Raw genomic sequence first — 72,089 nt, 5'->3', positions numbered from 1 at the left:
CAGATATCATTTTAACATCCAGCGCCACATTGTTTAAATAGTGAATGCACTCGCGCCCATCTGTTCGCCCATGGCCGTGCTGGTCTGAAAACGAGGTGTTCAGGCTCATTGTTGGTGTGTTGCTATTTTGAGGAACAGAAAAAGACTCCATTGACGCCATTGACCAACACAAACCTGGTCTAAAGTCAATGGCTCAAAACTTATATGTGCCGGTCATATAATTAGAATATCATCAAAAAGTTTGTTTATTTCACTAATTCCATTAAAGGTGTCATGAACTGGCTTTTTAATTTTTTTATACTGTTGTCTGAGGTCAGCTAATGATGTTCGTGTGGTTTTTACATTCAAAAACATCATAAGTAATTTTCTACACTGGTTTTGAGGCTCTCTCCAAAACGCTGGGTTTTGATAGGCGTGACGCACTGGAGACTTGGAAGTAAACGCCCACGGTGGATAAGATTTGCATATTGCTCAAGCTCCCCTCAGTCCCTTGTCAGTTCAGTTCATGAGGGAGAGGAGAGGGAACAACCTGAATGATTCTCTCAACCACACAGGGCTCGTAAACGTCTTTATTAGGGCCGGGACTCGATTAAATATGATCTAATTAATTAGAGGCTTTGTAATTAATTAATCAAAATTAATCGCATTTTAAATTGCATATAAATATTTGACCTGAGAACAGTGTGAAGTAATTTTTCACATGGATTTTTAGTATACCATTGAATAATGACTGAATACATAAGCTTAATCAACAAAATATTGTTTATTTATTTCAGTCCAGCAGACCAGCGCAATGTTTGCCATTAAGTGTAGCAAAAGCATATTTGTGATATTTGAGGCTTGATGTGCTGCGGTGATACGCAAATTCCTTGTCGTATAGCTTGCACACAACCATGCTCTTGTCGACGCATCCATCCTTTCGTTTAAAAAAAAACAAAATTTCCCATCCACGGGGCCAAGCAAAGCGGTCTCATCAGCTTCTTCGTAAATGTTCACTATGGTTGGTTGTTGTTGTCGTGACCATAGGTCGTGACCGTCGTGACTCCTATGCGTGACTTGTGAACGCTAGTTGGTGTTCCAGTATAATCGGTCCGTCGAAACTCATTCATTGAAAAACGTTCCGCGATGCAAAAAATAAGTGTGGTTAAAATTATGTTATTTATTTTTTGCGTAATTAATCTTAATTAACGCTTTAAAGTCCCGGTCCTAGTCTTTATCAAACAAACACAATTTATTTCTCATCGACCCGCGATTGATTGGACTATTATTTTTATATAACACATAGCCCGCAAGATCAGGCGATACAAGCGCAAACCGTGTGCGCGCACACACACATGTTCAGCATGCGCTGCCCTTCAGATGTCAACTAGAGAGAGAATAGCACACATCAAGAACGGAATATTAAGAGATTGATCAGCCTGCCGGGCTCTGCGAGCGATGGCTCATACGTGTCTGAGTCAAGCTTGTGAAAGGTATGTTTCTGTTAGACACGTAAACATAAGGAAAACGATCTATAACAATGCAATACTATTACATAAAAAAACACGTTTTACTCACATAAGTGTGGTGCACCATTCCTGTCGGATCCAAATCCAGCATCGACCGGAGATTTGTTTTTAAACAATTCTGCTGTGAAATGAAGTGAATATGTCTGTGAGCTGGAACTTCATTAAAAATAAAGTTTAACCACTCATTCCTAATATTAGGATCTGAGGGAATCGTATGGAGTGACTGTGTTCTTCCACAACCAGGAATAGTGCAGTATCTTGCTATCTTCTTCAGCTTGTTTATTGCTGCTGCTTGCGTAATCCCATGAGTCGGTGGGCGGGGCTACTGAACTACATATGCTCATTATTCAGTATAGGCGGTGTTTCTTCGAGCAATGACGTCAGTAGAAGCACAAGACCATTTGTTGAGCCTGGTGTCTATAAAAGCTTTTATTTGACTTACAAGGACGTTTTCAGCTCTGAAACGTCCAGGATAATCTTATATTACCATGACCTTTTATATATCAAAAGCTCAAGGGAAAGTTGATTTCTCAATTCATCACCCCTTTTTTTTAAAAAAGTATTATTTTATTAATATATTTTATTCAGTCATTGTATTCAATATTATAATATTCAGTCAACAACTAAGGAACATCCCAAATTCAGTATCTCAGAAAATTTGAATATTAATTAAGACCAATACAAAGAAAGGATTTTTAGAAATCTTGGTCAAATGAAAAGTATGTACATGGAAAGTATGAGCATGCACAGGACTCAATACTTAGTTGCGGCTCCTTTTGCCTGAATTACTGCAGCAATATGGCGTGGCATGGAGTCGGTCAGTCTGTGGCAATGCTCAGGTGTTATGAGAGCTCAGGTTGTTCTGATAGTGGCCTTCAGCTCTTCTGCATTGTTAGGTCTGACATATCGCATCTTTCTCTTCACAATACCCCATAGATTTTCTATGGGGTTAAGGTCAGGCGAGTTTGCGGGCCAATTAAGAACAGGGATACCATGGTCCTTAAAGGGCTCATATAATGGTACATGCTCTTTTACAAGCTGATTGTATGGAAATGTGGGGTTGCAGTGCCTGTACACAACCATCCTATAATGATAAAAATCCATTCAGTGTTTTTTTTTTTTTAAATCTCCTATGTTTTCCCCTGTCTCAAATCGATCGTGTGACGTCACACGGTCGGACACCCCTCCCACGATTGTTGATTGACAAGAGTGTTTCACCTCAGACCTGCCCGGACCGAGCTTGTCCGCCATTGTATAAGTAGAGATGCTGGAGCAAAATGGTGTCTAAGCAATTTTGTTCTGTTCTTGGGTGTAATAATGAACACAGCAGTCCTTCTGATGTTCCTAAATCTGAACCGCTGAAGACGCAGTGGCTGAGGTGAGTGTAAATGTTAGTTTAAAACGCATGCACCCTTCTCAATGAATGCAACTAAAGTTTACAGGGTAAGTTAAATTAAGGCAATTGCTTTTTATGACGTTCTCAATATATTTCGTAATCCCACATTTATAATGAACAACGTGTTATGGTTATTGTGTTATTACAAACTGTGTACACTGGTTTTAAAGTTAACGTGGGTGTTGTAAGTTAACACTAAGCTTAATTATGTAGATGGTTTATAACGGTGTCTGTTACTGTCTAAAAATAAATTGTGTTGTAACAGTTATTACAATGCATAGATAACGTTACGCATCACTGACAAACCGACATTAACAGACAAAACATTTTTTTTTATTGGCATTAGGTGTAACATCAATCTGTCAAAGAACTAACTTATAAATCAGTAAACACAAAGCATTCGCGCTAACATTACCCTGCCAGTACAAAGACAGATTAAAGTTAACCAACCATTCAGCAACGTCCTGTTTAGCCTTAAATGTTGAATTTCGTTGGAGCTGTTGTCTTGTCCCAGTCCCGTATATGACTTTGGTTTAGATTGACACAGTTGCACAGATCTCCTAAGAGACTCACGTCTTTCGCCTCTACTGTTGTCATGGGCAACGACTCCGTGCCACCCATAGACCGTAAAAAAATATGGACGTCTCAACATCATCCGTTTCCGCTTGCCATATTTGAAGCTTTCAGGCGGCCTTGCACAGCGCGGACATCTTGGGACCGAGTCTGCGCAGTAGCGATTTCGGGACCGAAGTTGCGCAGTAGAGCGCAGGAAGTAGAGCAGGAAGTACAGTCGAGATATCAAAAGCCCGCCCACACTCTCGCAGATGCAGAACAATTAATTATGTTGGTGTGAAATAAACAGTTATGGAAATGTAGAAATTAAAGCTAAAGCTCTAATTTGCTCCCAAAAATTTCGAAAAAAGTCCGTTAGTGCCTCAGTGACAACTTCACTCAGAGGAGCCGTCAGTCTCAGCTGTCAATCATGACGTCACACCCCCCGTTTTTATAGCATCAAATAACTAACTCAAACTAAACTTATTTTTAAAACGAACACCTGAAATGAAATCATCGTGATGATAACTGCCTTCAGTGACATAAACTAACTTTGGGGGAAAATTTTTGAAGTGTAATTTTATTATTTAGTTTGCCTCGCGTCCATTAGAAATCACAGAGGGGCGGCTATACTGGGACCGGTCACTGGGGGGCGATCGAGGCGCGAAAGCTTCAGTAAATGAGAGGGAGACTGCAGGCTTGGTGCCACTCCTCAGAACAGAGGGGCGGGTTCATTTGTCATTTAACACCGTATGCACCAAAATGGCTTGGTGAAAACAGAACTGTTTTTGACCAGGTAAAATGAGTGTTTTCTTACAATACTAATGAGAATTTTTAATTAAAGCTACACTGTGTGATGTTTTCCCCCCATCTAGCAGTGTAAAGGTATATGACCATCCAGTGAATAATAGTTTCTGTTCCTCGCAATACCGATTTCGTTTAAACTCCTACGGTGGTCGATTTAGTCCAAGATTAACATGGATTCCAGTTCGACCTCATCCATGAGTGCCATCGAGTGTTAAAACGTGAAAGGCGAAGCTTGAATTTACAGGTATGTCTCTCTTTGGCTAATGTACTTTCAAGATGGAGGGGCAACATGGCGACCAGCATTCGAACCCCTCACCCGTATGTATCTTCAATGGCATATTATAAACGTAAGAGAATACTTTAGTACTTGAAAGAAGTAAATATACATTAATGAGCACATATATTTTTTGAAAGAACTAAGTGTTTTTAGCTAAAAATAAACTAAAAAAGTTACACAGTGTAGCTTTAAAGTATATTACAAAGTTTTCATTTAGACACTAACGAATCATAATAACTTGTATAAAAATGGCATTATATGACCCCTTTAAAGCAGGTACTGGTTGATTTGGCACTGTGTGCAGGTGCCAAGTCGTTTTGGAAAATGAAATCTGCATCTCCATAAAGTTGGTCAGCAGCAGGACACATGAAGTGCTCTAAAACTTCCTGGTAAATGGTTGTGTTGACCTTGGACCTCAGAAAACACAGTGGACCAACTCCAGCAGATGACATGGCACCCCAAACCATAACTGATTGTGGAAACTTTACACTGGACCTCAAGCAACGTGGATTGTGTGTCTCTCTTCTCTTCCTCCAGACTCTAGGACCCTGATTTCCAAAGGAAATGCAAAATTTACTTTCAACAGAGAACACAACTTTGGACCACTCAGCAGTCCTTTTTGTCTTTAGCCCAGATGAGACACTTCCGACGCTGGTTGTTGTTCAAGAGTGGCCTGACACAAGGAATGCAACAGCTAAAACTCATGTCTTGCATACGTCGCTGTGTAGTGATTCTTGAAGCACTGACTCCAGCTGCAGGCCACTCTTTGTGAATCTCCCCCACATTTTGGAATGGGTTTTGTTTCACAATCCTCTCCAGGGTGCGGTTATCCCTATTGCTTGTACACTTTTTTCTACCACATCTTTTCCTTCCTTCCTTTCCTTTCCTTCCATCTTTCATTTGCTGAAACAGGACACAATATGGACCCATGTGGGTCATGTGACCCATTTTTTTGCACTTTCATTGATTAGCATTTGAGTTCTACTTCCCTGAGATAGGTTTGAACAATACATTGGTGTTTCAATTGCTTAAAAATAATCTAAAATAGACTATGTTTGCCTGGAGGCAACACCATACCATAGAGGGCTAGAATCTAAAGCGTCACACCCCTACATTAGAAATAGATGCTGAAGCTGCAGCTAAAATCGTTCACTTGTTCACGCATTTACTATTTTCTACATGCAAACTATTTAAGGGGTGGAGCCAGATTCAGACAGTGTAAATATGCTTTCCATTGGGGTGAATAAAGTCTGGTTTTGCATTAGTGTGTCACACAAGCTGTAACAATGTACACACAGTCTCCTTTGGTCCAGAGACATGATAGCACAGAGCGGATCAAATGAGCGAGTCATTGCAGACCAGACCCATTTGAATTCTGCACAGAACTATATATTTTAAAGACGTAATGGAGGATATTAGAGGAAGAGACTTATTAGGGGCCAGATTTACTAAACAGGGCAAATTAGTGTGAAAGGGAATTCCATAAAAGCGTTGATGGGAGGGGACAGTTCTGTGTGTGGTTTACTGACGACATGGAAATGAAAGAACACAGATGCAGCCGGAACTTCTCCATAGTGACCAGCATAATCTATTAGATAGCATCTGGTTTAAGATGTGCTTTTTTGGGTGGTAAATAATGGTGCAAACACCAGTAAATTGACAAGGGCAAACCTTTTTAAATCACATTACATGATTAATTTAGATACTCTCCCATACATTTTGTCCCTGAAAGGGAAACTCCTACAAATACATACACCTTGTCAATGCTAATTTATCACTGCACGTCTTTAGTAAATCCTGAGAGTAGTTTTTAAAGGCAATAGAGGGTTTGTGCTGGCGCAAGCTGTGAGTAAATCTGCCCTAGGATGAAACTGTGGCTTTACTGAGCTCTACGGCTCTGGCTGAACTGTGATATAAACTAAACGTTATTGGTTATTTAAAAAAGGGGTTAGCTTTTCAATATGTCCTGCTCTGTCTTGTTTTGTTTTATATATATAGGACATTTAAAAACAGCAAACATGGCTGACCAGTGCTGAACAAAACAAGAGACAACATTTATGACATAAACTCACAATGAATTAAAAGCTAAGGGGGAAAAAGGAGGTTTTAAAAGAAGTTCCACCGTGTTGCCAGACTCGCGGTGCCAGAATATTTAATGATTTAAAAACAAAAAGTAGAATTTTTAAATTAAATTCTTAAATGCACAGGTAGCAAATGCAGTGATTTCAAAATATTTTCGAGGAAATTAGCAGAGGTATTTTGTGCTAATTGAAGTTGAGTCTTTGGACATGCCATAGTAAAGAGAGTTGCAACAATCCAAACGAGATGTAATGAACGCATGGGTCGCAATATCTAAGGTTTTCTCAGAAAGAGAAGCTCTAATCTTAGAGAGAAGATGGTGCTGGAAAAAACAAGAGCTAATCACTGCATTTATTTGTTTTTTTTAAATTTGAGGTTCTGATCTCCCCCCAAAAAAACTAAGTTCTTAATGCAGGATGAAGTAAATGGAGCAAAGTAGTCCAGGTCAATGCTTCTATTCCAAGAGTTTCCATAGCCCCTTTCACACTGCGATTCCGGCAAATACACAAATAATGCGACCCGGCATTTGTTCCCGGGCCGCTAGATTTGGTCCATTCACACTGCCAGCGAAATACCGTAATATGTGCGCTTTCACACACAACGCTTAACGGTCCCGGGTCGAGATGACACGTGATATCCTGATGTGACGTATAATGGCGAGCGATCTCAGCTTCAGCGCGGATAGTAAGGAGCCCCGTGGTCTCGACTTGTGTCCAGTTTGCACACATTTCTGCTTGTTTAATTTTAGTTTCTTTTGTATACGAACACTCTCTGCGTTTAAAACACCGACTAGCTGTTCTGGCACTGCAGGGTTGTATTATTGAAAAAACAAGCTCTAGGAGTCGCACGATAACTACGTACACTCTTGCAGGCATTAGTTTTGGCTTTTGTTCACACAGCGCTCGTCCCGGGTCTAATACCGCAATATTACTAGGTCCCCGACCCGGGTCGAATTCGGTAATCAATCCCGGGACGTGGTTGCTTTCACACAGAAGGCGACCCGGCAATGTTCCGGGAATATTGCGGGTCCGACGTGCAGTGTGAAAGGGGCTCATGAGGACCAAAGACTATAACCTTGGTTTTTGATTCATTCAGAAATAAGACATTTTTGGGGAAAAAACAAAAAAACAACACATTTTCACTTCATTGGGGCATGTCACTTTAGAATTCAGAGCAGCCTTTTTGTTGCATTTCAGAGGTAAATAAATTTGGTTATCATCTGCATAGCAGTGAAATGATACACCATGCTTTCTGAAGATGGAGCCCAGAGGAAGTAAATACAGGGATAAAAAAAAAGAATGGGTGAGAGAATTGAAACCTGCAGCACTCCACAGTAGAGTTTAACAGGCAAGGAAGAAAAAATACCCAGTCTAACAGAGAAACTTCTATTCGTTAAAAATGATTTAAACCAACTGAGGACAGTTCCCTGAATGCCCACAGCACATTCAAGTCGGGATAGGAGAATTTTATGGTCAACTGTATCAAAAGCAAGGTTAGGTCTAACAGTATTAGGGTCACTGAGTCATGAGAGGCCGTCGCTGATATCGTTAGAAACCCGTAATAGAGCCAACTCAGGGCTGTGTAGAGTCTTAAAGCCAGACAGGAAAGTTAAAAAAGTATATATTAGACCTAAGGAAAGACTGAATGAGAACAGATTTCTCCAGTGCTTTGGTAATAAAAGGAAGTGTCGAGATGTGTCGAGATGGGTCAAAAATTATTACATTTAAGGAGTGGTTTCTTGAGGAGTGGTGTAACTGTAGCTTGTTTGAGGCTTAAAGTGACAGTCCCTGAGCACACGCATTTATTCATAAAAGACACCAAACAGGTCTCTTGAAAGAGTCAAAAACTTGTTTCAGAACATAGGGCGGAAGAACATCATGAGAGCAGAAGGAAGGTTTCAAATGTTTAATAAGTTCTCTGAGAGACAGAAGAGAAACTGGGTCAAAACACTCCATATGGCTGAAGAGCAACAAAGTTCAGGTGGAACAGTAGCAGATGGTTGTAACTGAGATCTTCTAGAGGTGATCTTATCACAGAAAAACCTTGAGAAACCTTCACATAATGACATTGAGGGATTTGAAAAAAACATTTACAGAAGGATTTAGAACATAATTTAACAGAGAATAAGGCTTTAGAGCTATGATGATTGTTTACAAATACATTTTTTACAAGTTTTTGAGCATTTCATAGGAAATTTGTAATTTATCCTTTTTTTCCATTTTCGTTCAGCTTTTCGACAGGCTTGTCTCAAAGAGTGGATATTATCATTAAGCCATGGTTCAGTTTTAAGTTTTTAACTTCTTAAGTTTTAGAGGAGCAGTGGTATTTAAAACCTCAGAGCAGGCAGAATTAAGCAGACCAAGAGAAAGGTGTTAAAGGTGCCAGTGAAGTCATCACAAAAACAGGGAGGAAAGGAACGAGTCCATTGTACAATTACAGAGTAACATTTTGTCTTGATAGAGGAAAAGGTATAGAAAACAATGCAGGGATATGAACTTAGATCAGAGTATCAAAGACCTGAGCATCAGTAATGGAAAAACCATATGAAAGAACCAGGTCCAAAGTATGACCGCGAGTATGTGTAGGATCTTTCACCCACTGAACCATGTTAAATTAATCAATAAGATTTAAAAGCTCCATTGTTAGAGGTTTTATATTCCTGTTTTAGTGGACATTATGTCAACACATTGAAAATGCTATGCATTTCAAGGCACTTCACTGGGCCTTTAGAGGACAACTCCAGTGAAAACTGAACCTAAGGGCAATTAACACATGGTTACCGAGTAGATTGTTCTCTGGGATGCGTTTTCATGAAAATCGAATGTAAAGAGTTGTATCTCTAAAAACAGATTAGCTCATAACGCTTGCCTGTGGGGCACAGAGTAGTGAAATTAAATCACTAGTTAATACCACTAACAAGGCTCAAAATAGCCTCACACTAAAACAGTTGCATAATGAGGGTCCCTACATGCAAACCGACGCATTGAGAACTTTGTAAGTTAACAAACAGTAAAATAAGAAGATACTTTATAAAGACAGGCCATCATGCATATACAGACAGCAGCCATCTTAGAAAACGATGAGTCCGATGAATCGAGCCACGAATGTTGTGCTACGTGAGCTGGTCGATAGGAATTAAGTTTGTGAAATCCTGTTACATGGATTTAAAAAAGATATATATTTATTTTCTCAGTTGCGTTCAGTGCTTTATTCTGGAAACAACGGACCATATGAGATTCCAAGTTACAGTTCATCACTTAGCACAACGTTCGTGGCTTGATTTGTCGAGACTTTTTTCCAAGACGGAACGCGTATGTGCGTAATGTACTGTCTTTATAAAGTACCTTCTTATTAAACTGTTTGTACACTTACAAAGTTCTGAGTGCTTCAATTTGCATGTAGGGAATGTTTCGGAAAGACTCGATACAGCCTATCTTTCTTTTATAAATATAATAAAACTAAAGACTTTTCGGAGATATGAAGGATGCAATACTACTCTAGGTACTCAAGATTGACATCAGATTGACTGAACCCCCCCAATTACCCCTAGGTTCATTTTTCACCGGACTTGTCCTTTAAGCATTACAAAAGAAGCTGAGAATCAAGCTTTCCATGCCACCAAGAAATGCACAGACAGAAAGCTGGTCTGGATCAACATATCTGAGTGGACTTAGGCCCTGTCCACACGAAGCCAGCGCTTTCCCAATCCGATCTTTTTTTTTCCTCGTTTCAAGAAATATCTGCGTCCACACGAGATTACAAAAACGGACTAAAAACGATGTAGTTTGCATGCCAGGCCAGTGTGTGGCGCGATAATTCTGCCACAGAAATACACTAAAAATGGAGAAAAAGAGTTGTGGCTAGCAGGGGTATAGCAGTGGTCGGAGGTGAGGCAAAATCTTACAATAAAATAACAATAAATACATTTGCTACTTAACAGATGTGTTTTATTAATGCCTACACCTACCCCAACCCAAAACATACCCTTACAATAATGCAGATACGTTAATTAAATGACGCGATATTGATGTGCGCATGCCCAGTGCCCGTAGTTGTATCCCTTACCTCTCTCATCGTGCTGGACGTCGTGTGATGACATCACCGTTTCAGAAAATATACGCTGTACGAAATCGAAAGATGATTGTTTTCAGATTTATCCGCTTTGGGACCCGGTTTCGAAAAATATCGGATGCATGCTTCTAAAACGCCGGATCTGTGTGGACGAAACGCTGATACAGTACAAAATTTATACGTATACAGCTAAACGCGTCTCCGTGTGGACGGGGCCTTAAGTTAAAGAGATTTTTTGTTCAAATCACTCAGCTCCAGTTCCTGGTTCTCTGGGCTCAATTTTCTGAGAAACCTGTTCAGAGAGAACGTGAAGTTAGAGAAAACACACTCACTCCTTGCTACGTGAATTATCAGGGTTTTTTCCCTTCTCTACCAAGCCCAAACAGAGCACTTGGAAAATGATTAGCGAGCCGCATTGAACTTTTTTGCTGACACTCATGGGTGCTTTATTATTCATAGAAGTACAGTCACAGCGTAATGCCTTTGTATTGAATTCACCCAAAAGGAAATTAATTAAACTATCTTCTTTTGTGGTACGCAGAAGAAAAGAAAGTAATACAGGTTTGGAATGACACGGGTGTGAGTAAATGATCACATAATTGTAATTTTTGTTGAGAAATATACCTCTTGAAACTACAATCTTAAGTTGTACAGCAGCACCTTAAACCAGCTTTTTTGAAATCAACACATGCTTTTGGATCCACACATGCTCAGTGACATATTACTTATTTAATGTGATATGGGGATGTGTTGGAAAAGAAATATCTGGATTGATGTACAGCTGGCACTGTGGTGTTCATCTAGACGTGTTCCCATAAATCCTGCTCCATCCAGAGCACACAGAAGAACAGCAGCACATCACTAGCTGGGTTGGTGTGTGTGTGAGCATACATGTCTTTGTGCCTGAGCATACACAAATATAAGCATTCAGCAGACAGAACAGAAGGAGGCTGGGTTACTCTCGATAATCACCAGGCTTCGATTTGCATTTCAAATGGAGTTTGCTGTGCAGGAGAAGGAAGAGGAATGCAGGCAAGTCTCAGTAAAAAAAAAAAACACACGGATAAGAGACAGTGCAGAAAAACGTGTGGCTTTGTTGTGGCTGCAAATTATCTAAAGGTTGAACATATCTTTGGGGGCGGTAAGGCTGAAAATAAACAGCTAAGATGATTAGGATAAGCATTATCATCTTAACCAAACAAGACACAACCTTAAAATGTGCATTACACAAATTCTCATTCTGATGTGCCACAGATTTCACAGATATCACCTTCTCAGAATCTTCCCTGAACTGTTATTTGCACAAATAAAGCAACATGCCAATGAAATACAATTTTATCTCACATATATCATTCCCATTTATATTGATCTGACTTTCAGTACATTCAATTCTGCTAGTTTTCATCTTCAGAAATGATGACACTGCAGTTGTTGGATGTATCCCTGATAATAATGAGGATGAATATAGAAAGCTGATTAAGACATTTTGTAGATTGATTCAAGTTGAATGTCTTTGAGCTTAATGCAAGTAAAACATCATAAAGAAATCATAATAGATTTAGGGAAAAAAAAAACATCTAATTGTCCCTGTAATTATTCAAGGGATGGACATTGAAATTGTGATATCTTATAAATACATTCGAGTCTCAGATTGAGTGTGCAATGTATACGCCAAAATGAGTTTTTCGCATGCATATGATACGCGCTTTATGGTGTGTTATACGCACAAACCACCCCCATCCTATCCAAGAGCATGTCATATACATGCCATAAAGTGCGTCTAATATGCACACATTCCACACTATTGATGCGCATTCACATGTTGTCATGGTCGAGAACCCACAAAGGAAATGATTGAAATGAAAATAAATGGACCCAACGATCCCATAGACTTCAACGGCGAGAACTGAAGTCAATTAGAACAAAGCACTCGCTTCCTGATGGCTGAGCGAACTGCGCAGGCTCAGACTGAGCTTGATGACATAGATGTGACGTAAGCAACCTGTCTGACAGCTGTAAGTCTTCTAGTAGTTGTGGAAAGTGAAATCTGAATCACGTTGTTTAAATGTTTTGTCCAGTTTCTTTTGGCTCACTGTCGGCTTCTCCCCATTCTTCACTCTTGACTTTATCAGACTTTATGTCTCCACGCCCCCCGACTGCCTCATAGAGAGTAAAAGATTGCCTTCAAGCGTCTCCTCCTGTCTATACTGTAATTTCTCTACTGTGCGACAGAGTCGCGTTGGTTATGATACAATCGTTAGCCTATTTTTACAAAAAGAGCTTCTACGGGATGATAGTGTAAGATACAAGGTAATGGAGCCTTTTATGCATTGTCGTGTTTCTTTATAAATAAACAATGGACAAATGGAGTCTTTAAACGCCTCAGATGTAAAGTTATTCACTGTCAAAGTGACGCAAAAATGAATGGGAGTCAATGGGATGCTAACAGCAGGTGATGCAGCTGCTTGGTTAGCAATGGCCGCCCTATTGGTGGAACGCTTTCCGAGTGCTAGATTACCCCCTTGGATTTGCCAGTCTTACAAAGATATAAAAACTACGATCAGTTTTAAGTGTGTAACCATTGTATATCTACATGAAATATCAATTCAAAATCACCTACAGGCATTATAGCTGCATATTATACTCGTGAACGCTTTTACTAGCTATCACGGCGCTTGACGCTTAAGAGAACGTCTGATCTTTAACTGAATTCCACCATGTAGTTGAAACATGTAATTTGTATGAATGAAAATTACTTTTAACATTTCAAAACAGACATGTTAAAATTCAACAGCGTTGTATTGGTAAAACTTACTAAGTAATGCACAACATTGGAATTTAAAAATGTAAACAAAAAAAAAAGTCATTTTAATTCATACAAATTGTATACATTTCAACCACTTAGTGGAATTGGCAGACGTTCCCTTAGGCATAGTGCCGTGATAGCGTTCGAGTATAAATATGCAGTTATATTGTAGGTGATTTTGAATTGATATTTCATATAGATATACATTGGATATAAATATACAAGGACATAAAAAGTACAAATATTTCAAGTGGTTTGAGGCATTTGTGTGAAAGATATTCCCAAACGAAATATTCACAATTTCAAAAAATAGTTGTTTATATTTGCTCCAAAATATAAAAGTAGCCTATAAATATTCATAAAATCATGTCTGGTTTTACAAATGCTAAGAATTAAATGTGTCTTGATCTGACGGCGCAGTGGGCAAATAACTGAAATAAATGGAGTACCCTGCGAATCGATATAGTGACGCCGTGGTACCTTTAGCGTCTTTATTGTGTAATCAGATTTTAACTTCTTGTGAGAGAGAATGTGTTGCAATACCAATGTGCCTATATATATATATATATATATATAGAGAGAGAGAGAGAGAGAGAGAGAGAGAGAGAGAGAGAGAGAGAGAGAGAGAGAGAGAGAGAGAGAGAGAGAGAGAGATAGAGAGAGAGAGAGAGAGAGAGAGAGAGAGAGAGAGAGAGAGAGAGCACTGTGCAGTCTTGGGCACATTATTATCTTGCTTACGAAGGCTGCATTTATTTAATCAAAAATGTTATGTAAAATATTATAACCATTTAAAACAAATAAAAAATGTTGTATTTTGATTTAGAAACAACATTTATTCCTGTGATGTTTAAGCTGAATTTCCAGCATCATCGTCTTCAGTGACGCATGATCCTTCAGAAATCATTCCAAAATGATTTGCTGCTCAAAAATATATTTTTGCTGCTGAAAATTGTGAAAGGCCCTGTTTTATAATTCAAAATTCGTCTTGAGCCCATTTTATTATGGTGAATATATTATTGGAAAATTTGTCAAAATACTCATATGTAGCCTACAGACTGAAAATCAATAAAGAATCATAAAAGATTGTCTAAGGATGAACAATTAATCGAAAAAAAGATATTATGAGATTACTATTATGGTTCCTGCGATTAACTAATTGTGAAACACAAAGATTACAGCATTCTGGCATTTTCCCCCCCAGCTAAGCAGTGTAACCAATCACTGATCTGTCCTTAGTTCGCATGAAAGAGCACAGTGAATAGAGGTCCTCCTATGTATCAGTATCTATCAAATTCCCCTCTCCATATTCCAAACTTTGATTTAGGTGGGCGCATTGGCCCGTGCGATATTTCCTGTCTGTGGATATTCAGGGGTAATATGTCCCATCTGTTCTCCCTCCCACCCTGAAAGCCACTACCTGTAATGACGGAGCTCTCAAGGTCAACAGCACAGTACAGCAGCTATTAATCACAGGACATAGAGGAGGTACCCACCGCTACACACAAACACACACACATACATAAACACAAGTGAGTCCCACTGTAATCAGAAACACTGCTCTCTGACCTCTGAATCTCCCACTTCACGCTAACAATTAAAAAATAATGTGTTTCGCTCAGTGTAATTACAGAGTGAGTAGACAGGGAGCACTAAGAGGGGGAGGGGGGTATGTGCTCAGAGGTTGTCAAAAGCTAAAGACTTTGTATATTAAGACATGTAATATAAACAATCATATTTATTACACGCCCCTCTGGAATACTTTATTTTGACTGGTTAAAAACGACAGCTGAAAAAAATTGTAAAATAAATGCTGAACTGTAGGCTATTCCACCACTGTCAATCACATTATGCCATGATATTTTGATATTTCTCTATTTCACGCCAAAGTTAGAATATCTCATGGATGCCATATTATAAATCATAGCGGTTACTTACTGACTGTAGTGAAAAGGGGACTTCAGTATTCATTTAAAAGATAGCACAAACATTTGCTAGATATCGGTGCTTCAGAAATCATTCCAATATGCTGATTTGGTGCTCAATATTTCTTTTGAAAACAGGTGTGCTGCTAAATGTTTTTTGTGGAAACCATAATATTTTTTTAGGACTGTTTGATAAATGTTGAACAGCATTTATATTTTAAACATGGTAGAAGTCTTTACTGTCAGTTTTGATCAATTAATTATATATATATATATGTATATATATATATATATATATATATATATATATATATATATATATATTGATATATATATATATATATATATATATATATATATATATATATATTGATATATATATATATATATATATATATATATATATATATATATATATATATATTGTTGTTTTCTGTCAAAACTGACTGTTTTTCTTGGCAGAACAATCAAGTAATAAGCTGATTCATAAGCTGATTCATGACCATTTGAATCTTTATTTGAGGTTTGAAAACAAATGCGGAAGAGAAGACAATGCTGAATAAAGTCATAGTTTTTGTTATTGTTGGACCAAAATGTATTTTTGATGCTTCAAGAGATTCTAATGAACTAACTGATGTCACATATGGACTACTTTCATGATGCTTTTAATCCCTTTCTGAACGTGGACAGTAAAGTGTGCCTACACTTAGATACGCTGTCGAACTAAATATAAAATATCTTAAACTGTGTTCTGAAGATGAACAGAGGTCTTACAGGTGTGGAACGACATTAGGGTGAGTCATTAATCACATCAATTTCATTTTTGGGTGAACTAACCCTTTAAATACCAATTCAAGAACTAGCAAGGTATTGCAGAAAGCCAGGTTAACATATACCTTGACCTCTCGGTTGATTAACCCAAACCTTGCTAACTCCAGGTATGCTCGTTCCATGTAGTAATTTTATATCTTTATTTATTGATTTTAAAGCTTATTTGTATTACTTTTTTATAGGCTTTTTAAATGTCTATTAATAATTAACTATGATGCATGTGTAATCGATTAAGTGTATAATAATTACATACATAATTTTTATATTTAATAATAATTTAAAATAATAATTATTATAAATAAACATTGTTAAAAGCCAGAAACTTTAATCTGTAAAAAACATTTATAACGGCTTTGGTGCAATTATGTTTGAACATTTTTATTTTTGAGTGAACTTTTCCTTTACCCAGCAAATGTATTATTTTAAAGCAAAAATGATATTGTCCATGTGCTCTGCCACAACCTGCATCCTTGATTAGACTTACTTTCACAAGTAAAAGGGATTTGCATTGATTATAAAATCATAATGACTGTGCCTCTTTCCATGTGACTGCTGATATGTTTCCTTTTGAGGATTTAAAGGAAAAGTGTTTGCTAAAGGCATCAATAACCAATCTGAAGTTGCTGAAATTAGCAGTTGATAGAAATTGCCTTACATTTTCTGCTTTTATAAGGTCAACCCAAGAAAAAAGCAATAACATTTGAACAAAATAATCAGTGCTCAAGCTATTATTCGTTTCTCCAATAACCGAATCCACAGTGGGAGACAGCAGAGAAAATGAAAGAGGCGATCAGCATCTGCGTTATTTCAGTAGAATGGAGAAAAAGATCACTATTACCTTCCCGAAATGAGAATCGCACAGATAGTACCACTGCAAACTCGGGTGGATTGAGGGGCAGCTGAGCAAGTGTTGAAAATGCTGTGGTCACATTCTTTGACCTTGTCTTAAAAGACACACATAATCACAAACATTGTGACAGAAGTGGAAATAGACTGAGTTCTTTGGTTGCTGCATGATTGCTTTGTAGTGAAGCAAATTTCCAATCTGTTTGCGTTGACTGCTGTACACCAAGTCATTCACTAATTCATATTCATGCAACGGTTTGTTACAGTCCTTGAATTTGATTGGTTGAGCAGCATTATTGCTGAGATGGGGTGAATTACAAAAGGAATTGAACATCCCCATGCATTGCTACTCACTCCAAAGGAAAAAGGAGTCTTTGAAGTGGGAACTTTGGAAGAAGCAGGTATATATATATATATATATATATATATATATATATATATATATATATATATATATATATATATATATACACACACACACACACACACACACACACACACACACACACACACACACACACACACACACACACACACACACACACACACACACACACACACACACACACACACACACATATATATATATATTTAGAATATCACCAAAAAAATAGATTTTTTTCCCACTAATTCCATTCAAAAAGTGAAGGTTGTATATTATATTCATTCATTACACACAGACTGATATAGTTCAGATGTTTATTTCTTTTAATTTTGATGATTATAACTGACAACTAAGGCAAATCCCAAATTCAGTATCTCAGAAAATTTGAATATTATGAAAATGTTCAATATTCAATACACGTTTTTTTCAGGTTCGAAAAAGGTTCAGGTTTTATTTATTTTTTTATGTTTCTAGGCAACCCCCAAATCACCTGTACTGTCAGTCAAATCAACGTAACGGTCAACACAACGGAAGGCCCGCCTCTCCATTCATTCGATTGGACAACAGAAAATAAACATGATGACGTTGCACGCTTTTCCGCTCAGAGTTGACTTTTTTTCAACTTCATGCGCTCGGAGCGCTCCTTCAAAAACGCAGGGCGCAGCAAGCGGTTAAAACGCGAGGCGCCGGGGCACATAAGCAGCGCGTATAACGCTCTCTGCCAACCGAAATCCTTTCAAAAAAGGCGCCTCTTGCTGCAAAAACTCGTTCTGTGTGATCGGGGCCTTAGGCTACACAATCATGGGGAAGACTGCTGATTTGACAGTTGTCCAGAAGACGACCATTGACACCTTGCACAAGGAGGGCAATACACAAAAGGTCATTGCAAAAGACATTGGCTGTTCACAGAGCTCTGTGTCCAAGCACATTAATAGAGAGGCGAAGGGAAGGAAAACATGTGGTAGAAAAAAGTGTACAAGCTATAGGGATAACTGCACCCTGGAGAGGATTGTGAAACACAACCCATTCAAAAATGTGGGGGAGAGGCACAAAGAGTGGCCTGCAGCTGGAGTCAGTGCTTCAAGAATCACTACGCACAGAGGTATGCAAGACATGAGTTGTTGCATTCCTTGTGTCAAGTCAGTCTTGAACAACAGTGTCAGAAGCGTGTTGCCTGGGCTAAAGACAAAAAGGACTGGACTCCTGCTGAGTGGTCCAAAGTTGTGTTCTCTGATGAAAGTAAATTTTACATTTTGGCTTTGGAAATCAGGGTCCCAGAGTCTGGAGGAAGAGAGGAGAGGCACATAATCCACGTTGCTTGAGGTCCAGTGTAAAGTTTTCCACAGTCAGTGATGTTTGGGGTGCCCACTGTGTTTTCTGAGGTCTAAGGTCAATGCAGCCATATAGTTTTAGAGCACTTCATGCTTCCTGCTGCTAAACAACTTTATGCAGGATTTATTATTTTCCAACAGGAATTGACACCTGCACACAGTGCCAAAGCAACCAGTACCTGTTTTAAGGACCATAGAATCCCTGTTCTTAATTGGCCAGCAAACTCGCCTGACCTTAACCTCATATAAAATGTATGGGGTATTGTGAAGAGGAAGATGCAATATTTTAGACCCAACAATGCAGAAGAGCTGAAGGCCATTATCAGAGCAACCTGGGCTCTCATAACACCTGAGCATTGCCACAGACTGACCGACTCCATGCCACGCCATATTGCTGCAGTAATTCAGGCAAAAGGAGCCGCAACTAAGTATTGAGTGCTGTGCATGCTCATACTTTCCATGTACATACTTTTTTAGTAGAGATACTGAATTTGGGCTTTTCCTTAGTTGTCAATTATTATCATCAAAATAATAAACATCTGAACAATATCAGTCTGTGTGTAATGAATTAATATAATATACAAGTTTCACTTTTTGAATGGAATTAGTGGGAAAAAAATTCTACTTTTTGATAATATTCTAATTATATGACCAGCACCTATAAAACACATCACTTTCACTTTTTACCCAGCCATCCAATCACAGTAGAAGAAGAAGTTTTATTTATATAGCGCCTTTCCGTAGCTCAAGGTCGCTTTACATTTCACAAATACAGTACATTCAGACACTTACATATACATCTATACACATCACATAATACATATAATTGCATTATCCGAAATGCTTCTTAAAAAGATATGTTTTTAACTGGGACTTAAATGCACCCACAGATGAGATGTTTCGTAGAGGCAGCGAATTCCACAAGTAGAGATGGGGCGGGACACACAAAAAAAAACAACAACAGACAAACCACCACATTCGGCTTGTCAACTAGCCTGACAAGCCAGACCCACATCAAGATGTTGGGCAGGCATATGCATTTGGGCAAGGATATACAGGCATATACATGTTGGGCAGGCATATTCAACATCAAGATGTTTGGTCTGGGATCTCACCATTGACAGGGCTTAATCCGAGGGGCAGAAAAAATGGTTGTCTTTCAAATTCCCTCTGCATGCAATTGTATAGCGCTAAAACCAACCAGAGCAACGTGAAGCGGAGCTATAGTTAATAGAATAAACTATCGATGTATCCGGTTTGAAAAACTCTGAACACATCGTCCCTTCTTAAGAATGATTTCAATGCCGTTCTTTTCTCAAAGAAAAGCTCAACTCCAAGTTTTAAAGGCCGCTGTTCACCAGCTCTATACTGGTAGAGCTCTATACACGATGTGATTGGCCTAACCAGAGTTTGGTTTTTCCAGCTTGCAAATCTATGGAGAGTTGCTAGACGACACTGACTGCAAATTAGATTTGCTGCCGCTAGAGTGCGTCTACATTTCTAGGCTACTTGTCAACAGATGGACAAGCATAATAACAACAAATAATAACAACAAAATCATTTAAAACAAGACATCATTTTTTTTTTTAGAATCAACACAGAAAACTATCTGTGAAATTAGATACTTGTAACACTTCCAGGGATATCATCATAGCAAGCAAAGCATCTCAACTGAAAAGGAAAAAAACCTGCGCTGCCGAAGCACTCTCAGGCACTCACATCTAGGTGTTTTAAGCTGGCTAAAATGCTTTGGTGGCGGCCTAATAATGCAGGACACATATGGAAGTAAAACTGTGCCACTGGATTTTGAATTCTAATTTTTAGCACTGAATTTTTTTACATCGAATTTTTAACACTGAATTTTATTTTGCATCTAAATCAGACTTTGAATTTTAAAAGCCATCGAATTTCTAGCTCTGTTTTTTTTTGACTATGACATTTTTTCAATGTTTTAAAAAAATTCAGTGTAAAAAGAAATTCAACGTCTCAAAAGATTCAGTGTAAAATAATTCAACGTCTCAAAAAATTCAGTGTAAAATAATTCAACGTCTCAAAAAGTTCAGTGTAAAATAATTCAACGTCTCAAAAAATTCAGTGTAAAATAATTCAGAGTCAACATCCGGGTAACCAAGGAGAAGCAATCGATCCCTGTATCAAATCATCCAACATCCAGCCAATCATTTACGCTCCATTGGTCATGTGATGCTGAAACAGGAAGGCGGGGAACAGGGCCGTTTCTAGCCTTTCTGGCACCCTAGGCGAGATTCATATGTACAATAGCTTGAAAACCATGTCACTCGGCGCCGCTGCGGATTGAAGAACACAGTGACACAAAGACTAAAAGACGGGACGAAGCAGTAGCCGAAGCCTTGCGCCAGTTTCATGTTTTAATGGTTAATCACATATTTTTTTAGGGGGGGCTGAGGCATAAGTTCATAAAAAAGGGCCTAGTGACGCCCATGGTTATGACAGTATTAGCCTACTTGATCAATTTACACTAAACAGCTATCTCTGATGTAAAAAAAAAATTATTCAAATTAACTGCTATAATGTTCTGCACCTGAAATGAGCATGGCGTGTGGTCCGTCCAGTACTAATATTCAGTGTAATGTTTTGCTCAACATTATGATAGAGGGACCAGCTTAGTAGAGAACAAGTAACCAATAAGTAGGCTATACCTGTATATTTCGCTTTCTTGTTACGATACTGAGCCCCTGCTGGCTTTGACCTTTTCATGATGATGAAACTAAAGCACGCTGTAACGAGTAGAAATATAGTGTGGCCCCTTTAAGAGTTGCGAGCGCTCCCTGCAAACGAAGTCTGCATTTTGTGAATGTGCGCACTGAGTCTTGAGCTCCCATGTGTGGGGATTATTTTCTGTTTTCTGTTGCTAACAATTATTTTGTTTTATTAAGTAATGCTGTGGATGGAAAGGGAGTTTGTGATGAGAGTTCAGCGGGGAATAAAGTACGATCTGTTTGATGTTAATCGCCTCCGTGTTTGCATCCACTACAGTTACATTAAGTGAGCTATCCGCATTGTTCACTCGGACACAAGCGTTACAATGCCACGGATGACGACGTTCCCTGCCGCCCTCTACATGATCTCATTTCATTACAGCAGCGCCACTATCACCATGGCGACTTCACTCCAATAATCGCAACTAATCATAATGCCTTGAAATAGAAAAAGTACGAAATATTAATAATAAAATATATATGAAATAACTAAAAAATCTTGTTGGGGCGGGGGCTCATTGACGCCCCCCAGCTGTTGGCGCCCTAGGCGACCGCCTAGTTTGCCTATGACTAGAAACGGCACTGGCGGGGAAGTTCACTTTAGGTGAGCTCCAGAGCTCAGCAGCATGGCTCAGAACACACACGATGGCGCTTCAGTGAGTTTACTCATGACCAATGGAGCGTAAATGATTGGCTGGATGTTGGATGATTTGATACAGGGATCGATTGCTTCTCCTTGGTTACCCGGATGTTGACTCTGAATATTTTTACACTGAATTTTTTGAGACGTTGAATTATTTTACACTGAATTTTTTGAGACGTTGAATTATTTTACACTGAATCTTTTGAGACGTTGAATTTTTTTACACTGAATTTTTTGAGACGTTGAATTTCTTTTTACACTGAATTTTTTTAAAACATTGAAAAAATGTCATAGTCAAAAAAAAACAGAGCTAGAAATTCGATGGCTTTTAAAATTCAAAGTCTGATTTAGATGCAAAATAAAATTCAGTGTTAAAAATTCGATGTAAAAAAATTCAGTGCTAAAAATTTGAATTCAAAATCCAGTGGCACAGTTTTACTTCCATAGACACAGTGCTCACATAATGCGGAGGTTACTGGCAGTGTCACAGATATGTCAGGAGTTTCTCTCTCAAACCTTTCTTTCTCTGACTCATTCTTTTCTCATTCTTTGGCCCCCATCACAGACATGTGATGCACTCTGTCTTCATCAAAAAACCATCCATCTCATTCTCCGGCTAAACCGGAGATATTTTGACGGTGATATGGCCCCCCCTAGTCCCGGTGTAGCCCTGTCACTGGTCTCCGCATTATTACGGTGCTGTCACATTAGCAACATTTTGCGTTCAAACCAAGCATTTTTCTGTTGGTCAGCAAGGCAAAATTGCTTGAGCTGCTTGAACATGAGCCAAATCTGTGTGGGGAACTTTTTTGTTCCCACACAAAACTCCAAATTTCACAGATTCCTATAAGAATGATTTCTCTCTCTCTCTCTCTCTCTCTCTCTGAATGAGCTAAATGTGAATGCACCTTTTGTTAAAAAACACTGATTCATTCAGGAATGAAATATTGTTCCTGCATGTTGCTTTGTCTGAGGTTCTGCTTTGACTTAATTTGGAATTGATTCGGAGCAAAAATTCACAATGTAATTGGCAATATTATGTTTAAAATGTAAGTTACCAATATTTTTTGGTTACACTTTATTTTAAGGTGTCTATTACAGTGTAAATATACAAGTACTGAGTAATAATACCGAACAACTTGCTATAGGGTTTGATTTAGGGTTAGTTGTAATGCAATAATACATAATTTGTAGTTATTACTACACTGTAAAAAAATTCAATTAAATTTATAGTAAAAAAAAAAAACTGGCAGCTGTGGTTGCCAGAAATGTACCATACGGTAGCAATTAAGGTTTTACAGATTTAAGTTTAATTTACAGTACATTTTAAAATAAAAAGATATATAAATAATAAAAAAATGAATTACCTGAAATACTGTTAAATATGAAAATATTAAATATAAAAAAGGTCACGCAGGGAATTCTGAGATTCTGTCAATGTACCTTTTTTTTTTTTTTTTACTGCAAGTTACACAATGATTTTTTTTCTTTTTCACTTCCAAAAACTGTAAATGAAATGTATTTTACTTTAAAATTACCTTAAATGTAAGTTATTCCAGTTATTCACCTCTAGTACGGAAACTTTCTGTTAACCAATTAACTGTTTTCCACTGCTTACATTCTTTAAGCATAAAAAACACAAAAAATTTGTAAACTGTACTGTAATGTGTAATGTGTAACAAGGACACTGTAAAATAAACTGTTACCATATTAATTTATTGTTTATTTAACTGGTAAAAGTAATGTCAATCAATGAAATGGTTCGGTCATGCTAATATTTTTAACAACAGCACTCATGCTTTTGTTTAGAATGATAACCTGTTTAAATATTCCAATATTTAAATAACCAAAATCTTGTTAAGAATCAACTCCTCTTGACTCATGGCTTATCTATATGAGACAGTGATATATAGGGATGCGGGAGCACTAAATTAGGTGCACAATGAAAAGCAATGGCTCTGCCCTCATTGTCTTGCACCGCTGCATGGTGATCGCAAAAAGATGATCCACAAAAATCACCCATTACAGAGGATTGTGCAGCTCTTTATTGTGAGAAAATGGAATGTGCCTGGACACATATTTGAAGGCTGGACTCTGCTGTGAAAATGGGATTTGTCAGTGTTGAGGGAATAGATATATTCATCATCGCTGGCTGACTGTCACAGTCTCGTTGAGGTGTTGAAACACATATTAGGGTGTAACAGGCCGAGCCAGCTTCATCCATGTGTGAGTCGTGGAAACATTGAGAATTATAGTAGTCTTATAATAAGGTCTTAATTCTCCCTGCTGCAAAAATGGTAATCCAGAATTTGGATCAATTTTGTTTTGTGAACAAACAAGCTTTGCATTATTTTTAGACGTCTTGCAGTCATTCTGTATGTGAGTGATTTGCCTTTTGTGTAGTCACCATCAAGAAAATTTCCACACATTCTGATAAGCGTTTAAATAATAATAGATTGGATCTTCTTTTTAGAAAATGTACTTTTATTAGGTTGTGGATATGTGTCTATTTTGCACTCTTGATATTTTAGAGGTAAACCCTTTCGCTTTTTTTCTGAGTAGTGGCTGATTTGTAGATTGTACCCCACAAAAATTGCTTTTTTTCTTATTATGTATTTCCCATTAATTTCCTATGACTAGCATTTATGACCTAATAACACTATAAGTGTGACTTATTTTTATTTTAGGGTTGCTACAGCCCCGGGTTGCTAATGCAGGTCCGCTCAATGTTTCCTGTATGGTTTGTTGATGGTGTGGGTGCACATTTTTTGTTTTACCTGGTTCTTTGTTTTCCTTGGTTTATGTGGTGTGATGCTATGGGCAATGTTCTGCTGGTAAACCTTGGGTCCTGCCATACATGTGGATGTTACTTTGACACGTACCCCCTACCTAAGCAGTGTGGCAGACAATGTACCCCCATTCATGGAAACAGTATTCCCTGGTGGCTGTGACCTCTTTCAGCAGGATAATGGGCCCTGCCACAAAAATGGTTCTGGAATTGTTTGAGTAGCACAATGCGTTTGAGGTGTCGACTTGGCCTCCAAATTCCCCGGATCTCAATCCAATCGAGCATCTGTGGGACATGCTGAACAAACAAGTCCAATCCATGGAGGCCCCATCTCACAACTGACAGGACTTAAAGAACGTGCTGCTAACATCTTGGTGCCAGATACCACATCACACATTCAGAGGTCTAGGGGAGTCCATGCCTTGACAGGTCAGGGCTGTTTTGGCAGCAAAAGGACCAACACAATATTATTGTCATTATGCCTGATCAGAGTATATTGTTATAGGGAAGTAAATGTACTCATATCATGATATAAGATTTTGGTCATATCGCTGACCCCTACTTCCAAGCATTTAATTTGCCACAAATCCATACACCATTCTTCACTGCCTTTTCTATCATTGGAATAAACACAAAATAATCTCAGCATAGCAAAAAGAGTGATGCCTGGCAAATGAAAAGAAATAAGCAAGTTTTCAGTTATTTTCTGCAGGAACGAAGGGCAGATGAGTAATACCACTGGAGCGACCCATTCCCTCTGCCATGCCTCTGTGTAATTAGATTGTAATTGTACCACAGTGAGATGCCCAAAGGAGCCGAGTCATCAAATCAATTGCACTGTCCTCGTTTATAGCCATTTTTGTTAGCTTTCTTTGGTTGAATAATTGAAACATCTTGAAAGGGACAAAAGGCTTTGGGCATTTGTAACTACTAAACTTGTTCTGCTCTTATTGAGTGATGAATTGATTTTTGTGAATGTGTGAAAATGTAGCCATCCTGGTAGGTCTCAATTTTATATATACTGTATATATCTATATGTTTCTATTTGGCAATATAAGCTTCTTGCAACAGTGCAACAGTGGGGAGTGGGGACACGATCATTAGATCATGTCCTTACATGCTCCTTGATTAGAAAAAAGTGCAGTATGTCATGGGTACATTTTTACAATTCTTTACGAAGAACTGAAATAGAAAACAGTCCATTTTTTATTTTATTTTATTGAATGAGATTGATTAAAATGTAACAATAAATATGTTGGACTACCATAGAAGCTACTTTCTAATCAAATAGTTTATATATAGTTTATAAGAAGGAAACTTAAAGGGGTGATGAATTGAGAATTGATGGTAATATAAGAATATCTTGTAAGTTTCAGAGCTGAAAACTTCCTTTGTAGTCAAAGATAAGCTTTTATAGACACCAGGCCCAGAAAACGATTGTGTGCTTCATCCTTACATCATCGAGTGTGACAAAACGCACACCTCTACAGAACGTGTAATTAAGTAACCCCGCTCATGGAGCTGTTCGGATCACTAGCCAGCAGCAGTAACAATGTGGAAGAAGATAGCAATATATTGTGGAAGAACACATAAGCTTCCTTTGGATCATAATATTAGGGATGTGTGATACTTCATTTATTTTAAATGAAGTTCCAGCTCACATGGGGAAGACCACATGCGTTTGTTCGCTTCATTTCACTGCGGAATCATTTGTAAACAAGTCTCAAGTGCTGGATTTGCAGACACAATGTTGTGCCTTTTATATTGGATCCGACACTAATGGTGCAACAAACTTATGTGAGTAAAACATCTTTTTTATATGTAGTAATTGTAGTCTGTGTGTTTGGGCTGTGTACCAAAAAATATTTAATGCATGTTTTCTTTGCTACATGCATAAATGTGTTAAATAAAGATTTTTTTTCTAACACTGTGGTGTAATTAAGAAAATTGCAAGAGACTGTTTAATGCAGAATGCCTTTATTTTAAAGGTGTGCGTTTTATTTTGTAATTTAGATTTTTTTGTGGGTGATAGCTGTTGTGCTGCAGTTGCGGTCATGTTGACGAAGCACATATAGTTACTGCCATCTCTATCCATCCACTTTTTTTTGTTCATGGGGAATTGTCGTGAGTATATTTGATCTCCCCCCTAAGAATACAGCCATCAAAAGGACAAAATGGACTTAGAGCAGAAAATGCCACATCAGTCCATTTCAGACTTAATTTAGCCCACTGTTTAATTTATTTCAATTTGTTGCACATTAAAATCAGTCAGAAGGAGCTCACCAAGAAAAACAATAAAAATCCAGAACAGAAATTAAACCGACAAGGTCATGAAGTTAAATAGCATAGGGCGTATGAGAGGGGAGTTCATGCTTTACTACCATAAAAATTCTTCATCAGAGCATCAGGACACAGCTGTATGAGAGCAAAAGCAATCACACCGTGCATTTCAATAATGCTTAATCAAAACTGATTAACAAATGACCAGGTGCTGAAACAAACGAAGGGCAGATTGTAGTATATGAATGCAAATATTTTCTGTGGCTTTTTGGAGATTGTCCATTTTGTGTCTTTTGTCTAGATCATCGGTAGTTGGGGGAGTCAGTATGTAGATATTGAATCTATCCATTTTTCCAGCATATTTTTCATAATCTGATGTTTACCGATTACCTTACTATATTTTCCGAACATGTAGAATTTATTATGGTCAAACCTTTAAAATAAACTTCCTTTTATATTTCTCTTAAAGGGGCAGTTCACCCAAAAATGCAAATGATGTGACCATTTATTTATTTTCATGTCGTTCCAAATCCATAAGACTTTTAATCACCTTTAAAAAGATTTCTGAGAATGTTCTCTACCACCATGGAAAATCCACCAAAACTTCACTTTTCCACACAGAGTTCATCCAGATATCAAAGTTATCCATATGAATCGAGTGTCATAATCAATCTCCCGTTGACCATATTTGATGTGCTTTGTTTGTACGTTGATCATCAATATGTGGATAAATCTGTTCATCATAGGCCTAAAGTGCATCTCTTTTTGAAGCAAGTCTTAGTGGAATGGACTTTCAATGTCGGGACAGAAATATCTCAGATTTAATTTAATATAAATATATATATATATATATATATATATATATATATATATATATATATATATATATATATATATATATATATATATATATATATATATATATATATATATATATATATATATTCCTTTGTGTGACGCGTTAACCCTTAAATGCATGCATGCTTTTCTCTACCTGTTGTGATAATATAAAACTCTCCTGATGTTAGAGTAACAATTACAGAAGAATAAAATAAAGCATATTTCAGTACCTTTAGAGCTTGGAAGGGGTTCAGTTTGAGCAGATGTTTGTTACCATAATCACTGTGCTCATTTCTAGTACATTCAGAATCTGGCTCATATTCGCCATCTCAGACATATTCTCAAAACTATCATTTTCAACATCTTCAAAATCAATAGTTTGATCGCTCACTGCTTCTTCACCAGATCCATCATCAAGTGACAGTGACAATATTTGATTGTGTTCAGTTCTTACTCTTCAGTAAATCGCTCAGAGTCAGCCATTTGAAGTTTTTGCTGATGATCCTTACTATTCTTTTGTTTTTTGCCTGCTGGTAAGTAGCCTTAGCCTGACAAGCCAGACCCACATCAAGATGTTTGGTCTGGAAACTCACCATTGACAGGGCTCAATCCGAGTGATTGTCTTTCAAACTCCCTCTGCACGCGATAGGATAGAGCTAAGTTACCAGTGCTACAACCAACCAGAGCAATGAAGGTGACGCAGAGCTCGTTGATAGATAGAACATTCGCCGTATCCAGTCGGCAAAACTCCAAACACATCTTCCCCTCTTAAGAATGACTTCAGTGCCGTTCTTTGTTTTTTTTTCTCAGAGAAAAGCTTATCCAAGTCTTCCATTGTCGCGGTCAAAGCTGATTCGAAAGACCGCCAGTTTAGGCACGCAAGCGCAACTCATTCGCCCACCGACTCTATAAACTATGTGATTGGACCGTCAAGAGCTTGGCGTTTACAGCTCAGAAGGGTATTGAGAGTTGCCTAGATTAGATTTGCTGCCGCTAGGTTGTGTCTAGATTTCTAGGCTAAAGTAGCCTATGAGTGAAACCTCACGTCACCATTGTGTATTAGATATCGCCACCTTGTGGAATAAAGGTCAATTGCACAGTCATCAAAGATTCAATTGTTGTGCAGAGGACAAAAAAACAGATTAACAGATTTTAACAGATGATGAATAAGATAAGATCATTAAATGCTAGCTGCATGAAAAAGCTCTATAATTAACCCTTGACACAAATTATCTTTTGTAATAATTTACGGCATTGCTAATAGCCTGTAAATCAGCACTAATAACTGGAGCCTATAATCATCGATCAAAGAACATTCTAATCTAAGCCTCTCAATCTTCCTTTTCAAACCCACAGATTAATAGACGAGGGGGTACCATTTAGTACCCTATATGCGTGTTTTATGAACAAGTTTGCCTGTGGCCATTATCAAAGACTGCTGGAGACCTTGATCACGGACCGTGAAGGTAAAATGCTTTGAGAAACACAAGCAATCAGGGAGCTCTGTGGTGTTCTGCTGCAAAAAAAAAAAACTATATAAAAAAACATGCCAAGCAATCTGGTGTTCTTTAAGCAGAAAATTGAGATTTCCATGTCTCATAAAACAGAATACTTTATAGGCATCACTGACAGTTTACAATATATCTGTTTTTCATTTTCTCAATCTGTAGGCGATTGAATGGCTGAAGGAGAGCCTGATTCGATCAAGTAGCCTATAACCTTCAACATTTCAAGCTACCTCACTTGTTCAAGCCATTCAAAATGTACAGTCTGACTCAGGCAATATTCATGTGAAATGGCATAGCATATTTGATCTCTTCATAAATAAACATGGCTATTTAACATTTTAATCATGTTTCTTTGTGTCTAACTTTTTAATTAATCATTTGATATGATGCACTGATCATGTAACCTACACACATTTTTTACATGTCTACTTGTATTTGAAAAAAAGTATATATAGCTATACCAAACTTAACCATACCACTAAACCTGTCAGCTTCAATAGCAGCAAATGTGTTTTGCAATGTAACATGACCTAAGATTTATTTTAAAAAAATGATGGAAGTATACACAAGACGCCTAATATAAAGTATGACCCAATCGTGTAAAAACAAAACAAAAAAACTGTAGGCTATTACTCCCAGTTCTTTCATCAAATTGGAAATGTGAAGGTGAACATTCCATACTGGGATAGGCCTACAATCTTTTTACAATCGAATATAACAGGCCATCCAGGTATCATATGCATAGTAGGTGTGCATACTGAACACAATATACCCTGCTACCTCTCAAAGGTTTGGGGTTAGAGAGATTTTGATTTTTTAGGACATCTCATTCTCACCGTGGCTGCATTTAACAATAGTGAAACAGTGAAATATTATCCTACAAATTACAACTGACGGCTAATCTGAATTTCCAGCAGTCTTTCTCATTATTTTCAGGTAACACTTTACACTATAGGGGCTCATTTGTTAACGGAAGTAGCATTACCATCGTAAGCAATATCGTTTTTAAAGCATTTAGTTAACAAAATGTCAATTCAAAGCACATAGCTGTTAACAGATACATCTTTAAATCTAAACAAATTTATATTAGTAAATGCTGAAAATTAACATTGGTTAAGATTACTAAATGCTATAGCAATGTTTTTCTTTGTTAGTTGAGCAGAATGTTAACAAATGAAACCTTAAATTCAATGTAAATGTGTCACTTATTATTTTTGTGCTGTGCTTTTTTTAGGATTCCTTGAGTAAATGTAAAAAGAACAACATTGACTTGAAATATAAATCGTTTAGTCTTTACTGTTGCTTTTGATCAATTTAAAGCATCCTTGTTGAATAAAAGTACTTTCTTACAAAAAAAAAAAAACTAAGCTCAAACTACTTTAGATATTATACTGATAAAACCATAGTGTATTGAGTTAGAATAGCAGTATTCTGAACACAACCCATGTTGCGGCTTTAAGGTTGAACAGACCTTTCAGGAGAGATTATTTCCAACTATGAACTAATTCCAAAAATTAACCAAAAATCAAGAATTACAGACAGGTGTGAATTTAACTCTGCAGGTCTGAGCAACTCTGGGCTGAAGTGAAGATTAAATAAGGATATTTAATCTCCACAAACATTACAGATAAAATAAATACCTCAACACGAGATTACGAACAGCTGCCAAATATATAATTGTTGATGAAAGACTGCACCAGAATGCTTTATAACTGATTTAGGTTATACATAAGCAACATATTTAAAAAATACAATACATAATAAAAAAATAAAATAAATCAGAAATGTTAAACAAAAACAAAACAAAAAAGACTTAAAAATAACATGTATGTTCTGTTGTTGTGGATAGGTACATGTTATGGCAAAAGACAGAAGAGAATAACAACAGCATTTCATTGAAATGTGGAACATGGAGGGGGAAAAAAATCCACTGATCAGAGATCAGTTATTATATATCAAAATCTTTGCCCAAAATATAAGGGAATCAACACAATTAGCCTCTGATCTGTGTAGATGGCACCAGAATGACCTGTAAAGTCTAGCATAGATGAAGAAATCCAATATATTACAATATAAGCACACTTACAAGTTTAAAAAAATTATTTTCTGATTATGGGCTATCAAATGCACACTGAAAATCACGTAGTATATTTCATTTACTTTACAACACTTTTTCAAACGTTATCATTCCAGGTTTCAAAGGATTCGCTATTTTCTGTTAACAAATGTGACTGAGTTTCTCCTTATAGCACTTAATTTTGTAACAAAAGAAACACTGCTTAAAAAAAACTAGACAATATATCAATAAGAGGTGCATATTATATATATATATATATATATATATATATATATATATATATATATATATATATATATATATATATATATATATATATAAACACATAAGCATATACATATACACACACCTGCATGTCTTAAAAAAAAAAAGAGTATATGTATTAGTAAAGGAAGCAGTTAAACAACAGGAGAGGGTACAGCTGATTTAATCTCAATCATTAAAGACCCATGCTGCAAAACTGAAAAAGTCCATCCCACTTTAATCATGCTCGCAAGATGTGCCATCAACGACTGGTGCATTGTGGGAAAGTCTTTTAAATGGGAACCTCAGAGTGACAGGAGCAGGTCTCAGAAGCAGCACCCTGGGCTGTTTTCATGATAAACCCACACAAACATTCATTCCCCGTCACGGCTGCTGAAAGGTGTTCTTTACGGTTCACAACGCTCCTTAAGTAGGGCAACATGTCTGATAACGAAACTGTACCCTGCATGTCGTTTTTGCTCGTCTCCGAGAAACCGACTCTCTTTCTTCTGAAGAGAAAAGGGAAATAAAAAGTTTACACTTACAAACTTACAATGTATTCCTGATAACTGGATTTTTACAGAAGATAACATAAAAAAAGAAGAAAAAAAGAAATAGAAATGAACAAAGAGAGCTGTGCAGGTGCCTGTAGTATGTTAAGAGTCTCTGTCTCTTGAGGCACCAGAGATCCGTTCAGCACGTATGCGTGAGGGCAGTTATTCAGATTTGTGACAGTAAAGGTCCTTAAGCGCTTTGAGCTCCTCAATGAGCGTTTTGTTCTGATTCTCCAACACGGCCACTCTGTTTTCCAGACATTTAACGTACTCTTTCTTTTTTCTGCGGCACTCCCGTGCTGCCTCCCTGTGGTGGAAACACATTATTACAACCAGGCGATTATAGAGGACACCAAATTATCACTTAAATTTGTTACTGTATTTGTTCATCTTTGTAAGGTTAGTTAATTAAAAATACAGCTGTTAATGGTTTGTTCATGCTAGTTCACAGTGCATTAACTAATCTTAACACGATTTTAACAATGTATTAGTAAATGTCGAAATGAACACTAACAAAGATAAATAAATGCTTTATAAGTGCAGTTCCTTATTAGTTCATGTTAACTAATGAACATTATTCTAAAGTGTTACCCAGAAATCCATGTAAATAAGGAACAAAAACATACCCGTTCAATTTTAATACTTGCTATGTTTCCATCGCCCTGTTTTTATGTGCATTTTGAAGTACTGCATCAGAAACGAGTGATGAAAAATTTCGGGAAGAAAAAAAATCCCCTTTTCAAAGTTTTTTTGCTTGATTGAGCTGTTATTTGAGTTTTGCGGGGGGAAAAAGTTCATGCAAATAATGGGAGATGGAAATGCATTTGCCGGAAAAATTCTGAGATAGCGAACATTAAACCCATGTGACTAATCAGATATTATGTAGAGTCCAAAATGAGAATGTGCAATAACTCATGCAGATACGTTTTTAATCATACCTGTTCTTCATTAGCCGAACCTCCCGCTTGCGTGTGACCTCCTCAGTTCCTCCCTGGCTGGGCAGTGCAGGAGACGAGGCCATGACCACACCTGGAGCAATGGTGCTAGCAGCAGTGCGGATCTGATATGCCTGAACGTCTCCTGAGGCCGCTGAAAAACACAAGCAGCACAGATGATGGTTTGACAAGGAGATGTAAGATGCCATGTGTTGCCGGCTCCTGGACATAGATTAAGCCTATAGCCTAGATATAATCTACATCTAAGAAACTAGAGCAGCACACTTACTCCTATCTCTCTATCTGTTGCCTTGTTGTATACAAGGTTGTATGTACTTGCTTTAAAGGTGACATCGGATTTACAATTTTGTAGCGTTTTTGCATTTAGTTAGGTTTCTGCCGTCTCTGCCAGCTCTGAAAAGAAAACATGCTGCCAGTTTGTTATAAATTGTCTGAGTTTGAAAGGTGTTATCCAGTGGCCGGCTTTAGTTTGATGCCAGTTTTGACCAGAGGTGGACAAAGTATACAACTCCATTAATTGAGTAAAATAACTATTGGTCACATATTACTGGGGTAAAAGTCAAGCCACTATTTCATTTTACAATGCTGAATGTTTCAATGCAGCTTCACAGTTAACAGGAAAATAATGCAACAGAGTGAAAGTAAAATATTTGTTAACACTTTATTTTAAGGTTCAGTTATTAACTATTAACTAAGTTGCTTATTAGCATGCATATTACTAGGATTTTGGCTGTTTATTAGTACTTATAAAGCACATATTAATGCCTTATTCTGTATGACCTTATTCTACATCCCTTAATCCTACCTAATACCTAAACTTAAATGCTACAAAAACTACCTTACTAACTTTTAATAAGCAGTAAATTACGAGTTTATTGAGGCAAAAGTCATAGTTAATAGTGAATGTGTGTTCCCCATACTAAAGTGTTAACACATATTTTTACTTAAAAGTAGTACTTGTTTTTAAAAGTACTAAAAGGGGTGGTTGATTGCCCCTTTTACAAGACATTTTTTTAAACCTTGGGCAATACAAAGCTGAACTCGCATCAAAGTTGTATTTAAAGGAAGGAGGCTGTAACTAGTTTTTATATGAAATTATGAAAGTAAGATCCACAATACGATTGGCTTGCATTTTTTATATGATAGCTTAGGTCTGAAAGATGATTTTGCTATTATCAACAGCACTTCACCTGTCTTATCTTGACACAACCCACGTAAGAGAGGAGTGGGGTGAGCAGTAGCTCATTAGCATTTAAAGAGACAGGCACCAAAAGGTTTTGACCAAGCGGCAACCTCACGCGGAAGTATGGCATGGAAGCATGGAAGTAATTTAAACTGCAATTCCTCGACTCCAGGCTCCAAAAGGGAACAGAATCTCATTGAGCCCCATGTTAAAGGAACTGTATGTAAGAAATGTATTTCTTACACCTGCAGTACCAGTTTTGGCCACAATCTTACATACACTTCACAGCAGAAAAAAAAGCTGGCTTACAGCCTGAAACAAATTGCGGTTTTGGTCTATAATGCTAATTTTGCCTTTCATGACAACTATGAGGGGGGTAAAAAAAATTATAAGTCATTCGTTTACATTATATAAAGCCTTAAAGTTCTGCATAATTAAGGGGGTGGTTACTTTGAGTGGCAGGTGGATAGCCATTTATCCCCCGTCTATAGTCATTGCGTCACCTAAGCTCCGCCCACATCCCGCCTCTTTGCCGCTTCAGAAAGGCTTATTGGAATCCTGTGGGTGACGTCATGGACACTCCGTCCATATTTTTTTTATAGTCTATGGTTTTGAGAAGGTAAAAATTGGTGTTGTTTTACACAACCGCTGTGGAACTTGAACCAAAGTATGTTTCACACATTTTAGTAATACCCTAAAGAAACATGACAAATTATGATAAACAGGGTTCCTACAGGTTTCTTCAAGTTAAATTCAAGTCTTTTTAAGACCTTTTTAAGACCATTTAATACAGTTTTCACATCCCTACCAGGAAAGAAAAACAAAAAATTTCACACTTCTCCTTTGCTTGAGGTCTGTGTTGTGTTGCAGTCTATGGTCGTGGTGCACATCACTTATTCGCAGTATTTTGTACAGTGACCCAGGGATGCGTTGCATTCTCAATTATTGGTTCCGCCACTCTTTATTTATACTAAGTTTTTTAATCAAAATAAGTGTGGTTGACAAATGAAACTTTTGAGGAAAAATATAAAATGGAGAAGTTAGATACAGCACAATTTTTAAGACCCAGACATCAAAATTCAAGACTTTTTATTGTCTTTTTAAGGTATTTTTTTCCAAATGAATAAATTCAATGTTTTTAAGGCTTTTTAAGACCCTGCGGGAACCCTGGGAAAAATGGCCATCCGATGTCACCTTTAAAACTGAAATGTCTACTGTTTTTACAAAGTCTCACCTTGCACAACCACTTGATTGCTGGGCACCAGTATTTGCTGTCCGTCGCTGGTCTGTGCATATTGCAGGATGGTGGTGCCTTGCTGAGCGCCTGCTGCGTTTGTCATGGTTAGGGTTTGTAGCCCTTGAACTCCATCTGTTCCGTTATTGGCAAGCTGGATTGCTCCACCCTGAGTAATAGCAACTGAGAGAAAACAGATGGCATGAGGTTGATGTAAATGCAACCAGTATATTCAAGAAGTTATCTGAAATATTGACAACCTCTGCATTTCTATTTAGCACTCAAATTTAAAAAGTTGGAAAATTGTAGTAGTATTTGTACTAGAGAAGCAAATAACTTACTGTACTGCCCACTACTTGTCTGGTAGATAGGCGTTGGCATGGTAACGGTTGTTATGGCTGGAGCGGAATCTTCCTCTGATTTCTCTTCTTCTATCCGTGGGACCGCTGGAGCATCAGATGAAAGGTCGTTCAGGATCTTTCTGCATTTCAAAGAATCAAATTATGCATGAATTGTATTTCCAATTAAATAAATACATGCGCTGCAGGTTTCAGAGTGAAGCGCAACACTTTATTTACGTGCCCACGGGTTACGCATTTCTTTCAGTCTAAGAGCGGCTTCGCTCACAGTAAATGCTGCTCCTCACAAATTCAGTCTCTCTGCATTTGCTGTTTGTTTGGGTTGCTTATAACATTCATCTGAGAATGCAATATGCTCCATTGCACCAGATTTGTAACTTAAATAATTTATAAACCAACACCAATACAGGAAAATACACCAGTATGTTTCTAAATATTATTGTTCATCATGATTTCAAAGTAAAAGTTTAAACCCTTGACTTGCTATGAAGTTTGCATGTTTTGATGTCCACATGTTCTTGTTCAAGAAATGACATTGGATGTATTTCTATCATAAAGACGTGGCAAAATATTAAAGATTAAGTGGACATTTGAATTAAATGTTTGGCCAATATTAAACTAGGATTTGATCTTCTGTAAAGTGTAACAACAATCCCCAGACTGTTGGTGCCCTCTGCAGGCATTTGTTATAATACATAATGTGCATAAAATACATGTAAATTTGTTTTTAATAATAAGAAATTACAATACTTTTGTAACTTCAGAATCATTTGCAAAAGTCAAAATGCGACGTGTGTATGTATGTATGTATGTATATATATATATATATATATATATATCAAAATAAAATGGCTTCCTAAATATTAATAAATAAATAAAAACATTTAAAGAGGGAATTTATTTTGTCCATTAAGAACTGCTTGAATCATAGGTATATTGTGGTGTTCTACAAAATCATTCAAGTACCTGTATGATGGCCGTCTAGAGAGGATCTCTCTCCTTTTCTGGGAATCTGACACACTGTCCACTGACTCCTGAGAATCATCACTCTCAGCAATGGTAGAAATCTAGAACAAGACAAAACAGGAACCCATAAATACTGAAGCCCCTTCATCCCCAACAAAAAAGTTATTATTTCTAAACTATCAAGTCTTCTAGATTAACAAACAACAGGGTACAAATATTGAAGTACGGTTATTTAATCCCATGTGCTACTATAAAATATGGAGTCTGCAGGGACAGTTCATCTTAGAGGTCACATTAGACTCTCATTATTTTTATTATGCTTTTTTTTGTTTAGGAAAAGAACAGATGAACAAAGACTGTGTGTCACTTTTCATGTTCAACACCACACAAAGCAGATTTGTTTTACCCCGCAGTGACAGTGGGGGCCACTAAAACACAAGATATTGTGCCTGAACAGGCAAATATGAACAACCCAGTATATTAAAAAAATACTATTCCGATTCCAGTTCTGATAAAAAAAACTAAATTAATTAAACTTAATCGACATTAGACTCTGTATATGCCTTAACTTGAATCTTCCTGTGGGTCTGCATCTACTTAACCCTGTTGTAATGTCTGGCGTCAAATTGACCCCAAAACAACTTTGATGTCGCTGAAATATATGCTAATTGTATTTATTAGAAGAATTCATAACCATGCACATCTTGTGTTACAGAAAATCCCTGTACCGGTACATATTTTTACCTAATCAGTGATGTCTGAGGGTGTTCTGACCGCACACTAAAACATTGCTGAAATTTACAGATAACAAAGGCTACACTAGATGCTTGTCTGTGGGCAATCAAACGCATCACGGGAGACTGATGCAGAGGCAATTGTCATTCACTTTTACATATGTCTCAAACATACGATTTCTCATGGCAGTTTTAAAGGGGTGATAAATTGAGAAATCAACTTTCCTTTGTGCCTTTGAAATTACAAATTGTCACGGTAATAAAAGAATATCCTGTAAGTTTTAAAGCTGAAAACTTCCTTGTTAGCTTTTAAGAAAAGCTTTTATAGACACCAGGTCCAGAAAACGAGGCTCTCAAATCAATGACTTATTAAAAGGGTGAAACGCCGCCTCTATGTGTACGCTGCTTCTGTAGCCCCGCCCAGACTCGTGAAGATAAAATGATAAACTGCATTACCGAGCGATAAACACGCAGAAGATAGCAAGATAATCGTTTGTAAACAAGACACAGGTCGACACTAGATTTGCAGACATATTGAGATTAAAACGCAACGCTTTCTACAGGTCCTTCTAAAAAAAATTAGCATATGTGATAAAAGTTCATTATTTTCCATGATGTAAAGATAAAAATTAAACGTTCATATATTTTAGATTCATTGCACACCAACTGAAATATTTCAGGTCTTTTATTGTTTTAATACTGATGATTTTGGCATACAGCTAATGAAAACCCAAAATTATCTAAAAAAATCTCTAAAAATTGGCATATCATGAAAAGGTTCTCTAAACGAGCTATTAACCTAATCATCTGAATCAACTAATTAACTCTAAACACCTGCATTAGATTCCTGAGGCTTTTAAAAACTCCCAGCCTGGTTCATTACTCAAAACTGCAATCATGGGTAAGACTGCCGACCTGACTGCTGTCCAGAAGGCCATCATTGACACCCTCAAGCGAGAGGGTAAGACACAGAAAGAAATGTCTGATCGAATAGGCTGTTCCCAGAGTGCTGTATCAAGGCATCTCAGTGGGAAGTCTGTGGGAAGGAAAAAGTGTGGCAAAACCGGACCGGACCCTGAGGAAGATTGTGGAGAAGGACCGATTCCAGACCTTGGGGGACCTGCGAAAGCAGTGGACTGAGTCTGGAGTAGAAACATCCAGAGCCACCGTGCACAGGCGTGTGCAGGAAATGGGCTACAGGCGCCACATTTCCCAGGTCAGGCCACTTTGGCTCAGTAGTCCAAAGCACTTTTTTCGGATGAAAGCAAATTTTGCATGTCATTCAGAAATCAAGGTGCCAGAGTCTGGAGGAAGACTGGGGAGAAGGAAATGCCAAAATGCCTGAAGTCCAGTGTCAAGTACCCACAGTCAGTGATGGTCTGGGGTGACATGTCAGCTGCTGGTGTTGGTCCACTGTGTTTTATCAAGGGCAGGGTCAATGCAGCTAGCTATCAGGAGATTTTGGAGCACTTCATGCTTCCATCTGCTGTAAAGCTTTATGGAGATGAAGATTTGGTTTTTCAGCACGACCTGGCACCTGCTCACAGTGCCAAAACCACTGGTAAATGGTTTACTGACCATGGTATTACTGTGCTCAATTGGCCTGCCAACTCTCCTGACCTGAACCCCATAGAGAATCTGTGGGATATTGTGAAGAGAAAGTTGAGAGACGCAAGACCCAACACTCTGGATGAGCTTAAGGCCGCTATCGAAGCATCCTGGGCCTCCATAACACCTCAGCAGTCCCACAGGCTGATCGCCTCCATGCCACGCCGCATTGAAGCAGTCATTTCTGCAAAAGGATTCCCGGCCAAGTATTGAGTGCATAACTGAACATAATTATTTGAAGGTTGACTTGTTTTGTATTAAAAACACTTTTCTTTTATTGGTCGAATGAAATATGCAAATTTTTTGAGATTTGGGTTTTCATGAGCTGTATGCCAAAATCATCAGTATTAAAACAATAAAAGACCTGAAATATTTCAGTTGGTGTGCAATGAATCAAAAATATATGAAAGTTTAATTATCATCATTATATTATGGAAAATAATGAACTTTTATCACATATGCAAATTTTTTGAGAAGGACCTGTATACTGGATATGACAGGAATGGTGCAGTACACTTATGCGAATTAAACATGTTTTTTTATATGCGATAATATAGCATTGTTACAGATCGTATTGATTATGTGTACATGACGTGTCTAACAGAACATATAGCACGCTGTCATAGGCTGGAGAATCCCTTAATTGTTGGTTTATTGCGATTCGAGATCAGACTCCCAGGGCTCGCAAAGCCCAACGTCTCAGGGCTTTGCGTTTTCCAGACAGGCTACCAAAACGTAAGCCCATCGGTAGGCCGGTGAATCTTAAATAGTGAAATAAAATTAATTCCTTGATCTCCATTGTGTTTGAAGAGCACGCTTGCGTGGTTCGCGCTTATATCCACTGATCAGACGGGCCAAGTAATACAAATTTTTATCAATCACGGGTGGATGAGAGATAAATCATTGTGTTTGTTTGATAAAAACGTTTTGAGACTGAGCCCCGTCAGATAATTATCCCAGCCGCTTTCAAAACAATCCCTCCCTCATGTAAACTGATGGGAGCAGAAGCTCATTAAATATGAAAATCTTATCCAATCCTAGCCGTGGGCAGGGGCGTAGTTTAAGGGGGGGATGGGGGGAGGTAACCCCCCAATATTCAAATCCATCAGTTACAACCCCCCTAATATTTCAACATGAAAATCACAGTAGATCAAATGAAAAATATGTAGAATTCATTTATTTTGTAACAATATTTTTGTTCCTAATCAAATAAGACTTTGTCATAATAAATCAGACAAAAAAATACTCTCCCTCCATTGCAACAATTGGTAACGCCCAACCAGAAACACTCATCAGACTATATTAAACTGCTGTTCAGAGAGGGATGCAAAAAAATAAATAAACTAAAGCATGTACTGATAATGAGGTATGAGAATATTCTCATACCTCATATCTTGGGACATGTGGTCTTCACCTCCCAGCCGGTGGAAAATAGGACTTGGGCAGAAATCACTTTTATCATGACGGGACAGGACACATTTGCCAGCCGCCTGCACCATTTCCTCTCTTCCAGTTATGATTATGAGGTAATGCAGCTCTGTTTATCATATTAGATACATTTAAGTGTGTTGAAAATTATGTTATGACGTTACTCCGTGTGAAATATAATTTCAGCTAAAATCTCACAAAATTAGCAAATTGCTTCTGGTTTCAAAAGACATTGCACCTACACTAAAGCAATCTGCATAATCCGATTCAACATTGCACGTTCGTCTCGGGATGGATAACGGAAATAATTTGAACATGCAAGCGATTTTATAGCATTTCATAACAAGTTACAGGAGATATGAGCATATATCAACAACACACACACACGCCTGTAACTTAGAGCTCTAACATTACAAATTAAGTTTCCTTAAACAGTCAAATACACAGAATTATTTAAAAATGTCCATCTTTAGTGAGTATTCACATAAACACAGTCGGTTGTGTTAAATGCGAATGTAAATAGTGCAATAGTATGCATGCAAATTAGGAATGCACCGATCCACATTTTTTCACTTCCGATCCAATCCCGATACCTGAATTTGGATATCGGCCGATACCGATACTATTCCGATACCAGAGGTGTGTTTGCTTTAATATTATTATTATCATTATTGTTGATTTTATATGATTCTAAAATAAACTCCTCTCAATCGGCAAGTATGATATTTATGTATAAGGGATGAAATGGTATGGAAATTTCACATCACGATTATAGTGACCCAAATTATCACGGTTATTGAATATTATCACAGTTTTGTTCAAATAAGATGAAAGTGTTCAAAAAGAACAGATGCACAAACTTAAAACATTTCAACAAGTTATATATTGGAAAATCTACAAACAACAAATAAATCAAGCAGCTCTAAGCACTTTTTAAGCTAGATTCTGTGGGATTTCCTTCCCTATTAATCGCTGTTGTCAATGGCAATGCATAAATCTCTATTATATCTCTAATATACTGTATAATCTCTAATATTATCTCTGTAAATATGTTCTCAAGCAATATTCTCATCAGTGTTCTATCAGCTATGACACATTTAAATTTAGCATAGTTTGTGTATGAGCCCATCCCATACAATATCCTAGTGAAATAAAGCATATATTTGTTTATTATGTTTATATATGATTATTTTATTAAATATCAAAAATCCAAAAGGTGTGCATCATACCTGACACCTAGATAAACACTTTACAGTCTGTTTTATGACTAAGTCATTCTCTTCAAATACTATTGAAGTTAGAAACGTATACCAATGTTTTACGTAACTTTAGAGACGGTCCCTAAATTCGCGAACGTCAAGCAGACTTTATGCCAGTCATATCAGATGCGCTAGTTCTGCTGTGAAGTATTTTCGGGGCTGAAACAGAACAACTAATTGCAAACTCTGCAAGATTATAGATAAAAGATTCCCATTCCCCTGCCATACTGTGATCGGCAGTGATTGGCAATCGGGAGATCATGATCTTGGTGATCGATTATGAGATTTTGTGATATTCGATCTTATGTTAGGCTATGTATGTGCATTAATCAGTGTAAAAAGAAAATAAATGTCTAAATTAGATGGTTTGAATGATTCACTGACCTGTCGATCTCTTAAGAATTCTTAAAGTCAGAATAGTGACAGATGCTTCTTGGCTAGGTTTGATGGTTCTTCATCAGTTTTATAAGCAAAGTATTTACAAATGTCACTTCTACTCCTCTCTTTATTAATTTGTTTTGGGCATCTTGAGTGAGATTCAACTGCTTAATCCATTTTGTTCATCTATGTTTTTGTCACATTTGCCGGTTGTTTCGGGTCAGTTTGGGTAGCGCGCGCAACCATCTAGCGGTGAATTTCGGAAAAGCAGCATATACCGAAATGTGCAAAATCATGATATTGTACCGTTTTAAATAAAATATATACCGGTATTTTCCAGTACCGGTATACCTACTTGAGGGTGAGTAAATCATCCCCTTAATATATATGGAAAAAATAGGAAGTCACATCATCTCACGAAAAACAAAAACGTTTGTTCAAATTTTACACAGAAAACAAGTAAAGAGTGCTCCTTTTAGTTAGGTATGATACTAAAGAAGAAGAACAACAGCACATTTAATAAGAGATGACAATTTACATTTTCCCTATAAATATTAGATTTTTGCACATTACTAAATGTACATTACTAAATTTTATTTGCATATCAATTCAAGCTCAGTGCTTCACTGTTCAATTTTCAATAAACATGAAAACATTTGTGACCTCTGACTCACACATAATTATGTAATGAGATGTTTTACAAATTGTGTATCATATCAGACTTACTTGTACAGTTTGCACCTGTGGGGATTGTATGACTGAGGGCTGGGCTGCCTGGATGACCCCGTGAACTTGCACTGTTTGTCCATTGGGCAGCTGGACTAAGGTCACTGTGGGCGCAGTACCTGATACCTGTGCTGCAGCCATGGAAACCTGTGTGAGGGAGGTGCAACAGGGTGAGACACAGATACTAAATTAAGCTAGAACTGGACTAAATTCAAATATCGACCCACATCTACAAGCACAATTATTCTATCTGTTTTATTACAATCAGCAAATGTGTTTCCAAGAGCCTCAAAAACATGCAAAATTAGAAACTCACCTGTGCCAAAGTGGCAATCTGCTGAGTGTCTGAATCTGAGATTGCAGTGTCGCCACCCTGCTGGACATCTGCTCCTGCCTCCATGGTCATTTAGATAGCCTGGAGTTGTAATTAAAATATTTTATTTTGGCAAATATACAGGTTATTATAAATATACAATATACTACAAGTATACAGGGTAGGTCATCAAAACCCCATGAAAAGGAGACATTTTATTCATGTAAATGTATCTGAAATCACTCTGCCCAGACTCTGGGTTTGTCAGTTTCATTTTGAGTATTAATTTGTGTAAACTGACGTGTTATTATAAAATATTGACATATGTATAGTCATTAAATGCAATAAATTATTAAATAATGTATAATATAAAACAATGCACTATATTTTACATAAAATTATGTTTTGACATTCTTACAGGGGTGCACTGTTTACATTTATATAGTCTAAATTCAGTTTCAAATGACAAAAATAATGTATGACAATAAATAATGTGATACATAGTTCATAATATACATAGAAACAAATATAGCCACTAAGCGTTAACACATTAATAAGAATATTAATAATTAACATTAACGAAATACATTTTGAAGGACCCCATGACTGTTATGTAATGAATAATGATGTTAAAACCGAGACTTTAATCATCATCCTCAACAAACCAAGTTGACTTCATTTGCCGCCTTTTTTCTTAACTTCCGTATACAGCTGTCAGTAAAATTTGCGCTTTGTTATTTAAGGATTTAGGAATACAGCGAAAGGGAGGAAAGAGTGCAAGCAAAATCATTTAACTTGTACACGTGTGCAAATTCATTGGTATTAAAATCAAAATAATACAATAAATATAGACCATTTCAGAATGTTTGTAAACAATCGCCTCAAGATACTTCCGGGTGGCAGAACGCGAGCGGCTTCTACTGACAAACTGAAGAGATCAGCCGGCTACTGTAAACAGTTACATAGTTAAGAACATTGCTGTTGATTAAAGTTAAAACTATGACGAAAACGTGTTGTGTTTGGGGTTGCGCCGTCCGATATACAGCAAAAGGTGTAGAATTGTATCGATTTCATTCAGAAAGAAGTAAATATATGCAGCAAAACTTGTTGGATGAGGAGGCTAAAGCGAGTGGACGTCCTCAAAAGTGGCGCTACAGAGAAGTATTCTCAAAACGGTCCATCGACAAAATCATAGCAGAGCATAATTGTCTTCAGCTGGGGAAATTCGAGACTAATATTAGTAAACTTTAGATCTCTTTTAACCCCTTACGATTCAAAGATCATATACGGCCTCAGATTACTATTGTTTAACATTCACTGCTCATCACTCTATATTACTTTATCTGGACAAACTCAGTATCATCAGAAAGATTAAAGACTCCAGCTTCGATATTTGAACACTGTTTATGATAAACTTGGGTTGCAGTGACATTCATTTTTTAATTTATGTCAGGAGTGCATTATAATCGCATTATAATCGATCCGTTATGAACGATATTTTGAATAGATTTTCACACGCACGTTCATTCTCTCTCGTCTGCACTGGTTCATTTGTGTTCACAGAGATCGCAAAGAACAGCTTTCAGTTTAGATCTTAATTCAAAAGTCCTCATATTTGGAGAAATATCGACATAGCACGTTTGCAAAATATTTTCGTCATACAGAATACCATTTCTATTCATTTCTCACGGAATTATTCGACATAAAAGAGTTAAAACATGCGCAGACCTCTCTCTGTGTCTCTTCTTAATGATATGCATCGGATATCAGTCATCAGGCGTTCATTCGTCCTCTCATCTGTCAGTCTTTTGATTTTGCTCAACACCGCCCTCGCATGACGCGCTCGCAGCTGTCTCGGACACTTCTGGCTCTGTGAAGAACGAGTCTGTTCGACATTTCTACGCGTGAACTAAGAAGCTAATAAACACACGATAACTATGGAATAAGGTTTTTGTGTGATTGTTCATGTGATTTCGGCTATTTTATATCAATAATAGATGTTTACATTATGACTGCTAACAGGTGTAGTGATTAGCTCCATATAAAATGATAAATATAACATTTTAACATCGGGAGTTCGTCGTGAGATATTGCAGATGCTACGAGTCATTTAAGTTGATCATCGCATCAAATCAGCTGTACACGGCACGACTGTTTGCACCGCGAGCCGGCCGCGATCACACAAGCTTTCGTGTTAAACACAGACACCAGAGCTTTCAATGTTGCTGCTATAGCTTCAGATACAAAAAATAAAGAAAAAATGTGCGCAAATGATTTGTTGAAAAGCAGAGAACAGGTAAATAGTTAGATAACAGGGAAATATACCATCTACGATAGTCTAACATATTGTAATTCAAACAGCAACAGTCTAAATTACTACTCAATGGTAGGCTGAGGCTCATTTAAAAAGTATTGTATTAGACTAGCGCTACATCTACTGGACCATGTTAGGCATTTCATGTATTGCTATCTCCTGAATTAGTTAATCCGTCCCTCAATAATCATGTTAACTTTGTCTGAATCCCAAGCAATTTACTAGCGTTGCTATAGGAACGCTTCGGCTTTTGCCACCCGGAAGAACGTTTATTACTGCTGTGACGTCATGGTGAATTGTCCTATAAGTGCTTGAATTTTTAGGCGTGTTTCGACTTGTAAGTAACGTAGTGTTCCAGGCTGAATGAAGCAAGTTATGCAACACATAACTGTTTTATGGTGTAATTTGAAGAAAATAATACTCAAGATGAATACATTTTCTCTCTCATTTTATTTACCAATTCAATCCACAATTTATTACAGAAGATACTTGCTTTGTGGTACAGAAAGACCTTTACATGGGCGGGAATGCAGTAAAGATCTTCAATGTAACATAGAAAGCTTTGACTGCTCGCTAAACCAATGCTGGAGTCAAGAAAAAAAACATATTTTTATGTGCTGTATTTCCATCCAAATGTGCCATGGACGAGCGATCGCATTCATACCACTATGCATCTCTTATCCTTTCCATAAACACATGTACTTCGTAGAACCGTCGAGCTTTCCTCATTCGACTGCCTGCCTGACTGACTCATTGTCTGCAAGCAAGTCTGAGCTATTGAGAAACATGCCCACCGCCGCCATGATCTCTTTGTTACACACGGATCGAGTATTGCGACATGTCCATTAAAACAGCAAGTGCATTATCGCTTTCCCCCACGAATGCGTCTCTTCTTACCCGACACAGACTCGCCTCGTCACTCCCAGGCCTCCGGAGCTCCACTTTTATTTAGTCCGACACGTAAGAGACCGCGTCAGGCTACACCTCCGTCGCGTCACCGAGGACAACAACACAGAGAGATCGAGGGGGACGAAATACAGCCCTAATTCACGATCGACAGGATCCGAGGTGTAGGCGGAACATACCGAACAGTGTACGAAGATATACGAACAGCTAACGAAGAGATTCGGATTCACTCGAGCTCTCGCTCCATGTCCGCTTACACGAGCATGCGTCAAATCCTAGCGCTATGATGGCTGCGCATGCGTCAAATCCTTGCGCCGCGATTGGCTACTTGTTGTCGTAATACATATGAATAAATCTGTTCAAATCGTTCAAATACATTATATAAGTTTTTAGTCTTTAGATGCCACGAACCATCCTTATCCTGATGCGAGGAACTCAATTCAAATGACAGCTCTATATTTTCATGTAGAATAGTATAATATTATTAATAGTATGAATATGTGTAAAATATTATTTGGAAAATATTTAGTTTATATCAAGCTATATTATTATAAAAATGCACTGTTTTTTATTAATTTATTTATTATTTGAATCACATGTATTATTTAATGCAATCTAATTTCTTATTTACGTATGTGAATCCATTTTTATTATTTATTTTAATATAATCATTATTTGTATTATTAATGAATTGCATACGGAATTGTACTCTTTTAATATATTTTTAATAAATCAATGTATTGATGTATGGATGGATTGGATTAATGTATTTTAATGAAACTTTTCGTTCTTTGAAGTTATTTGTTAGTTTATAATTTTAATGGTAATTTCATTATTTGTTTATTTAATATTTATTTTTACACTGTTTCATCTAAACATTTGCATTTTGCACGGACCTCCAGCACTCCCTTGATTATGAGACCCATAAAGACAAGAAGACCTTTGTTTTTGCAGCACCGATCTGTGGGCGGTGCTTTTCAAGATGAGTTTACGATTGGGTGACTTGAATGTAACGTCACGGCAATGTTGACCAATCAAAATTAAATAATCTCTGCAGACGAGCGCAAGTTTTCCGCCTACTTGCCAAGAACCAGGAAATAGTCATGATATTTTGATTGGTGACTCTCACTTGATAATAGTCTTTGCGAAATACTTACTTTTCTGTTAGTTTCGTGGTCGACGGAGTTTGTTTCAGTTATGGCATCGTTATTCAAGAAAAAGACCGTAGATGGTAAGTTTTTTTTTGCTGCTGCTCTAAGGCTTGTTTGTTTGGCAAAGCCGCCCAGCAACACTCTCACGTCAATCATCGGCTGGTTTCGTTACTCAAATCCATTTGTTTAATACATTTAACCATTTGTGTGGTCTTTTTGGGCATATATTCACAGTGCTATTTAACACAGAAGTGTATTTTATGATAGAATGTGTTTTTGGAAGCTGCCACCGAAACCGCTTTGAATTTTGATCTGACTTAAGTCTAAGAACTAATACTTAACAGTATCGGGTTAAAGAGAGTATTTTAAAACAAAACTAATAGTTTATGAAATCACTGGGCCACTTCTGTATCGTTAAGGGTTCTAAAATGACTTGGTATAAAAGTAGTAGGCTACCTATACATATTTTCTTGTTATAGCTGTCTCAGAAATGTCAACATTAATAATTGATATGGTAATCGATAACTATATCTCCTCTCACACTACAGATGTTATTAAAGAACAAAACAAAGAGCTGCGGGGAACGCAGAGACAGATTACAAGAGACCGGACAGCACTGGAAAGACAGGAAAAACAGCTGGTGAGAATCCCCACCCATCAATGTGACGTGAATATGATGCCAACTGTTCCCCTTTCTCAGCACTGGAGTGTATGAGATCACGAGGTTATGTCATTAATGTCGCAGAGGGCCTGAGAGTGTCAATAGATTATGACGAACAGCCCATGATTCTAGTTTCAAGTTGAGATAAGGTCTATTTGTGCCATTGCCAGTGTATCTTTCAGAAGTCCCCAGTGGAATATTGATAATACTTTAATACTTATAGCTTCCCATCATATTTCAATGGCTATACGGTAATTTAAAACCAGTGTTAACATTAAAAAGTTATGTTACAGTGTTTCATATTGGTGCCTTGATATTTTATCATTCATAGCCATATATTTCTTTAAAGGGTTGGTTCACCCAAAAATTAACATTTTGTTCTTAATTATTCATCCCCAGGTCGTTATAAACCTGTAAAACTTTCATTCATCCTCAAGACACAAATGAAGATCTTTTGAATGAAATCTGAGTGCTTTCTGTCCCTCCATAAACACAACTTCTGTTTTATTGGCACAAATACTCTTTGTGCTGCTTCAAAAAGTTCCTAAAGAGATTGTAAAACTAATCAATTTGAGTAGAGTGATTTAGTCCAATTGTTTTATTTTTCGAAACTCAATAGCTTTATATGATGAATGATGAATTTAGGCTTTTATTTACATATGAACATTGATCAGCAAACATAAGCTGAAGCTGAACCGAACTAGCTTGAATACGAGACTAAGGCCTAATCCCATTTCTACCCCTTAGCCCTTCCCTTTCCCCTACCCCTTCATTTTGCACGTTCACGTGTAGGGGTAGGGGTGTGTCCATTCTCTTTTGGCTAGCGTGGTAGGGGTAAGGGGAAGGGTCAGATAGCCCTTCAAACAAAGATTTTTCAGGACCACGCTTCGAATAAACGGGTATGAGGAGTGGCTTCACTAGTTCTGTATCGTCTTAGGAAACTCGAAGGCTGATATAAGGAAACTAATAAAAGAAACAGGGTATGATGATGTGTAATGGTAATGTGTAATGGTGGTGTCGTATTTCTTAGGGGAATATTTTCACCCCTACATCTTAACACTCTGTTTCAAGGGGCAAGGGGGCAGGTAGGTGTAGGGGAAGGTGACAGGGTATTAAATAGTATTGGGATTGAGCCTTGGGACCTCGTTGGTTCTTGCGGAAGCTCAAACATGTTGCGTAACACATGAAGCCTTATTTACTACCTTAGCTTGGCTCCGCAGCGCGAGCCTTCGCTGACTGGACACACTCCTCCCCAAACGGACAAGGCATTTATTCTTGACGCGCTCGACGTTGTACTATTCTAGTATTCTTTGAAACATCAGAGTAATTGTTCTAAACCACCAGGAAACAGCGGTGAGGAGAAATAGAAGAATTAATACAGATGACCATATTTATTTCAGTACACTTCACCAAAAAACACACTACAAAATAATTGTGTAAAACTCAGTAAACCTTGATATTAGTACTTGTGCTGTATAACATGAGAATGAACCTTGTTGGTTCTTAAGGAAGCTCAAACGTTCTGTGTAACACGAGACTGAACCTCGTTGGTTCTTAAGGAAGCTCAAACGTTCTGTGTAACATGAGACTGAACCTCGTTGGTTCTTAAGGAAGCTCAAACGTTCTGTGTAACATGAGACTGAACCTCGTTGGTTCTTAAGGAAGCTCAAACGTTCTGTGTAACATGAGACTGAACCTCGTTGGTTCTTAAGGAAGCTCAAACGTTCTGTGTAACATGAGACTGAACCTCGTTGGTTCTTAAGGAAGCTCAAACGTTCTGTGTAACATGAGACTGAACCTCATTGGTTCTTAAGGAAGCTCAAATGTTCTGTGTAACACGAGACTGAACCTCGTTGGTTCTTGAGGAAGCTTAAAGTGCTGTGTAACAAGAGACTGAAACTCGTTGGTTCTTGGGGAAGCTCAAATGTGCTGCATAATGCATAAGAATGAACCTCACTGGTTTTTGCACATCAAGCGAACATGCTTAGGCTTCTGCATACAGCAACTAATGTGTGAGTTTATAAATGTTTATATGTGAATAAAAGTTCATTAAATTTAAATGAAATCTGTTCATCATATAAAGCGATCGAGTTTTAAACCACAAAATTCATATGGATTAGTTTTACGATTAATGTAGGAAGTTTTTGAAACGTCAAGGTGTTAGTTGCCTAGCTGTCAGTGTCAACGGAGGGACAGAAATCTCAGATTTAATAAAAAAGGTCTAACGGGTTTGGAACGACATGAGGGTGAGAAATTGATATTGAATTTTTTTTTTAGCATTTTTGCTTGATCTATACTTTTAAGTGATATAATAACAATCTACTTGAATTACCACCTTAGAAAGTACAACTAATATCCATTATAATAATAATAAAGGTGGCAAAATATAAAGCTATATGTAGAACTGAGTTCATTGTAAGTGGTCGTGGCCGTGGCCTTAAAACATGGCCAATACCCATATATAGACATGTACACGCACACACGCGCGCGCACATTCCAGAAAGCAAAGTTAACTTACCGTAAAACAAACCCTGAACTCCCGGTTTATTATCAAACCTTGCTTACTCGAGGTATGCGGGTTCCAAAAACGAGTCCCGGAGTAAGTTCAGACAACTCTGAGTGTGTTCCTGGTTAACACTTCTTTCTCAACAGAGTGATGACTTGATGATTCACCATGGAAACAGAAGAAAAATCACGCCATTCTACTTCATCTTCTTTTGTTAATTGGCAATTTACATGACCTACTTAGTGCACATCGCTACCTATTTGGTTTAATAAATATTCTTTAATTCACTGAGAATAAGGATTATATTGTAGGTCCATGTGTGAGATGACATTAAAATCAATAATAATATTTGAATTGATGTTAAAACAAATTGTTTTTCACTGTATAGTAAGGGAACTCGGTTAACCAATTAACAGAATTTTTTACTTGCACTTTTTACTTGCACAAATGTACAAAAAAATCTGCATTTTATGTATTAAAGGTGTTATACAACCAAACATTCTTTTTCTTTATCTAATTATTATAATGTCACCTACAAGTGCTATAGTTTAACTGAGAACTGCAATGCAATTATAATGCCATCCACCCCTAACTATTTTCTACTTTTTGTTTTCATCACAGGAGATGGAAATCAAGAAAATGGCTAAAACAGGTAACAGAGATGCCTGTAAAGTTTTAGCCAAGCAGCTTGTGCAAGTGAGAAAACAGAAAACGCGTACATATGCTGTCAGTTCTAAGGTCACCTCCATGTCCACACAAACCAAGCTTATGAACTCCCAGATGAAGATGGCTGGTGCAATGGCCACAACCACCAAAGTAAGTAAACTTTTATAAAAGTCTGTTCTAAACCTCCATTCAATTTAGGCAATTTAGATCCACTTTAACTTCACATTTAAGTAAATAGGGCTGTTCATTTTGTAGTCATTTTAGAGCCATGGCTTCCCTCTGGAATTTCTAATGTTTTTTTTTTTTTTTTGAACTATGGCTTAGGATTTGTGAGTAAAATAAGGATTGGGGTAAACATTACTGGAAGCAACTTTGCTTCCAAATGTGAAAGGATATTAAAGTAACATTAACCTTAATTTACCTCAAATAGAAAAAGACTCATTATAAATTCCCAAGGTAATTCATTGCTCGAAAATGCTAATTTGCTTCCAGCTAGGGCTGCAAATTGATGTTGTGCATGATGTGACTTAACTCTTTTAGCCATGTAGGTAAATTTGTTTTGGTTTTGTTACTATTATGTACTAATTTGGGTCTATATGTTGGTCTATAAATGCATAACTGTCTGGGATAGTGTAGTGGCATGTTGATACACAACCATCATTCTTAGTTTGCATAAGTAGCCTAAATTGCACATTTTAAAATGGATAAGAATCAAAGAGTGACTCAGTTGTATGTGTCTCTGCCTCTCTCAAAACAACTTGCAGACAATGCAAGCTGTCAACAAAAAGATGGATCCAAAGAAGACCATGCAGACACTGCAGAACTTCCAGAAAGAAACAGCAAAGATGGATATGACGGAAGAGATGAGTAAGATGTGTTTTTATCTATTTATTTATTTATTTTTATTGTGGGTGTTTTTTTTAAGTGGGTTTTTGAAAAAAGAATGTTATATAAATCCTAAAGTATATTGTTTGACGACTTTGTGATTTTGCCAGCATTTGATTGTAATGCATGCTTTTTTTTAGACCTATTTTCTGTGCTTTTGTCCGTTTACAGTGAACGACACTCTGGATGAGATCTTTGATGATTCTGATGATGAGGAAGAATCTCAGGACATTGTGAGTCAGGTGTTGGATGAAATCGGAATTGAGATCTCAGGAAAGGTAAGAACTGAAAGATTATACGGGCATCAGTCAAATCAATGTTGAGGCACTAGATTAAATAAAATGTCTTATTACTGTTTTGTATTAGTGTTGAAATCCATTTCTGTCCATTAGGACTGCATAATTTATTGAACAAAAAAACCCTGTGTATTGTGATAAGATTTCAATTCATTAATCCCTAGACTTTATGGAGATGTAGAGAAAATACTGGCATATGATTATGCGTGTATGTGTCATATGCAACAACCAGACAGCAGTGATGCCAGTGTGACCTATAACTAAATTTACAAATGTTTTTGCATTCAAACAAGGGCAAAATTAGTAAGCACCTCAGTTGTGTGGGAGTGTTTTGGCTTTACATTTTTTAACCACGCTCAATCAGAAGTAGTTATAAAACCTGTAGACCACGGTTGTTTTCAGAGAAGAAATACAACAAACCTCTTTAGTCTGTCTAAGCACGGCAAACTATAGAAAAGACTGACACCTACAGAATGTTTAATCTGAGATATGTTTTCTTTAACTAGAAAAAAAGAAGAGCTATTAAATAATAAATAATCCAAATAATCCTTCAAGTTTATAACACATCACGTTTTTTATTTGTATCATGCAGCCCTAATGTTCATAAACTATAAATTCACTATTTACAAATGCCAGTACTATATCACAGTGGGTTTCATGTTAGTGTTCTTCATGTAAAAGTTCTTCAAGATAAGTTTTTCCATGTAAAATGACCCTGTCGTGTACATCCATAGATGTGTTTTTGCCTCTTAAATTAGCTCAAAAACCTCCCCCAAAAACCACGTATGCCCAGGGCATTCCGCACAACATCACCTGTACCAAGGCAGTCTTGAACATTGTAGAGGGACCAAAGTAATTAAATAATTAAAGGATTAAAAGGAGTTTAAAGGAATAAAGAGGAAATAAGAACGGTAAAAGAAGTTATAGGTCTAACTATAACTTGTATATAGTTGTGCAGTAATCCATTTAACCTAGTGCTGTCAATCGATTAAAAAAATTGACTAGATTAATCAAAATTAAATCGTAATTAAAAATGCAAATTTTAATTTTAAATATTTTAATACATTTTATAATGTAATAATTTCACATTTAATCTCCAAATTACTGCAGAAAAAACATAGAGACAGTATATTTTAAATATTTGTTTAAATTAAAATATTAAAAATAATTTGCTTTTTATGAATGAAGGCCAGTGTCACTGATACTAATGCTAATACTGCTAACTGATGTCTCTATGAAATAGTTTTCCCCCAATTGTAGTAATTACCATGGGAGTGAATGGAGTTGTCAGAACGCTTAATAAATCTTGACTTTATCTGACAGTTTTGTTGACATTCCCTTTAGCACAGCTCCATCTAGTGGATGCATAACGCAAACCCAGTCAAACGTTTGACTGCAGTATCTTCTATTCTATGCGCCTTATAATTCGGTGCGCCCTACATATGAAAACAGTTTTAAAATAGGCCATTCGTTGAAGGTGCACCTTATAATCCGGTGCGCCTTAGTGTGGAAAATACGGTAAAAGTTCATGGTAATATGAGAATATCCTGTAAGTTTTAGAGCTGAAAACTTCCTTTTTAGTCAAAGAAAAGCTTTTATAGACACCAGGCCCAGAAAACGATTGTGTGCTTCATCCTTTATGTCATCGTGCGACAAAACACACACCTCTACAGAACGTGTAATTCAGGAACCCCGCTCATGGAACTGTTCGGATCACTAGCCAGCAGCAGTAACAGTCTGAAAGAAGATAGCAATATATTGTGAAAGAACACAGTTGCTGCATAAGCTTCCTTTGGATCATAATATTAGGGATGTGTGATACTTCATTTATTTTTAATGAAGTTCCAGCTCACATGGGGAAGACCACATGCGTTTGTGCACGTGTGTGTGCATGCACAGTTTGCACTTACATCGTCCGATCGTGCGGGCCATGTACTACAGAAATAGTACAATCAATCGTGGGTGGATGAGAAATAAATCATTGTGTTTTCTTGATAAAGACGTTTACGAGCCCTGTGGTCGAGAGAATCTTTGCTGTTGCCGCTTTCAATGTAATCTCTCCCTCATGTGAATTTACAGGGGCATAGATATGACGGTGGAGCTGAAGCTCATTAAATATGGCAATCTTCTCCAATCCTAGCTGTGGGCGTTTACTTCCAAGTCTCTAGTGCGGCACGCCCATCAAAACCCAGAGTTTAGGAGAGAGCCTCAAAAACCAGTGTAGAAAATAGCCTATTAGTTATGTTTTTGAATGTAAAAAACATAGGTCTGATGACCTCAGACAATAGTATAAAAAAAGGAAAAAAGCCAGTTCATGACACCTTTAATAATGTTATGTTTGGGATGCATCGATAGCAATACCAGTACTCGCTAAAAATATAATCTTAACAATCTTTTACAAATCTCTTTTACAGGAGAACTCATTTTGGAGGTCTCCTACAATGTTTACATGCGTCCAAGGTTAAAAAACATTTACACTTTCTCATATACATTGCAGCATCACCTTTTCTCAAAGTGTTTTCAGAGAGCCTACTCTGCTCTGATTGGTCAGATGTCCCAGTCTGTTGTGATTTGTCGACCACTACAGTGTGTGTCCAAAACTAAACTCATATTACCATCAAATAACTTTAGCTCGGGAATCTTCCTCAGCACATGTATACACAGTGATACAAACAGTAACAATGCAGTTGGTTTTCTTGCCGTTGGTTAATGCAAAGTGGATTTGCTTTCACCACACTGAAAAAAGCATCTTCTCAACACTTCTGCGTTGAGTGTATAAAGTGTCCAACATTCCACATTTTGTTTTTTTCATCTGGGTATTTGCACTTTTTTTTGCGTGTGTGTGTGAACACTACTCGCATAATTTATACTAGAAAACAGCATCGAGCAGTGCATAAGTACACAAATTGGGATGTGCCTGCCTTTTATGAATGAGTCGTTAAAAGACGCTGATTCATTCAGTAACAAAACATAATTGTGTTACTCAGAGATGTGTAATGACTCGACTGTGGATTAGTTTGGAGCTATTTTCATTGGAGCAAAATAATGTTCTGTTTCTAAAATGTGTAGATTTGTAAAAAAGGGTGGATGGCCTACAGTGGTTCTGACTGCAGGGTTGCTGAACGACTAAAGAAACGTTATCAGCGTGATGGTAGAAAACTGTACATTTCTCGTCTATAACCACCCACTGCTACTTATACCAACGACGGAAATAAGCGCAGTTACAATAGCAAAATATGTGGGAGAGCATTGCTTTAATGTGACTAGATTGTATTGCAATACACTTCAAAGTTAATACCAAATCAAAACTAGTTAGCAAATCATTTATAATTGAAAGAATTTAATGACAAAATCTGGTTTTGGTTACACTTAAAATGGTTATAATTTAAACTTATACCATTAATTGTACCCAGCATGTATAGAATAGAGAGAGAGCGCGAGAGAGCGAGCAAAGAGAAGGCCCCTAGAAGAGACAGCCTGAGAAAAAGAGTGCCAGAGCAACAGTTTGAATCTTCTTTTATCTATCCCTTGACCATGTGACTGAAACCATGTGAGACATTCAAACTGACCAATCAGACCAAACTTCCCCCACTGTAACTACAGGTGTGGTAACATCCATTTGGCCTACAGGCCTTCAGCATCTCTTTGTCTTTAGGAATCCCAAATGGCCCTGCTGGTAAGAGAGAGGGGGTGGAAAACAGTAAAACAAATGTCTTTGTTCAATTCAAAAATCAAATATCTTTGATTATTTTCAATTCTTTCAAATGTAAGTCAATTGAACTATAATCAATATTACATTTGCTGTTGTGCTGATATTGTGGAAAACTCTTGCTTTTTTTCCACATTTTTTGCACCATATATTGGATTGGGTTTAATTTTATTTTGGTGGCATTTTTGCCCCAAGTTAATTTCCGACCCTGGCGCGAGTGTCACAGCTCTTTTTCGAGCCCAAGCAGAGACCCCTTCTGTTGCGAGGCGTAAAAACATAGCAAAGGCCGCCTCTGATCGCACTGCATGAAAGGTAGAATCCGAAAAAGCATAATAAGGGCACTTTAAGTAAAAGCTTATTATTTATGAATCATAACTTGTGTGTGAGAGAATTTGCACTTATTCTATTTTAACGAATGAGATCCATAGAGAATTAAATCTTTTTTTTGTTCTGGACTCTACATGAAATGTCATGATTATTGAGTCTTTGATTGCAGCAGCACTATCCAACACATCGTATTTTGATCGGTAATGGATTTTTTGTTCCCCCTGCAGATGGCTCATGCCCCTTCAGCTGGCCGAAAGCAACCGAGCGCCACCACATCCAAAGCAGATGGGATATCAGATGAGGAGATTGAGAGACAGCTCAAAGCCCTTGGAGTGGACTAGTGCTCATGCACACACGCGCACACAAACACCTGATTATTGCCTGGCAACAGGAGGAAACACACTCCACTCAGATTCACAGACACGCATTAGAATACACCCATGCCGAATACAAATGCATACATAGACACAGATACTGATAAATGGACTGTCTAAAAGATTACATTCAATCACAGACCTGCCTACTCTGGGATGTCCGTGCCACAAATGGCAAATGCAATTTTTTTTTTTTTAAATATTATTATTTATTTATGACAATGAGAGATGATGACTATTAAGGTTGTTTAGGACTCTTTCAGGGGATCGGCTGTTTCATCTGGCTTTAGAAGGACAAAATTGAACTAAAAAGTTTGAATACACATGTTGCAAATGAATGCATACACAATGCCTTTGAGAAAAAGGCAATTGCGTTCCCCTGAAATCTACACTTCAGTCTCTTTGATCAATAACTCTGAAAATCGCATTGGTGTAAACAGGTTTGACAGGAGAACTCTACCTCTGTAAACATAAGAATTGACAGGGCTGGCTCTTTAGTCTCACCGTGTTTCGTCTCGTCCTCACTTTACCCTGCTCTTCTCCCGACGCGTGGCAAAACACTTGTGTGAGTCACATCTTTAGTTTCCCGTTATCACCTCCGCTCCGGTTATGAATCGGAAATGATTGAGTTTTTCTTCTGGGTTCATTTCTTACTTGGATATTTCGAGTGCTCATATTTTATTCAGCTGCTTTTCAGGGGCGATGCCAAATGGTAAGAAGTGTGTTCCAGTTGAGCACATTATTTGTCCTCCTGTGATGTCTGAAGAAGTTACTCTCCTTGATATCTCATGTGCCTGAGGTCTCAGGTTGACCGCGTGTGTGGCTTTCTCTCGCAGTCCTATCGGTGTGTTCTGACTTCAGAGATGCTCGCTAGGTTTCTGTTACCTGACGATTTAAAGTAAGGGTTGTTATTTTGAGTCGCGCGTGACGTGAAAGCGGCATACTGAGCTTGAACTTTGATTATGCACAGAAATGGATTTTAGGTTGACGATGGTTATGCACTGCAATATATCATAAGGATGTAAATAATGTAAGCATGGAAGGTTAATTAGTTTAGAGCAGTGGTTCTCAAGCCTGTCCTGGAGGACCACCAGCCCTGCACATTTTGTATGTCTCCCTCATCTAACACACCTGATTCAACTCGTGTGCTCATTAGTAGATACTGCAAGACCTGATGGGTGTGTCAGATATAGGGAGACATACAAAATGTGCAAGGCTGGTAGTCCTCCAGGACAGGTTTGAGAACCACTGGTTTAGAGTTTATTGTTTAATCAGCTGAGTTTTTAAAAAAATATGGGTGATGACTTTTCTGTTCTAAAATTTGTTCACAGAAAGGCATTGTTCAAATTTAAGGGGATTATATACCATATTTAACCATAAATAAAATTTGTTATAATATATGGCTTGTTTGTGTTTTGTCTCTATAGATAAGTGGAAAGTTATTTTTTTTTTAAATAGCCATTTACCACTAGAGGGCAGAGCCAAAACATGATTAAATATTTACAATTGTTTCCTATTTATAAGAAAGCTGCACTGCTGTTCAAACATTCGCGTGCAGTAGTATATACACATTTAATTTTTTTGTGGAAAGAAATTATTACTTTTACTCAGCAACAATACATCAAATTGGTCAAAAGGGACATTAAAGACATGTATAATGTTACAAAAAGTTTATTTTTCAAATAAATAAATCTTTTTTTCTTCTTTTTTTTTTTACCTTTTATTTATCAAAAAAAATCAGCTTTTACAAAAAATATTAAGCAGTACAATTTTTCAACATTTTTCTTGATCACCAAATCAGAATATTAGAATAATATCTGAAGGATCATGTGACTGAAGACTGGCGCAATGCTCACCATAGCATGAATAAATTATACATATAATTATAAATGTATAATATAGTATAAAGTACACAATAAAATACATTTTAAAATAATAAAATGGAAAGCTGTAATATGTCAATGTATTTTTTTGTCCAAAAAAAAAAAAAGCCTTGGTGAGCATAAGAAACTTGTATTTGTATCTAGATTTATTTTTACATTTGTGTGAAGTTAAAAATATGATGTGTGATGATAATAATCAGCCTGATATTAACATAATTACAGGGATTGATAATTTAAGTCTCCAGAAGTTTAAAACTGACTGCCCTTTTTATAGAAAGAAAGTCTTATTCCTTGGAATGATAAACAAACAAACAAAAAAAGCAGTCTGACCTTAATCCTGTATTTCAGAAAGCACAATAGTTGGGAGACTTGAGTCTGCGATTTATATAACGTCTATGGTTATGGTCGTTCAGAAGCATTTATCTCAATTTAACAGCATACTGACTTCAAACCCAGAAACTGCCATTAGTGTAGGAGTCCTTTGAGGATTACTGAAAAATGTGTCACCCTCACATTTTCACTTCATTTCACAGAGCGACACAAGATGCGCACAGTGCAATCCTTCTGGCCTCCTTGAACGTCTGGAGACGCGAGTGTACGTGACTCAGAGGCAAATGCTGGCACTCCCACTCACAAATACTTGAATATTACATTTCAGTCAAGTCATGCCAGATTAGCCATGAAGAAGAATCTGACTCAGTCCAAAGGTAAATCTAAACTTTAACATTTTAACATTTGCAATATGATTAAACAGAATAACAGAGGTGTCGACAAAAGAGAAAATGGAAACGGTGTGAAGCTTCTGGTCAGACAGGCCAAGGCTGGAAATGATTCTGCAGGCATGCGTTTGGCTGAAGCAATTGATATTGACTTTTCTTTGGAAGTTGACATTTTTATTTCTATCTATATAATTCACCCAGACGCCGAAGGCGGTTGGTTCTTCATCCCAAATAACAATCAATTGCTAGAAGGACTTTTCAGCATGTCAAGAGATGAAAGTCCGTCATGAATATGGCCTAACAGAATCTGCTGAGAAACTCATGAAGCCCTTGGCCCTTTGCATGTTTGTTTATTAAATATGTTGGCAAAACTTGATTCATGTGTCAGCTGCAGTTAAAGGATTATTTCACTTTAAAATGAATATTACCCCATTTACCTAAAAACATCCTAGGTGTATATGACTTTCTTCTTTCTGATGAACACAATCTGAGTTTTATTAATAAATATCCTGATGTTTCCAAGCTTTATAATGGCAGTGAGGGCTCATAAGTTTGAAGCTCAAAAGTGCCTTCTGTATTCAACCTACGAAGAAAGTGTAACGCATTATCGGACGTCATATATCACTATGTAGATTTTGTCTTTCATAAACGCATTGCTTCGCTTCAGAAGGCATTTATTAACCACCCAAAAATTCAAATGAACCCTTTATTCACCCTCAAATCATCCAAGGTGTATGCCATTCTTCTTTCTCTTCTTCCTCTCTATAATTATACTAAAAATGTCCTGGCTAATCCAAGCTTTATAATGACAGTGAATGGCTGTTTCTGTCCATAAAAGAACATCTAACCATCATAAATGTAATCCATACGGTTCTGGGGGGTTAATAAAGGCCTTCTGAAGCAAGTTGATGCATATTTAAAGGTCCTGTTCTTCACGATTCCATCTTTCAAACTTTAGTTAGTGTGTAATGTTGCTGTTGGAGCATAAATCATACCTGTAAAATTATAAAGCTCAAAGTTCAATGCCAAGCGAGATATTTTATTTAACGAACGTTCCCTTTCAAAGCCTACAGCAAACGGCCGGTTTGGACTACACCCCTGCACTTCCTTCAGGAATGACGTCACTAGAACCGTTTGTTGACTAACCCTCCGCCCACAAGAACACGCAAAATAGGGGGCGTGGTCTTGGCGCGCATTCAGCGCTTGCATCTCCCCGTTATGGTAAGAGGCGGGACCTTTCCGGGCAAAGTGCGCTAAGCTGCTGTCCAATCACAACAAGGGAAGCGCTGGCCCAATAAGAACTTGTTACGTGTTTCTGAAGGAGGGACTTCATAGAACAAGGAAATCATCAGGCCGTTTTTAGGACAGAGGAAACAGCGCTGTACAGATAAGTCAATTGTGTGAAAAATACAGTTTTTTTACACGCGAAACATGAACTCAGGTTATATTGCACACTGTAAATATAATCAAAGCTTCGAAAACACGCGAAGAACGGGACCTTTAAAACTGTAATCTCTAACTTCCGCTAACTGCCCAATGCACGTTCACGAGAGACTGGCGTTCCAGCGTATGATGTCAAACGCTGTGAGATGCTAGCTCTTGTGAGAACCATGTTTTGCTTTATCCTTTGAGCTTCCACGTTTATCATTGGAACATACACAGGAACTCCAGTCTCTCGTGAACAAGTGTATGACAATTAGCGGAAGTCAGAGATAACAGTTTGTAAAGTTTTAAATAGGGAAATTTAGCTTACACAAACTTCGCCACACTCGCATCATTTCGCTTCAGAAGGCCTTTATTAAAGGATCACGTCAACTTTTTGGGACTTTAGCTTATTCCCCGTATCCCCCAGAGTTAGATAAGTCCACATACCATTTTTATCTCTGTGTGTGCCGCTAGCCTAGCTTAGCACATAGGCTTGAGGTAAACGGCTCAATAAGTGACAAAATAATGGCAACATTTTCCTATTTACATGTTGTGATATGTTAGATCGTGTACTAAGACCGTCGGAAAATAAAAAAAAATGGTTTTCTAGACCGAAATGGCTAGGGACTATACTCTCTTTCCTGCGTAATAATCAAGGAGCGTTGTTGCCGTATCATAGGTGCAGCGGCGCAATGATATTACGCAGCGCCTGAAAATAGTCCCCAGCACACTCTCTGTGCAAGCAGGTTGTCACGTTGGTTATGTTGATGGACGTTAACCTATATTTTCAGGCGCTGCATAATATCATTGTGCCTGCTGCAACTTTAATTTTCGGTCAGTCTTAGTACATGATGTAACTATACACATCTAAACATTTGAATAGGAAACCTTTGGCGTTATTTTGTCACTTATTGAGCAGTAGGCTAGATGGAGACGTTTACCTCCAGTCTTTGTGCTAAGCTAGGCTAGCGGTGGGTTCGTCAAACATATGATATAAGTTATGCCATCATGGAGATAAGAATGGTATATATAGACTAATCTAACTCTGGGGGATACGATGAATAAGCTAAAGTCCCAAAAAGTCAGCATGCTCCTTTAACCCCCGCCCTGTATCTGTGAGGATTTTTTTTTATTATGTGACCTTATAAAGAAGAGCCAGGACATTTTTAATATAACTCCAATTGTATTCGTCTGAAAAAAGACATATATCCAAGGTGACTTGAGGGTTAGTAATCAGCATTTTCATTTTTTGGTGAAATATCTCTTTAAAGGGTTACTTCAGCGATTAGCATATAGCTTTGTATCAGTAGAAACCCTGAAGAAAATATATTGACAGGAGCAGATATTAAACAGACACGTTCAGTTTTTAATTGTAGTGTCTGTTCTCTAACTGAACTGATTTTATGAAAATGAACGCGGTCGCGGTGGGAAAGTGAAAGTGATCCAGTCACAGTGATTCAGTAGCGGTGGCTTTGGAACAGGAGTGGCCTCCTAGGGCTCCGAAGCATTCTGGGAATTGTTTTCTTTCATCCCCATGAGACAAAAATACATTTTCTGTCTTTTCTCAGTCTAAAAAGCACCAAATAAAAAAATTATTTCACATTTCCACTACATTAATGACCCAGTTTAAATACAGATTCATCTTCCCAGCGCTGAAGTACCCCTTTAAATTATGAGTCATGGGGGTCACATGGATCAGACATCTTGAGTGTTAAACAGTGTGTTATAATAGGCCATCACCAGCATTTCAATGAGGGCTGTGAGGAGGTCGCTCATGTGATGCCACAATGTAACACAGAAATAAAGCCTGCTGGGAAAGAAAGTAATTATTGATGAACAAAATCCTCCTAATAATTCACTTACTGCAGTCACCTCTTATTCATGGGAAGGGATAATGGTTAAATTACATTGCTACAGAACAGCAACCGTGTTTTTGTTCCTCTGAATTTATTTACATTCTGAAAGGAAGCAATTTATGCTGTTCTGCATGCAACTTCTAAGAATTTCTAATTATCTTATTTTTCCACAGAGACAGATTGTGGTAATTTAAATAATTTGTGTAGGCTAATAGCCATTTCCATTTTGAAACAAACAAACATCAATAACTTGGCACATTACTCCTGTTCACTAAGTCATACCCTAAAACAACGAACAGCTATTAGACGTTGAAATATGAGCAGCATATACTGCTAATACCTTTTTTGGCAACAACTTGAGCTTGAAATCCTTCTTTGATCTCATAAATAACTCGGCAGACAGCAGTGTTTTGTGTCTGGGATATATTTTATAACATTGTCAAACCCAACAATCCATAGACACAGTATGCATTTCTCAAACTCACCCAGACAGTTTTGCTGTATCGTTCTGGCCTGGATATCTTAAGAAATTTCTAGGAGAACATTTTAAACAAATTAGTTTTAATGAGGCACTCAGTCACCTTTTTTTAAATTAATTTTGCTTTAAACCTGCTTTTACGGGTCTTGCAATTAGAATTTATGGTATTAACAAGATTAATGGGTTAATACAGTCAAACCAAAATGTATTCAGACATTTTCTCACAATATCAGATGTGATGTTTTATTGACACATTTCGGGGATAACACATTCAGATCATTAAACCTAATTAAACACAAGTGGAGGACATTAAGCTAATCAATTTAAAGGGTTACTTCAGCGATTTAGCATTAGGCTTTGTATCAGAATTCAGGTTGTATATTCGCATGATTGTGCTTCCTGGCAAACCCAGCCCATCCGGCCCATGAGTTCCCTGTGAATGTTTTTGCTGGGGTTAGGGCCTTTAATTTAATTAAATAAATATAACGAAGACAAGGACAAATAATGAAAATATTTGCTGTCCAGGGGAGGAAAAAGGAAATGGGAGGGACTAAGCAATTCAGTAATGAAATATCTGTCTGTCATGCCTGTTCCCATTTGCATCAACATTGCCTGATGGTGTATGCCGCACCAGCGCTTACCTCAGATCTAACTGCTCGCTCACATTTTATGTTCAGTTTTTAATTGTAGTGCCTGTTCTCTAACTGAACTAAATGAACAACGGTGCAGCGTAGACAAGTGATCCAGTAGTGGTGGCTTTGGGAGTGACCTCGTAGGGCTGCAAAGCAAGTGCATTCTGGGAATTGTTGTCTTTCATCCAAATTTTCCGGCTTTTCTCAGTCTAGAAGGCACCAAATTCAAAAATAATTTTACATTTCTACAACATACTGTACATGACCTTTACCTCCTCTCGTTGACAGTTTTTATTAGTATCCCTCCACCAGCCCATCTCCTCACTTTGATTGAATAAACTCTTATTACATGTCAACACAATCCATAATACAGTGCAGTTGAGTTCTAGACTAGGAGGGATACTCTGGGTTCAGGCCAAAATTCCAATCCTGGAGCCCTCCCCCGGACAGCACGGAAATTGCATCTTTATTCTATTTAAATTAGATGTAAGTGTGAACTCGCGAATCGCTATTAAAGAAAATAGTAATAAAATATGACAAAAACATCTAAACTGTGTCAGAACAAATTCATCTTGAGAATGTCAGATAACTTTGATATGAAGGTATGGATTACAATCAACCAATCAGCTGTCAGCTGTTATATTTGTGTACAAAATTTGATAATACCAACTGAAGTCAAGCAATTACTAAGCAATGCTTCATTTTGTTCAGTCTGTGGTGTAAAAGGTCGCATTAGAAAAACTAAAAAAAAAAACACTTATGCAAAACATGGACAGCAGGTCAAAGAGTCTGAATAAATTTGTTCACAAATTTTAATCACTGTATGAATAATTTTGGGGAATAATGTCACAGTTTACTTTATTTTGCTATCCTCACTTACATAAATTAACTATACTGTCCTGCACCCACTAGTAATAAAAATGGTGTCAAAGCAATTCAACAATGAAATATCTGTCTATGCCTGTTTCCATTTGCATCAACATTGCCTGATGGTGTCTATGCCTAACATGCCCGTATAGGCCTATCATTATCTTTCATGGGGTATAGACAGTTCCATCTTATTATGTATTCATGGATTTTGGGTTCATACAAGGGTATCCAATCAGAAACTCAACAAGCACTTATGTGTGATGGTAGCAGGTCTAATGCAAAGTATGAGAATTTATCTGTGTTGTTATGAAACACACAATGGTCATAATTGTAGTGCAGCTGTGGTCAGAGCACCTATGTTCTTCTGCCTGCACAAAGAGGGGTAGCAGATGCTGGTTACTCATTGCATTTAAATGAATTTAACACATTCATGGTCAATGTTCTCTCTAATTTGTGTTCTTGCTAAGCAGAACCTAGTTTTATTGGGCAGATCCTTTAGACAGAAACACTTCTTTTTTTTAAACAGCATGCTATGCTATACAGGTCCTTCTAAAAAAATTAGCATATTGTGATAAAGTTCATTATTTTCCATAATTTTACATTTACATTTAATCATTTAGCAGACGCTTTTATCCAAAGCGACTTACAAAAAAGGGTAGAGCAATAGAAGCAACGAAACAAACAAAGCCAACAACCTGTAAGAGCTGTAAGAAATCTCAATTAATTAGCACAGTACACAATTTTTTTTTTTTTTTTTTTTTTTTTTTTTATAGCCAGCTACAACAAATACTCACGTACGGAAAATACAGAACACTGGATTTGGATAGCTATGATAACAACCCATTAGGACTAAGGCTGATGCCCCAACTGTTGTCGTTAATGCGGATTCAGTGGCCCAATGGTTTGGTTTTGTATGGCATTCTAGCTAAACGCGCAGCAATAGCCATCGACAGCAAAAAGTCACGTACGCAAAATACAGAACACTGGATTTTGGTAGCTATGATAACTATGTAACATAATGTAATGATAAAATTAAACTTTCATGTATTCTAGATTCATTGCACACCAACTGAAATATTTCAGGTCTTTTATTGTTTTATTACTGATGATTTTGGCTTACAGCTCATGAAAACCCTCAAAAATCTAAAAAAATTAGCATATCATGAAAAGGTTCTCTAAGGCTGCATTTACACTGCAGGTCTTGATGCACAATTCCGATTTGGTGACTTTATCCGGTTTTTCTGACGACCCGCTTACATCATCTTTTCAAAAGAGACCCGTATCCGATATTTGCATTTACACTGTACACTTGGGCAAAACAGCCCAAGACGTTCTTAACCGGTGAAAGGAAGTAAAACAGCGAGATATGCAATGGACACAGATGAAATGATTGCACAATGTTTTGCTGTCTGCACTGTTCCACACATCTTTAAAGTCGGCAAAACATTTCTCTCTTAAGGCGGAGAAAAAGAGGAGAGCCCTTGACGGGGTTGCCAGGTTATCACAACAAAACCAGTCCAATTACAATTCAAAACTGTTTTAAAGTAGCCCAATTCCGCATGAAAACCGCGGTCTTGGCAACACTGGATTGCAGTTTGTGTCCACCTGAGTTGACGTCATTCGCCTCCGTCCTTTTTTCAATGACGTACGACTCGCATTTACTGGGGAATATCCGATTTGACCGCTTACATGGCAGACGCTAATGCACGCATCCGAATCATATCGGATTTATTACCACATATGAGTGAGGCCTGAATCCGATCTGAGGATATCGGAATTCATCTGTTTTTTTCCTGCTTACACGTTCACGTCATATCCGATCTGTGCCACATGAGAGGAAAAAAATCTGAATTGGGTCACTTGAACCATGCAGTGTAAATGGGGCCTAAACGAGCTATTAACCTAATCATTTGAATCAAGTAATTAACTCTAAACACCTGCAAAAAGATTCCTGAGGCTTTTAAAAACTCCCAGCCTGGTTCATTACTCAAAACCGCAATCATGGGTAAGACTGCCGACCTGACTGCTGTCCAGAAGGCCATCATTGACACCCTCATGTGAGAGGGTAAGACACAGAAAGAAATTTCTGAATGAATAGGCTGTTCCCAGAGTTCTGTATCAAGGCACCTCAGTGGGAAGTCTGTGGAAAGGAAAAAGTGTGGCAAAAAACGCTGCACAACAAGAAGAGGTGACCAGACTCTGGGGAAGATTGTGGAGAAGGACCGATTCCAGACCTTGGGGGACCTGCGGAAGCAGTGGACTGATTCTGGAGTAGAAACATCCAGAGCCACCGTGCACAGGCGTGTGCAGGAAATGGACTACAGGTGCCGCATGCCCCAGGTCAAGACACTTTAAGGCTACAGAGAAGCAGCACTGGACTGCTGCTCAGTGGTCCAAAGTACTTTTTTCGGATGAAAGCAAACTTTGCATGTCATTTGAAAATCAAGGTGCCACAGTCTGGAGGAAGACTGGGGAGAAGGAAATGCCAAAATGCCTGAAGTCCAGTGTCAAGAACCCACAGTCAGTGATGGTCTGGGGTGCCATGTCAGCTGCTGGTGTTGGTCCACTGTGTTTTATCAAGGGCAGGGTCAATGCAGCTAGCTATGAGGAGATTTTGGAGCACTTCATGCTTTCATCTGCTGAAAAGCTTTATGGAGATGAAGATTTGGTTTTTCAGCACGACCTGGCACCTGCTCACAGTGCCAAAACCACTGGTAAATGGTTTACTGACCATGGTATTACTGTGCTCAATTGGCCTGCCAACTCTCCAGACCTGAACCCCATAGAGAATCTGTGGGATATTGTGAAGAGAAAGTTGAGAGAAGCAAGACCCAACACTCTGGATGAGCGTAAGGCCGCTATCGAAGCATCCTGGTCCTCCATAACACCTCAGCAGTGCCACAGGCTGATCGCCTCCATGCCACGCCGCATTGAAGCAGTCATTTCTGCAAAAAGATTCCCGACCAAGTATTGAGTGCATAACTGAACATAATTATTTGAAGGTTGACCTTTTTTGTATTAAAAACACTTTTCTTTTATTGGTCGGATAAAATATGCTAATTTTTTGAGAATTTGGGGTTTTCATGAGCTGAATGCCAAAATCATCAGTATTAAAACAATAAAAGACCTGACATATTTCAGTTGGTGTGCAATGAATTTAAAATATATGAAAGTTTAATTTGTATCATTACATTATGGAAAATATTGAACTTTATCACAATATGCTAATTTTTTGAGAAGGACCTGTATAGGTAGGCAAAAATGACAATGCTTTAACAACAATTGTTAGCTGAATACATTAATAAATACCAAATGACATTAAACATGATATAGAAGTCATGAAGGCCAAGTTTCTTGTCCTCTATGAAGTCTTTACATCCTCCGATATGTGGATATTAAAGGTGCCCTAGAATGAAAAATTGAATTAACCTTGCCATTCGTTCAGAAATAAAAAGAATTTAGTACATAGACATCAGGCCACCCTTAAAAATATTTTGGTTTGCAGTAACAGTAAAAAATAAATACATAAATAAATAAAAAAGGTCGGTAGGTAGGTCTATTTTTTTTCTTCTAGTTTTAATATTTAAAAAAAAGAACATTTTTTGTGATGGTGATTACGTAGGTATGATTTTAAACAAATTAGCATATGTAACGTCACTGACTGGGTCTTCAAGCCGTGCCTTCAGGCGCATAGGCTAATTGCAGGCTATATAGACCACAAACAAATTGAAATATTTGTCAAAAACATGTTTATTGCATAAGGTGCATTCATTAAGAAAAGGTTCCAACCACCAACTAGCTGTCATTGACTCATAGCTGTCAACCCTCCCTTTTTTTCCCGCTGTCTTCCCGTTTTAGTATTTTCCCTTGATATGTTTCTTATTTTTACGCTCGATTGTGTTAACTCAGAACACCCAACTATCTGTGTCTCTGAAGTGGCTTGCACTTGTTGCTAGACCAACGCATCTGGTGATATAGACTAGTGTATTTGAGAATTAAAAAGCAAAAAGTTGTTTTTATGAATTCAATTAATTAAGTAGCTATAACCAACTCTTTACTGGTAAATATTACAGTAAACAAACATCGCAGACAATGGCAGACCATTTTTTTCAGATGTTATTTTATTTTTGTAATATTATGTATTGTCTCAGTTTTTTTGGAGAGACACTGCCCCTCTTTCCTCCTTCTTGACAGCCTACATTTAGAATAATAGATTTGATTAACATTAATGATGAAAAATGTTTAAAAATCGTGATTGTTTGGATTGTTTTTCCTGCCATCGAGCCACAGGAGCCACACAATTTAGAAAATGTTCTAATTTTGTGGCACCCCCATACATATGTTACGCTAGAGGTGTAACAGTACAGATTGCTCACGGTTCGGTTTGTATCACGGTTTTATGTTCACGGTTTCAGTACGGTTTGGTATTTGCCATGCTCATTGACAGAAAGAACTACTGTCAAATAAAAATAAAATAAAAAATAAGAACACAAAACTTAAATACAAGCAGCAGCACAAATAAATACTATTGAGCAAAGATACTAATAAAATAAACAATGCTTTTCAGATTTTCAGGTAGGCCTAACATTAGTTTTTAGGTAGAAAAATTGAATAAATTAATCAAATGTAAAATAACTGCACATTTAACTGTTTAAATTAAAAAATAATCCTTATTAAACTTACAAAAGCTATTCAATCAAGAGCAGTGAGTGATGTCCTTATCTTTTGTTTGACATTAAACAGACAGCAGTAACGGCTACTGCCCCTTTAAGATCTAATACAGGGATATGCGTCGTCTTTCTCGACTGAATAAAGTTCTCTTAAGTCATATTCAGACTATGTCTGCTTGGATACTCATCAAGATCGACATGTTGACATACTTTTTGTGTGAGTTTGTCCGTTCAAGCGCAAGACTTGAGAGAACTCTATATTTGCGCGCTGTGAGACGTGCGCACCCTTTTGGACAAGCGCACAGAGACCTTCTCTCACTGCATAGAGTTCTTCTGGCGAATATACTGGGCGATGATGGCGAAAAATGACTGGTCATACGGCAGCACTCGCATGCATTGAACACAGTTTACAAAGATATACCCTTTTGCCCACGTTTTTCTTTTATTATCGCTGTTGTAGTGTAGCCTATCACTGAGGAGCCAGCACGTGTATCCATCGACAGACCCATACATAAAGCATTATTTTTCAAGTTACCACCAGTGCCGTCGCTCTGTGCCGCCGCCGCTCCACTACAACCAGTGCCGCCGCTCTGTGCCACCGCCGCTCCACTACAACCAGTGCCGCCGCTCTGTGCCGCCGCCGCTCCACTACAACCAGTGCCGCCGCTCTGTGCCGCCGCCGCTCCACTACAACCAGTGCCGCCGCTCTGTGCCGCCGCCGCTCCACTACAACCAGTGCCGCCGCTCTGTGCCGCCGCCGCTCCACTACAACCAGTGCCGCCGCTCTGTGCCGCTGCCGCTCCACTACAACCAGTGCCGCCGCTCTGTGCCGCCGCCGCTCTGTGCCGCCGCCGCTCCACTACAACCAGTGCCGCCGCTCTGTGCCGCCGCCGCTCCACTACAACCAGTGCCGCCGCTCTGTGCCGCCGCCGCTCCACTACAACCAGTGCCGCCGCTCTGTGCCGCTGCCGCTCCACTACAACCAGTGCCGCCGCTCTGTGCCGCCGCCGCTCTGTGCCGCCGCCGCTCCACTACAACCAGTGCCGCCGCTCTGTGCCGCCGCCGCTCCACTACAACCAGTGCCGCCGCTCAAAACACACGCTACCCATAGCAACGCGTTATGACAACGACATTCCAGACTGACAGTCAAGATAAACGGCTTTTCCGCCATTTGTCACTGTTTTGTACACGTTGTTATATTAATTATAATTCAAATTCTGTTTTATTAGCCACAATATAGTAATGATGAAAGTTGAGAGGGGCACTTTTGATTAATTTGCAAAAAGGGCAGGGGCTCAAACCCCCAAAGCCCTCCCCTCTGCAGTGCACTTGCCTGGTGTGTGTAACGTGTCCATGGTCCTGACTCCTGTCACAAAATGCGGCGAAATCTCTGATAGGGCTTTAATAGTCTAACGTTACAGTGAATGAGAGTATGAGCCGAAACTAACTCACAGGACATAGTGTGACATCCGTTAACCATAGTGTAAAGATAGATGACCTCACAGGTTTTTCTATAAAAGACGTGCATGACTACGTTACTGTTGATCATCTGTCCGTCATCGTCTAAAGCCCACCCTGATGATTTCATTGGTCCAAACAGTTTCTGTACAGGGATAATTACTCCTCTATGAAGCAAGGCTAGACCGAACTGCACGACCTAAAAAAATTGTGGGCGGGGCTAAGTTCCGCTGGCTTCCAGGCTAACTTTATTCAGCATTGTCTTCTCTTCCGCGTTTGTTTTCAAACCTCAAATAAAGATTCAAATGGTCATGAATCAGCTTATTGATTCATGATTCGGATCGCCAATGTCACATGATTTCAGCAGTTTGGCACACGATCCGAATCATGAATCAATAAACTGATTCATGACTGTTTGAATCTTTATAAAATATAATATTAATAATAAAATGAACAGTATGTGAGCCCTAAAACTAGTTACAATTTTTTAAATTAAAATGTAGACATTTTAAGAGAAAAATTATTTACCTGTTTTGAGTGTGTTGATGTAAAGCAAGCTCCAGAAAATCATCAATGAGGTGGACAGTTTTGACAGTTACAAATGTGAAAAACAAAAAGGCGAGAATAAAGAACCATTTTCACGACTATAAGAAATCAGGTGTGTCTGACAAAATTGA

General features: G+C 37.7%; 2 protein-coding genes across 4 annotated transcripts; one reads left to right on the top strand and one right to left on the bottom strand.

Moving 5' to 3' along the window:
* Positions 1–32,011: 32,011 nt before the first annotated feature.
* On the bottom strand, positions 32,012–47,107 carry creb1a (cAMP responsive element binding protein 1a). Of its 2 annotated transcripts, none has more exons than XM_067441407.1 (8): positions 46,838–47,107; positions 43,630–43,728; positions 43,314–43,460; positions 37,181–37,281; positions 36,197–36,336; positions 35,856–36,038; positions 33,421–33,571; positions 32,012–32,789 (listed from the first exon to the last, which is right to left on the bottom strand). In XM_067441407.1, the coding sequence occupies exons 2-8, from the start codon at positions 43,717–43,719 to the stop codon at positions 32,645–32,647; spliced, it is 957 nt and encodes a 318-aa protein (XP_067297508.1). In that variant the 5' UTR covers positions 43,720–43,728; positions 46,838–47,107; the 3' UTR covers positions 32,012–32,644. The 2 variants fall into 2 exon arrangements, with proteins under 2 accessions (XP_067297508.1, XP_067297509.1); XM_067441408.1 differs by lacking the exon at positions 46,838–47,107 and adding an exon at positions 46,434–46,827.
* Positions 47,108–47,915: 808 nt separating this feature from the next.
* On the top strand, positions 47,916–58,819 carry chmp2bb (charged multivesicular body protein 2Bb). 2 transcript variants are annotated; one of them, XR_010904748.1, is made up of 7 exons: positions 47,916–48,077; positions 48,546–48,637; positions 51,786–51,980; positions 52,595–52,697; positions 52,887–52,993; positions 57,275–58,472; positions 58,658–58,819. XR_010904748.1 is itself a non-coding variant. In XM_067441406.1 (6 exons), exons 1-6 carry the CDS (start codon positions 48,044–48,046, stop codon positions 57,386–57,388), a joined length of 645 nt encoding a protein of 214 aa, XP_067297507.1. In that variant the 5' UTR covers positions 47,916–48,043; the 3' UTR covers positions 57,389–58,819. The 2 variants fall into 2 exon arrangements, 1 of the variants encoding a protein (XP_067297507.1); XM_067441406.1 differs by having other exon boundaries at positions 57,275–58,819.
* Positions 58,820–72,089: the final 13,270 nt, after the last annotated feature.

This window comes from Pseudorasbora parva, chromosome 4 (genome assembly GCF_024679245.1).
Source record: "Pseudorasbora parva isolate DD20220531a chromosome 4, ASM2467924v1, whole genome shotgun sequence".
Taxonomy (NCBI): domain Eukaryota; kingdom Metazoa; phylum Chordata; class Actinopteri; order Cypriniformes; family Gobionidae; genus Pseudorasbora; species Pseudorasbora parva.
The sequence above is the reverse complement of the archived record's forward strand: the minus strand, read 5'-3'. Positions and strand labels throughout refer to the sequence as shown.

What these genes read in the sequence shown, in the direction of transcription:
- creb1a (XM_067441407.1), bottom strand. Translation starts at nt 43,719, where the DNA reads ATGACCATGGAGGCAGGAGCAGATGTCCAGCAGGGTGGCGACACTGCA. An exon ending in CACAGGTGCAAACTGTACAA is followed by an intron (nt 37,282 to 43,313) that starts GTAAGTCTGATA and finishes GTCTTGTTCTAG; the next exon opens with ATTTCTACCATTGCTGAGAG. An exon ending in CAATCAAGTGGTTGTGCAAG is followed by an intron (nt 33,572 to 35,855) that starts GTGAGACTTTGT and finishes TGTGTTTTTCAG; the next exon opens with CGGCCTCAGGAGACGTTCAG.
- chmp2bb (XM_067441406.1), top strand. Translation starts at nt 48,044, where the DNA reads ATGGCATCGTTATTCAAGAAAAAGACCGTAGATG. An exon ending in AAAGACAGGAAAAACAGCTG is followed by an intron (nt 48,638 to 51,785) that starts GTGAGAATCCCC and finishes TTTTCATCACAG; the next exon opens with GAGATGGAAATCAAGAAAAT. An exon ending in GAATTGAGATCTCAGGAAAG is followed by an intron (nt 52,994 to 57,274) that starts GTAAGAACTGAA and finishes TTCCCCCTGCAG; the next exon opens with ATGGCTCATGCCCCTTCAGC.